At 39.3% G+C, this 72089-nt stretch overlaps 1 pseudogene; it reads left to right on the plus strand.

Moving 5' to 3' along the window:
* The first annotated feature begins 42132 nt into the window (after positions 1–42132).
* On the plus strand, positions 42133–53770 carry LOC118829636 (annotated as a pseudogene).
* Positions 53771–72089: the final 18319 nt, after the last annotated feature.

The following is a 72089-nucleotide window of genomic DNA, read 5'->3' on the forward strand; positions in this document are numbered from 1 at the left end:
ATATAATAAAAATGACAGTTCTACCTAAATTAATCTATTTATTCAGTACCATGCCAATCAAACTATCAAAAATATTTTATAGAGCTAGAAAAAATAATAACAAAATACATTTGGAAGAACAAAAGCTCAAGGATATCAAGGGAATAGATAAAAAAAAATGCAAAAGAAGGTGGTCTGGCTATACCAGATCTCAAACTGTATTATAAAATGGTAATTATCAAAAGAATCTGGTACTGGCTAAGAAACAGAGTGGTGGATCAATTAAATAGATTAGGTACAAATTACATTAAAGTAAATCACCATAGTAATCTAGTATATGATAAACCCAAAGATCCAAATATTTGCAAGAAAAACTCATTATTTGACAAAAACTGTTGGGAAAACTAGAAAATAGTATGGCAAAAACTAGGTACAGACCAACATCTCACAATATATACCAAGATATGGTCAAAATGGATACATGATTTATAGTTGATGCTATAAGCAATTTAGGAGAGCATGATATAGTTTATCTGTCAGATCTATGAATAAGGAAAGAATTTATCACCAAACAAGAGATAGAGAACATTAAAAAATGTAAAATATGTATTTCTGATTATATAAAATTTAAAAATGTTTGCACAAACAAAACCAATGCAACTAAAATTATAAGGAATGCAGAAAACTGAGGGAAACTTTTACAATAAATACCTCTAATAAAGGCCTCATTTCTAAAATATATAGAGAACTGAGTCAAATTTATAAAAATACAAGTCATTCCCTAATTGATAAATAGTCAAAGGATATGAACAGGCAGTTTTCAGACAAAGAAATCAAAGCTATCTATAGTCATGCAAAAAAAATGCTCTAAATCACTATTGATTAAAGAAATGCAAATTAAAACAACTCTGAGGTATGACTGCATACCTATCAGAGGGGCTAATGTGACAAAAAAAAAAAGAAAATGTTGAATGTTGGAGGGGGTGTGGAAAAACTGGGACACTAATGCACTATTGGCAAAGTTGTGAACTGATGCAACCATTCTGGAGAGCAATTCGAAACTATGTCCAAAGGGCTATAAAACTGTGCATACCCTTTGATCCAGCAATACCACTAGTAGGTCTATATCCCAAAGAATTTCAAAAAAAGGGAAAAGGACCTACACGTACAAAAATATTTGTAGCAGCTCTTTTTGCAGTAGCTAAGAATTGGAAATTGAAGGGAGGCCTATCAATTGGAAATAGCTAAACAAGATATGGTATAAGATTGTAATGGAATATTATTGTGCTATAAGAAATAACAAGAAGGATGATTTCAGATCAACCTGGAAAGATTTACATGAACTGATGCATAGTGAAGTGAACAGAACCAGGAGAAAATTGTACACAGTAACAGCAACATTGTATGATGAATTGTGAATGACTTAGCTATTCTCAGCAATACAATGATCCAAGACAATCCCAAAGAACTAATGATGAAGCATACTAACCACCTCCGGAGAAGGAACTAATATTGTTTGAATCCAGACTGAACCATGCTATTTCTCACTTTCTTTCTTTTTTTCTTTTATTAAAATCTTCTTATACAGAATGACTAATATGGAAATGTTTTACATAATTGCACATCTATAACCTACATCTGATTGTTTTCCATCTCAGGGAAAGGGGAGGGGAGGGGGGAAGGGACAGAATTTGGAACTCAAAACTTTAAATAAAAAATATTTAAAATTTGGGAAAAAAAAGAAATATTTCTGAGATGTCTTTCTTCCCTCTCTATTCCTGCTGTCACCAGTAAAATTCAGGCCCTTAAGATCTAATGCCTTGTTAAATACTACCTGGATTGTTTGGTTTTAGTCTCTCCCCACTTTCTCCATTCAAATCCATCCTAAATGTGCTGCTAAATTAAGCATAAAACTTTTTTTAACTGGAGTTCCCTATCTCACTCAGTTTGGAAATATAATGGCTACTCCCAGGATTCTAGTCCCAGTTCTAACTAGCTGTATAATATTGGGCAAGTGACTTAACCTCTCTGGGTCTCAGCTTCCTCATCAGCAGAATTAGTGTAAGAGTTTGTTTCCTTTAGACTTTATCAAAGGGCAAAGTTGATAAGAGGCAAAGACAAAGTCTATTAAGAGTTAGGACCTTTTAGATGTACATATACATTCCACATCTTCTGGGGGTGGGGGGGTGGGAAATGAGGCTTTAAATAATTCAATTGAATATGAAAAGACAACCAGAAACAATGAATTTGCCCTCAGAGAACAGATTACTTCTATGTCTTTTCCCTAGCCACTCATTTAGACAAATGAGCAGGAATCTGGGAAATGTACTAAATGGTTTCCATGAGTTAGGGTTAGGCCCCTCTTCAAGAAAACCTTGCTCTGAACTAGGAAAAATTATTGCAAAGTAGCTGTAACCTCTCCCACAAACTGACTTGAAGGAACCACAGAACTGAGACCCAGTAAGAACAGAATTGGAGAGACTTCTGGTAATCCTAGTCCAAGAATCTGTGTTTTCTAAAAGAGCAAGAAGGACAAGCCTTTATTAAGTGCCTACTATGTGCCAGGTACTATGCTAAGCACTAGAGACCAAAAGAAAGGCAAAAGATGGCCCCTGTTCTCAAGAGGCTCACAGTCTAACAGGGGAAGCAGTATGTCAACAATTATGCGCAAACCTGATGTGTACAGGATAAATTGGAAATAATCAAAAGAGGGGGGTGGAAAAAGCTTTTTGCAGAAGGGAGGAATTTTTCTGGAACTCGAAGGAGGCCATTAAAGTCAGGATAAAAATTCAGTGTAGAGAGATGGAATGTGTTGTGTCAGAAACAGCCAGGAGGCCAGTGTCAGTGGATTGTAGAATACAGGGAGGGGTATAAGATGACTAGAAAGGAAGGAAGGGACCAAATTATTAAGGGCTTTAATAGTCAAGCATATGACTTTATACTTGATCCTGCAGATAGGGAGGGAGCCAATGGAGTTTGTTGAATAGCGGACTGACATGATGATCACATCTTAAAGAAAATCAATTTGACAATTAAGTGGAGGTTGGACTGGAGTGGGGAGAGACTTGAGGCAATAAGAACCAGAAGGCTATCGTAATAGCAGTCGGTATCGAGGAAGAGAAGGGGGGTTGGTTTGTATGAGAGATGTTATAAAGGTAGGTAAGAGAAAGGAGTTGAAGATGACACCTAGATAGCAAACCTGGGTGACAGATTTGGTAGTGCCTTGCCAGTAATTGGGAAGCTGGGAATACAGGAAGAAAAGATAATGTTTTGGACATGAACACGTAGAATTTAAATGTCTATGAGACATCTAGTTTGAGATGTCCAATAGGCAGATGGAGATGTGAGACTGGCAGGAGAGAGGTTAGGGCTGGATAAATAGATATGAGAATCATCAGCATAGAGATGACAATTGAATCTATGGGAGCTTATGAGATCAACAAGTAAAATGGTATAGAGGGAGAAGAGAACCAAAGACAGAGACTTGGGGGTCATCCATAGTTAAGGAGTGTGATGCGGATGAAGATCTAGCAAAGGAGACTGAGAAGAAGCATTCAGACAGGTAGGAGAATTCAGGAGAGCCGTTTCATGAAAATTTAGAAAGAAGAAAGTATCAAAGGAGAGAACAGGAGAGAAGAAGGAAAGGAGTAGTTAAATAGTACCTACTATACGGGAGGCACTGTGCTTAGCACTTTTAACAAACATCTCATTTGATCACCAAGTGACAAAGGCTGCAGAAAGGTCAAAAGGGGCAAAAATTAAGAAAAAGCCATCATGTTTGGAAATTAAAAGATTATTGGTTAACTTCAGAGAAAGATGTTTCAGTTGAATGATGAGGCATAATAGCACTCTAACTGAAAGAACACTTTAGCATCCTGAAGGTAAGAAGGGACTACAAAAAGGCAGATAGCTGACTAATATAGCCCAATGGAGAATCTACCAACTCATCCAGATGCACAAATGCACAGCAGCCAGTCCCTTACAAGATCAACTTGTTTAGCACAAAGGCCATGTCCTATGAAGAGTCAACTTAACCTAGAAGCAGAACCACCCACCAATCACTAACGCAACATGCTCCAGTAAACTTCTTGAGTACTTTCCTGAAAAAGAAAAGACTTCAAGGCTCTGAAGTTCTGAAATCTTGAGATGTCTTGGAAATATATGTCCCCTATGCATTTGTCTTATAATGACTCTGCTTTATGGTGCATCTATCCCAGGGCATTATCAAGAGTGATTTAATTCTCAAGTATTTTGGTTTCTGTGTACTATGAGAGCTCTGAGGCAGGAGAAGAATTTCAAAAATCTTTCCTCCCAAAAGGTCAGCATACATTCTGTTTTGGAGATAGAATTTTTCCTGCAAACAAAATAATTAGAAATTAGTTTTGTCACTTTAAAGCAAATATATAACACATAGATAAATATAAATATAAAAATATAAAGCCAATGACTAGATATAACAGACAGATTTTAAAACTACACGTGGTTTTGTTGCATTTTTTAGAAAGCAAACAAGCACTCATAGCTAACTACAGTGTTAATACTTCACACTGCTGTTTGGTTTGTTTATTTTTGAGCTTTCCAAAGCTTAATACAATAGTCCATATGAGTAGCATACACATACACTGGAAGAATGAATAATAATAATGTAGCTAATAGGGAGAAAGTTTGGCATAGATTATAGTGATTAATTTGAATCCTTATTTAGTTTGACTATCTAATTAGCATTCTCCACCTGTCCAGATGCATCCTTTCAAGTCCCAGCTCAAGTCTAACCATGAAACTTTCACTTCGGTAAATTTCTCTAGCATTTACAGGGGCGCAGTGGATTAGGTGCTAGACCTAGAGTCAAGAAGACATGAGTTCAAATGCTGTCTCAGATTCTTCTTAGCAATGTGACATTGGATAAATCACTTAACCTCTCAGTTCTCGTTTTCTCATCTCTAAAATAGGGACAGAAATAGAACCTACCTCACAGGCTTGAGGATCAAATGAGATATCAAACAAGATCAAAAATCAAATCAAAATCAAAAGTCAGAAAAGAGATCAAATGAGATATCAAATGAGATCAAAAATCAAATCAAAGAGATCAAACGAGGATAAAACAAGATAATATTACTAAAATGCTCTTCGAACCTTAAAGTTCTATGCTGATAGATGTTAGCTAATAAGTAATATTAATATCACTATTATTATGTCTAACCTACGTGATAGTGTACAAAGTATGGTAAATACTAGCCAGGTTTTAATCTGAGGGAGAGATTCAAAAAGTCCCTTAAAATTGAAATGAACAATAATCATCATTAAAATAAATAGAATTAACTATCCAATTCAAACATTTGCTGAGTGCCAGTTATAATTGTATATGTGAGAGTATGTGTGTATTCATATATATACACACATATATGTGTGTACATACATACACATATGTGAATGACATGGACTCTGTAATGACTATTCTATATGTTAGTACTTCCCTTCTTCACTGAGGAGCAGGACGATGAAGTTATACAACAACCAGCTAATTAGAAGGATTTCTATGGCTCAGAGCTGCTTGACATACCAATGATCCTTTTCAAGTGAATTCTAACCAAATTAGGAGATACCTGTAGCCCAAAGCTGGACCACTTTGACATTGTGGGTAAGAAATTAGTTCAATTCTGTTCCTCTGAGTAAAGTATTGCAGCCCAGTACTCCCTTCCTCTGGGGCAGCTAGATGGCAGCTAGATCTCCAGGCCTAGAGTCAGGAAGACCTACTTCAACTCCAGCCTCAGAAACTGTGTGACCCTTGGCAAATCACTTAATTTTGTTTACTTCAGTTTTCTCATCTGTAAAATGAGCTAGAGGAGGAAATGGCAGATCACTCCAGTATCTTTACCCAAAAAAAACCCAAATGGGGTCATGAAGAGTGAAATATGACTGAAACAGCTCAATACAATATTCCCTTCCTCTTACCATGCACCTGGTGGGAAAAGGATCCCCTGTTTCCATAAGACCTAAGGTGTTGGTTGGGTGGCAGCTAAGCTATAGCAGAAATCATAAGCGCATGATAGGTACTCAATATGTACTTGAGAAGACACTTGATGAATATTGAACTGAAATGACTAAAGTTCAACTCTTGTAATAAAGGTTTTAAAAAGTTAATTTTATGTGCTAGGAGAAGCTATTTGGGGTTATTTTTGTCCCAGATTTTTATCCCAGAAGCAAAAGAGCAAATTCAAATACCATATAAGATCCTTCACAAAGATAATGAACAGAAATAAACCAAAAATGAGATGATATATAGAAAACATCAGTCACTGGACATTAGAAAACTATGTACAGATTTTTAAATACTCATGCATCCTCAAAATTTAAACACAACCAACATTGAATAAAAAAACACAAACTAAAATTGGCTCTAAAATAAAAAATACCTTCCATAAAGGAAGGCTGGATCTAGAAATCATATGAACAGCTGGTAGCAGAAGAAAAAAAAGAGCCAACTGATGAAGTAGTAAAAAGACTTCTTGTCCTTTACCCCCTCACTTTCACACTCTGTCCAGGAGCATCCATTTGCCTCAGCCTGGGGGTACTGACCTAAGCAGACTTCAAGACTAAGGGCAACCCTGGTAGAGTAGGAGGAAACCCTTGGATAAGGGAGTCTGTGCTTCAGTATCAAGGTAGTACTTTGAATCTACTACCCAGAGTCCTTGCCTGAATTCCAGTGTCTTTTTACTTATATTATTTGGCTTCAATTCCTGATACTCTAAGGATTTCCCTACTCTTAGCTGAGGTTACTGATTCTTTTGTCAGTTTTGCCTCAGACTTTTTCCTGCATGCGATTATGGGACACAGAGACTAACCACAGTGGGGGAGGGAGGCAAGTGGCAAATTTAGAAGGTGCAGGGCAGAAAGAATAGCTAAGGGTTCATGCAAAAGAGGCAACACAGGGAAAGTAGACTACCAATACTCTAAGCGACCTTAATGAAGTCACCATCAGGGTCTGGGGAAATCTAAGTCAGGCATTTCAATCAATTAAAACGCATTTATTATGCACCTACTATGTGCCACACACTGTATTAATCACTGGGGATACAAAGAAAGGTAAAAAAAAATACCAATTCCCCCCCCTCATGAAGCTTATGTTCTAATGTGGAAGACAACATCTAAATAACACATATGTGTGTATGTATGTGTATACACACCACTTACACACATATATATGATATGTACAAATAGGTAAGAGATGATTTCAGGGGAAAGGCATTAGAAACTGAGGGGATCAGGAAAGATGACTTGCAGAAGGTACAGTTTGATCTGGGTCTTGAAGGCAGTGAAGGAAATCAAGCAGTCTAACATATCTGGGTCATAGAAGCACAGGAACATAAGGAGACTTGGAAGGGAGGAAGGTAACAGATTATAGAGATATGTAGGTGCCCAAAAACCCCAGAAGATTTCATATTGAATCTTAGTGCTAACTCTAAGCTACTAGAAGTCGCTGAGTAGGAAGGGTGACATGGTCAGACTTACACTTTAGGAAAATCACTTTGACAGTCAAATGTAGGATGGATTGTAGCAAGGAGAGACTTGAGGCAAGGAGACCAATTAGAAGACTATTGTAATAATGCAGGAAAAGTGATGAGGTTCTGAATTACATCATCAATTGGCCTCAACGTGAATGGAGAGAAGGGGACATACACTGGAGAAGTTGTGAAGGTATGAACAACAAGATTTGGCAACGGATTAGACTTGTGGGGTGAAGAGTCGAGCATGACACTGAAGTTTCAAGTCTGGGTGATGGGAAGTATAATGGACCCTTGACAGCAATAGGAAAGTGCAGAAGAGAGGAGATTTTTAGGGGAAAAGATAATGTTTCATGTTGGAAATATAAGGTTTGAGATGTCTATGACACACCCAGTTCAACATATCCAAAAGGCAGTTGTTGCCGTGAGACTGTAGCTTGGGAGACAGATGAGGGAAGGAGGGAAGGAAGGAAGGGAGGAAGGAAAGAAGGGAGGGAGGGAGGAAGGGAGGAAGAAAGGAAAGAAAGAAAGAAAAAGGGAGGGAGGGAAGGAAGGAAGGAAGGAAAAAGGGAGGGAGGGAGGGAAGAAAGGAAGAAAACAAGCATCTTTAAGTACTATGTGCCAAATATAATGTTAAGTACTTTAGAAATATTGTCTTATTTGGTCCTCACAACAACCCTGGGAAGGAGGGGCTATTATTATTATGCCTATTTTACAGATAAGGAAATTGCTACAGACAGCAGTTAAGTGACTTGCCCAAGGTCACACAACTAGTAAGTATCTGAGGATGGATTTGAATTTGTCTTCCTGACTCCAGGCCCTATGCTTTATCCACAGTGCCATCTAGTTGCTTCCCACTGGATATATAGATGTAGGAATCATCTGTATCAATATTAATTGAACTTATGGATACTAATGAGAGCACAAAATGCAATTGTATAAGAAGAAAAGAGGATAGAATCTAATACAGATCCATAGGTTTGTAGGCATGACCAGGGGAAAATGCAGCAAAGGAGAATAAAGAGGAGCAGAAGAATAACCAGGAGAGATCAGTGTCATGAAAAACCAGAGAAGCGGAGCTGGTTTTCCTGGGTTCCAGCACCTTGGCCAGATCCTGTTCAAACCAGGCTAGAACTGAGACAAGAAAAGAGAACAACCGGCAGCTTCCAATTTGGAATTTATTATCAGAGATAAGATAGATTCCTAGGACCAGAGAATGAGAGTAGAGAGAGAACAGAGCATGGAGTTACCCTTTGATAAGTCTGATAGGCACAGTCACTTTGACTAATTATATCCATGCCATAGCCTATCAGAGACCTCACTCACTGCCCCATAGGAGGCTTACACTTAGCAGTAGGCCAAAACCAGAGAAGCAGTTGTACCCTCAGAAATCCCATGGGGTACAGTGGGAGAGGGCATCCTATGGACAGAGGGACATGATTAATATAAAATTATCTATCCTCCTGCCTTTTAGGGATCCGAATTCTTTCCCTTTGTAGCCTGGCCAATCCAGAAGCGAGAAGGGGAGATAGGTGCCCAGACCGTGTAGATTGCCATCCCTTCCTCACACACATAATGGGAATGAAATCACTATTACTTGTTCAGATAAGTTTCTACTCCCAGAACCTTTGTGACTCAGTCAAGGGTCTTGGCCCTTTGCCACTCCCTACCTACAGTCAGTCCTCACCCATAATCAGCACAGAGATGGAAAGACATATGTATGCCTGAGGTTACCCCAAGTTGCCCATAGGGATGGTGAGCAGTCTGGAAGGTTGAGGCAATGAGGTAAAATTTATGACCTAAGTAGCCCCCAATCTGTAAGAACAACTGGCTAAAATAAGAAGATATCCTATATTTCTACTCCCTTTCATCAACTCCCAGAAAAATATGTCTGTCTACAAAAATCCATCCATAGCAGAAGTACTTTCTTACCTCAGACTTATTTCTGAACCCCTTTTTGGACTCACAGACGTTTGGACTTGTAATCTAGAAAAACCTGGGTTCAAATCTTGCCTCAGGCACTTCACAACCATGTGATCACGGGCAATTCACTTAACCTCAATTGGCCTCAATTTCCTAATCCATAACATGAAGGACTCCATGATCCCTAAGGTTACTTCCAGCTCTAAATTTGTGATCCTATGAAAGTATTCTCTTTTAGATACAATAATAGTTAATAACAATATTTATGTAGTACTTACTATGTGCCAGGCACTGTGCTAAGCACTTTACAAATATTATCTCATTTGACCCTCATGACAACACTAGAAGGAAGGTGCTATAATTATCCCATTTCACAGTGGAGGTAACTGAGGCAAACAGAAGTTAACTGACTTAGACAGGATCACCCAGAAACTAAAGCTAGATCTGAACAAGGCCAATGGGAGGAGAGAGCATATTCTTTATGCCCTTTCAGATTCTCCCTTGATCCCTATCACTCAGCAATTAACTTCTCTTCCTTTAAAGTTCATTCGAACCCATCTATACAATACGAACATTCTCTCTTCTGGGAATGTGGATTTTAAGTTACAATATATATGTGCACAATGGTGTGGTAATAAATGTTTAACAACCAGCTCTCTGGGGGGAAAATGTACATATTATCACACAGTAAACCCCAAAGTGTGTTACAACATTTTCTCCATCTCTTCCTCAAGTCTTCACTATCAACAAAACAATAACTGTAGCATTTTCTGATTTCCAAGGTATAAATGCTTACATTAACAATTTAACAATTGGTTTTCATAAGTCATTTGATCAGGCTTCAACACATGGTTGCATGTACCCACCATAGCTTTAGCTATGACCTAAGTAATCTGCCATCCTCTACCCCTACTCCTACCAGATGCATGGCAAGAAAAAGAGTAGATTGACAGGAGAATGAGAATTCAAACACCACAGTATAAAAACAAGTCAAGAACTAGAAAATTTATACAGAAAACGAGTTGCCAGTAAATCATAGTGTGATTAATGGGGTGGGAAGGGGACAGAAAATAAGGATCCCTTATAGTATGCAGGTAGGAGTGCTTGCACAACTTGGGGTGGGTCAGGACATAAAGAAGTGCTTCAAACTGTCGTGGTTCTATGCCTTGTTTTTTCACAGGAGAGAAAAAAAAAATGAAACCTTACCAAGGTACTACAGATGGGAATAAAATGGTTAATGTCATAAAGCATCTCTCTATTCATTAGGGATTCATGGCAAGGCAAATGTACAAGCTCTAACATTAACTATGGTTCTTAGCCTTTGGAGTTGGCAGCTGAACTCAGCCTCATCCAAACCAAACACTTCTGCTAATAGAAGAAAAACTTTCTTAAAAAAAGAAAAAGACAGCCAAATCTAAGAGACCTGTCAACACCAGGGTCATCAGTGGAGTGATAACTATTAAGAGCTGAAATCAAAGGCTGTCTTTTCCTTCCCCTCCACGCTCTGTTCTGCGGGAGCCCATGGTGGTCACAGCTCCTTTAACAATATTTATAATGAAGGAACAACGCTGGAGATGTCAACCCTGATTATTCATAAAGCCTCCTCCTGCCCAGCTCTGCCCGGAGGCTAACTGTAAAAGTACCTGATTCCCAATTCTCAAACACAAAAGCACACAGGGCTTGAAAGCCTGAGCTGACTAATAAAGTTTGCATATCCCTAAGAAAAAGAGCATACAACGAAGAAGAAAAGGAATGGCAAGATTAAACAAAAACAGTCAGCTTGGATTGGGAAATGATAAAAATTTCAGAAGGCAAGAACTTAAATCTATTTTCAGATTTTTGTTTTTTTACCCTTGTTCATTTACATTTCAGTGTGAACCATTCAGAGAAGCCGCTATTTTATCCCCTGACAAGAGTACTAAGGTGTCTTGCTCATCTGTCTTGTGAACAGGATGCTTGCTGTTTGTCTCTGTTCTAAAGAGGGGGTCCAGAGTGAAGGCTTGCAGTAGTCGTAGGAGAACCAAAGGGAGGAGGCACTCTCAGATCCAGTCTCATTGCCCTGAGAACAACCCAAGGCCATAACTTTGACAAGTTATTAGCTCTGTGAAGATCTCTCAAACTGCCCTGGCAATGGGGTGCTTACTGTTGGATGGCTGCAACAGATGTGTGATTTGAGTGGTTCTGCTCACCTTAATTTTCCAATACACTCCCAGAAGTTTTGTACTGTTGCCTTTATGTAACTCCAGTCATTTGGTTCTCTCTCCTGGAATGAATGCCCTAACATGGATTGTAATAAGTGACAGCCACCACAAGGTCATCTTCCTTATCTGAGCTCAGTCTTAAAGATCAGATACATGGTGCCCCTCCCCAAAGGCCAAGGTCTCCCACTGTATCCTGGGCTATCTCCAGTTGTCCTGATCCACATATGGCCACTGGACCCAGATGACTCTGGAGGAGAAAGTGAGACTGGTGACTTTGCACCACCTTCCCTCACTTAAATCCAACTCACTTGCATGTCATGGCATCCCCTTCCTGATGTCAAGGTCCTCTTTGTAAAAAAAAAAAAAAAAAGGACAGACAGCAGCAGCAGCAACCTATATGTGTATGTCTTGTTTCTTTCAGGCTGGATTGTAAACTTATTGAGGTGAGAAAGTATCATCTTGTCTTTAATACCTAAACAGTGCCTGCCACATAATAGGTACTTAAATGCTTATTGATTAATTGATTGAGACTGAGTCTGCTGGACTCAGAAGCACCACCCAGGTCCTTTTCTAAGATGTATAGTCAAGTCAACAAACATCTATTAGGCACCGACTACATACTAGGCACTATGCTAAGTGTCAAAAACACAAATAAAGACAAAAACAGTACCAGCCCTCAAGGAGGTCACAATCTAATGAATTTTTTTTTCTTTTTTTGTAGGACTAAATACTTAAGCAGCTTCAGACCACATAAAAGCCCCAGGGAGAAAAATCCTTGGCACACTAGCTCTTGAATGTTCACCTAGAGGTATAGCAACTAGGGCAAATACACCACTGCTAGGGAAGACAGGAGGGGAACAAAAACCCAAAAAACTACAGCCTGGCTTTGCAAACTTCTTGGGGCCTTACTACTCGTGTCTGCACTTTCAAACGCTGCACTCAGACTCCCAAAAGCTTGGGCCAGTTTGACCCGTGTACATCAGGGAGTAAGATAAAATAAAGTTGAATCTTTGCTGGAGTACTTGACACTCATCTTCAGCGCACGGTCATAAGTGAGCTTCTTTACCTCCACATCTGTAGCTGGCACTCTCCTACTTCCTTCAACAATTCTGTTACAGCACAGAGCAAGCAACTGCTGTTGAGATTATGCGGGACTGGAGTCCTGTACTACATCTTGTTCTGTATCCAGATGTTTGGTTCCTGAACTGGATTCCATCCCAGAGAAGCTTGATCTCTAATTAAGGGGGTTAGGCTTCCGATTCTTTCATTCATTGGATTGCTTAATAAACCTCCACTCTGGCTTCCCTAGGACTTTGTCAGTCAATAAACATTTAGTAAGAACCTATTATGGATGAAGTCCTCAGCAAGAGAATGCAAAAAGAGGCAAAAGACCTAAAGGCCAGCCCTCATGGAACTCATAATCTAATGAGGGAGGCAAACAAGCAAACAAATCTGTACAAACAAGCTATATACAGGATAAAAAAAGAAATAACAAAAAAGGGAAGGCACTAGAATCAAGCAGGGTTTAGGAAGGCTTCCTATTTAAAATCAAATTATAGCTGGGTCTTAAAGGAAGCCAGTAGGTAAAGATGATGGGGGAGAGGTAGAATATTCCAGACATGGGGAACAGTCAGACAAACTACTTGGGGCTGAGAGATAGCAGGTATCTTGCTCACGCATTAGCAAGGAAGCCAATGCCACTGAATCAAAGAATATGTGGTGTAAGACTACAAAACAGAGGGAAAATAAGTTAGAAGGGCTTTGAAAGCCAAACAGAAAATTTTGCATTTGGTTATAGACCATAATAAGTAACAACTTATAACTAAAGTTACAGTCATTTGAAAGGCTAGCATTCAAGCTTCATCAGAACATAATTTGAAAGGTGGCTAATTAGCTACATTACATGTTTACCTCCTCTTAGCATTGTCCTGGGCTCGTCTGTTGGTAAACCAGCCAGGCTCAGACCATTCGCTTGTTGATGGACATTACACTCTTTCTGATTCAGGGCTTCCTCCGCTGTCAACCACTGCTACTCTAGAGATGCTTCAGAGACCTCTTCACAGGCCTCCCAGAACTTGTGGTCATTTCAATACTCACAAGCTCACCATTTGTGCTGAACATCCACATCCACCACTGGATAGTCATTCACCCAAGGTCAGGAAAGAACAAACATGAAAGATGCAGAGGCTGCCATGTGCTCATGGTCATATGGAAGCTGAGTGGGAGATAGGACCATCTCCAGCCCCACACTAACTCTTGGGACTTACCTGGAAACAGTCATAGGCAGAAAGTAAGAGGAAGGAGGAAGTGCCACTGTTCTTTCTGTACACCTAATTATTGGGCCCAGTATTCAATGAGGACATCCTAATTTCACATAGCAAGCCCACAGTCACTGATGGTCAGAAACAGATCACAATCTAATGGGGCAGAGCCCTCTCAGATCCAGTCCTACTGCCATGAGAACAACTCAAGGCCATAACGCTGAGAAGTTAATATCCCTGAGAAGCCCTCCCAAGCTTCTAATATGTTCACCTAGAGCTAGTAATGAAACTTGGTCATGCTCCATCAGGGGAGGAGAGGCTTCTGTTACTCTGTCCATTCTCCAAATCTGACCTCCTCTATGGAAACTTCATTGATTAGCCAAGCTCTCATTAATCTTTCTCCTCCTCTTGATGGCATTTACATTTATATTTATAGTTTATACCACATAGCAAAGTATACGTAATATATAACAATAGCGTCTACATATCACGTTCATAGTTGTTTTCTAAGGTACATACTGTCTAATCCCTATGTGACCATAAGCCTCTAGAAGTCAGGAACCAAGTGACATTTGAAGGCTACTACTACCCTTGGAGCCAGATCCAGGCTCCAATGCTCACTAGTTGCCTGGAAAACACATAACCTCTCAGAGCCTTAGTTTCTTCTTCATCTGAGAATATTACCTACTATTCAGGATGTTAAAAAGAAAAAAAAGTTCTTTTAAAATGTTGAATGCTAAAGAAATGTGAATTGTCATTATTTAAATAGCAATGTCCCAGGGAAGTCAGGGCAGGAGCCTGTTAGCAATTAGTTTTAGTTGTCCCTATGCATGGAGCTGAGCATTTAATAAGGTCTCAATAAAAGCTTATTGATTGATTTTGACTTCCCCTGAAGTTCCAGGGGGTGATTAGCATTGGTTAAAAATGCATTGTCTCAAGTATTGTTTATTTCTACTATAGAAAATCTTCTCCATGTCTTAACAGTGGCAGAGTCAAAGAGAAAGAAGGTATCATGGAGTATTTACTATACCATGAGTATTCTCCTTAGTAAAATCACAAATTGTTCTTTAAATGTTGGACTCACTGACTTTTTTCTATAGCACAAGCTGTAGCTCGTGGGAATTTTTCTCTTCTGGTTTCTCTCTGATTTTGCTGAGCAGTTCTAAAGTTCTGAGCAAATTACAAATGATCCACCCACGTTTTTCTAAATTTTGAAAGGATTTATTTAAAAGACATATTGTTCTAGATTTATTCGATAAAAATATATTTCGGGATAAAAATATTTATCTGGGCTCACTACAGATTCCACATTCACATTAGAGTTTGTTCTCCCAGCCCAGTTTTACCATTTGCAAGATGCAACAGAACTTGTTTTCAAGTTTCAGGATCCCAAACCGAGAGATTAAACCCAACATTCCCATTTTCCTCCAGGGTAATAGGAAAGGAATGAGAGAGGCCAGGATGAAGACTATTCACTAAACATTTTTAAATCATCTCAAATTATTTAAGTGTAATGAAGCAAAATAAAAATGTTATCTTACCAGGTATATGACAGTCTGCACACAAAGTCTACCACTTCTCAACCAAGAAGAGGGAACCCACACATTATATTTTTAGAACAAGAAAACTTGATTCATCTTCAATTTCCTTTCATGGGTTACTAAACATGTGCCTTAACTATGTTATGAAGTGGGGGTGAGGACAACCTTTTCCATTTCATTTCTTCTCATATACAGGCAAGCACTGCCAAATTACTCTCACAAAAAGGAAGTGTTGCTTTCTTTGTCCCACTATTAAACAAAACTCCTTCAAACCACAGTCTTACTTAGAACTAAAATTTGGGCATTAGTTCACCTCACATTGACCTTGTCTCTCCCTTACTTTCCCAAGCCCTGACATTTAAATTGGATTAATGACCCATTGGCATGATTCTAAGAGAATGTAGGAATTAATGAGATCACTGAATTTTTTAAAAGCTGGAAAGAATCTTGAAAACAATTTGGTTCAAAGTCCAATGACCTTATCACCTATATGTCCAACAGTACTTTATTCAGTGGTTCTGGGTACAATGTCAATCATGATACCGTACCAAGATGACTCTGTGTTAACAGGGCTAACAAGGTACTCACAATCTAATGCTGGAGACAGCATGTAAACAACTATAACCAAATGACATTTATATAAGATAAATTGGAGATAATCAACAGAGGAAAGGCACTAGAAGTATGGGAGCTCAAGAAATGCTTCCTATAGAAGATGAGATTTTAGCTGGTACCTGAAGGAGGCCAGGGAAGCCAGGAGATGGAGAAGAGATAGGAGAGCATTCCAAACCTGAAAATGTTCAGGGACAGGAAATGAAATGTCTCGACTGAGGAACAGCAAAGGAGGCCAGTTATCACTGGAAGACAGAGTACATGGGGGTAAGAGAAGGATGTACGGTGTAAGAAAACTAAACAGGTGTGGGTGGCCAAGTTATAAAGGACTTTTAATACCAAACAGAGGGTTTTATAGGAGTCACTGGAGTTTATTGAGCGGGGGCGGGGGGGGGGTGACATGATCAAATCTTCATTTTGACAGCTGAATGGACTGAAATAGAGACCTTGGACAGGGAGACCAGTCAGCAGGCTATTGCAATAATCCAGGGATAAGGTGATGAGGGCCTGCAACAAGGTATTGACACTCACAGAGGAGAGAAGGTGTGATAAGCAAGAAATTTTACAAAAAGTATAATTAACATGCCTTGTCAACAGAATGGACGTGGAGGGGGCAGCATGGCAAGACAGAGGAGTCAAGGATGATACCTAGGTTATGAGCCTGGGTAACTGGGAGGATGATGATACCCTAAACAGTAATAGGGAAGTTAGGGGAAAAGGAGAATTTGGAGTGGAAGAGAATGAGTTAGGTTTTGGACACGTTGAGTCAAAGCTAAACAGGACATCCAGTTTGGAATGTCCAATAGGCAATTGGAGACGCAATGCTGGAGGTCAGCAGAGAGGTTAAGGCTGGATATGTAGATGAAAATCATCAGCACAGAGGTGATAATTAAGTACATGAGGCCAATGAGATCACCAGGTGAAGTAGCACAGAAGGAGAAGAGAAGAATGTCCTGAAAAGAGAGTCCAATGACACACCTTTGGTTAGCAGGAGCAATCTGGGTGAAGACGCAGGAAAAGAGACTGTGAGGAGTGGCCACATAAGGTGGGGCAGAACCAGGAAAGAGTAGTGTCATGAAAATCTAGAGAGATGAGAGTATCAAAGAGAGGAAGGTGATCAATCGTCATAGACTGCAGAGAGGTCAAAAGGTTGAAGACTGAGAAAAGGCCATTAGACTTGGCAATTAAGGGATCATTAATAACTTTGGTGAGAGCACTTTCTGGTTAAATGATAAGGTTGGAAGCCAGATTGTAGAGAGTTAAAAAGAAAGGAAGAGGAAAGGAAATAGAGACATTTATGGTAGATGTTCTTCTCGAGGAGTGAGGGAGGAGAGATATAGGATGCTAGCTAGTGGGAAGGATTAAATGAAGGTTTTTTAGGATAGGAGAGACATGGGCATGTTTATACACAACAGGGACACAGCCGGTAGACAAAAATTGAAAATAAATGAGATAATGGGGATGACGGGACAGAAATAGGACCACTTGTGCATGTAGAGGGGTTTGTCTGCTTTGACAAGAAGAAGGGACAACTCATTATATAAGACAAGTGTTGCTAGAAATACAAAGGACAGCAAATGCAGTCCCTGCCCTCGAGGATCCTACAATGTAATGGGGAAAACAGCATATGAACAAGATACATACAGAAAAAAATTGGAAGTTCTATGGAACATTGAGTTTTGCAAAGCACTTTTACAATCATTACCTCATTTTATGTTCACAACAACCTTGTGAGATGAATGCTATTCTTATTCTCATTTTTACATGTGAGAAAACTGAGGCAAACAAAAGTTAAGCAGCTTCCTGAGAGTCGCACAGGTAATGAGTATCTGAAGCCAGATTCAAACTCGGGTCTTCCTAACTCTGTGTCTAGCCCTCTATCTGATGAGCCATCTAGCTGAGACAAAGCACTAATGTTAAGGGGGCCTAGGAGAGGCTTCCTCTAGAAGAGGGGATTTTAGCTAAGACTTGAAGAAAGCCAGGAGGCAGAGCTGAGTAGGGAAAGAATGAGGTATAATTTCCCTTCCCTTAGATATCGTGTAGCTAAGGCTGTCCCCTGCATGGAACATGGAGCTGTCATTCATCGTGCGGCGCAAAGGGAAGCAGAAGAGACATCTCTAGCCTCTTCTTCCCCCATGCTTCTCCAAGGGAGACTTTCTTCTCCAGAAATAACTTCTAGCCCTGCTCACTATTCATATAGTCACCATTTTAATCTAGGACCTTATCAATTCTCACCTAAATGAGGCTAATTTCTCCCTAATTGGTCTTCCTCTACATTGTCCCCCATTCCAATCCATCCTGTACTCAGCTTTCAATCTTTTTTAACCTAATGCCTAGGTCTAACCATGTTACTTACCTGATAAAAATCCTTCAGTGATTCTTCATTGCCCATAAGATTAAACATGAACTCCTTAGCCTGGAATTTAAGGCCCTCCATAATCTAATTCCCACATGTGTTTCCGGCCTTATTTCATACCACTCTCCTTCACAAAGTACAACTACCAGCCAGACTGGACTACTAGCCATTTATACCAACATTCATCTCCTGCCTTCATTTATATAAGCCATTCTTCATGCCTAGAACACATTCCCTCCTTATCTTTTTCTTAGAATCTATATTTTCCTTCAAGATTCAACCAACTGAGGCACCACTTCCTCTACAATATTTTCCTCGAGTTATTAGTGATCTTTCCTTTCTCAATTTCCCTTTCATCATGTTTATTTTGTTTTTATTATTTTATATTTTCTTTCTTCAGCAGGACAGAAGCTCTCTGAGGGCAAGAATAGGTTCTTTTTTGTCTTTATGTCTGCAGTGTCTAGTAGGCATTTAATATTTGTTGAATTTAACCGAGTTAACATTGATTCCTAAACTACTCTCCAAAGTTCTTGGGAAGATGCTACAGTAGGCAACTGTGCATGGTGAGAGCACGATAGGATCCTGAATCAATCTAGTTTGTACTTTTCTGCATTTCCAACAGGGAGGGAAAGATGAACAATCTCTCTGTCCACTGGTTGCATGTACAAAGAATTGTACTTTTTAATACCTTCATATCCAATTCTTGCTTACGAGACCAGTCTTAAGCATAAGAGGAAAGAGGTAGTTGTAGTTTAGAGACATCAGGAATGTAACCTGCCTTCAAAGTGTAGACACACATACATATATACACGTCAGGAAGGTACCCGGCACCTCAGAGTGTACACACACACACACACACACACACACACACACACACACGCACGCACACACGCGCACACACACACATCTTCAGATGCCTGAAATTATCTAACAAAGCATAAAAACATTCACTCCATAATTAGAACTAAGGTTTCAGATGCAAATACTCCTGGGACAAATAACTACTGAGTGGAGAAACATAGATACAGAATGTTGAATTTTCTGTAAGACAGTTTTGCTTAGCTATTTTTCTTTGTTATAAAAAAGGGTTCAAGGTGGTCAAGGGATGCGGGTAATATTAAAAAGTGACTATGTTTTTAAAAAGACAACAATAAAACCTTTTTAAAAAGAGAGAAAAATAACAAGTGACTTTAAGACCCTAAGTAGAAACTAAAGTGCTTGAAACCACACGTTATGTTTTATCTTTTCTTCGAATCAAAACTCCTAACTTTGGAATCACAAAAAATGATCACAATAACAGCTAACATTTATAGAATGCTTACTATATACCAGCAACTGGGCTAAGTGTTTAGCTATTACTACTTCATTTGATACTCACAACAATCTTGAGAAATACGTGTCATCATTATCTCTCATTTTATAGGTGAAGACACTGAAGTCAACAGAAGTTAAGTGACTTGCCCAGGGTCACACAGCTAATAAGTGTCTGAGGCCAGATTTGAGCTCAGATCTTCCTGACTCCAGGCCTGGTGCTGCATCTACTGCACCACCTAGTGTTTTTTGGAAGAAACAGAAGGTTATGGGAAATTACCTATTGGTCAAAAGGAAGGGATTGAAGAAGACATTTAGTTTTCCCAACCAGTGTTTCTTGAACTTCATTTCACTCAGAGTACAGCATTCTTTCCCATGAGGAACAATGGCTCAGAACATTTCAGTTGTAAACACCAAGACAGTCAAAAGACTCTTGCATGTGGTTTCTTCTCAATAACAGCAGCCATTTTGGTTGAGTCTTTTGCAAGTTCAAGGAATGACATGTTTTTAGGTTAGTGCATGCGTGTAAAGTATTGTCCCTGTCATATGTGGACAGCTTGGTGACTGAAAGGACCAATAAATAAAAACAGAAGTGAGGGAAGTGTACTCACACCAATGAACTCACAGCTCTAACTTTGAGCGGGAACTTTTTTTAACTAGGCCTGGTTGGGTATTGGGAAAGTCCAGTGAGAAACTCCCTCTTATGGAAAATCAGCATCTTTTCTGTAATTTATAGTCCTCAAGAATTGCCTGGGATATTAAGAGATAAAATTACTTGCACAGGTCAATGCAGTTAATATATATATATATATACATATACATATACATACATATATATATATATATATATATATATATATATATATATATATCAAAGCCTATGGGCCATCTCCAGTCATCCTGATCTATACCTGGCCACTGGACTCAAATGGCTCTGGAGGAGACAGTGAAGCTGATGACGTTGCACAGCCCTGCCTCACTTAAATCCAATTCATTTGCAAGTCATGACATCACCTTCCTGATATCATGGTCCTCTTCGAGAACAAAGGACAATGACAACATCAAAGCCTGCACTCAAACCTGGGTCTGCCTGCCTCCAAGATCAGCTTTTTATCCATTATATCATGCTACCTCTTATCCTTGATAGAAGTAAAAATGATATTCCCCAGGGGGGGTGGTGGTGACAGCTAGGTGGCACAGTGAGTAGGGCACAGACCCTGGAATCAGGAGGACCTGAGTTCAAATCCAGCCTCAGACACTTGACACCTTTACCAGCTAGTAAAAAATTACAAAAAAAAGAACAAAAAAATTATATTCCTGGGAAAGGATTCCTGATCTCAATTCTTCTTCTTGCTCTCTTTCTCCCACCCATTTACAACTATACCTAGACTCATTTTTTTTTCTTTGAAAAGAGGTTTGTTTTTCTTTTTTAAAGATTCTAAGCTGACATCTTTCTACATGTTAGCAATGAATGGACGGCTGTTTTTTAGATACGTGCTGATTTGGCTATTAAAAGGAGAAAAGTGGGCAGAGTGAAGCTTAGGAGGTAATATAGAGAATGCCAATGGAATGTAGGTGATGCTAATCATGTAAATTCTGTTTGAAGCTTCTCCCGCCTTTTCTATTACAGATTCTATGGGCAGCATCTAATTTGGTGCCACTGCTATACTCCGGTTGCATCAAATCAAAAATTCTCTCTGCTGAACTTTTGTCGAGATTCCTGTAACGTATAAGTACAAGCCATTTCAATTTCAGAGTGGCCTAATTAAGGTGTTTCAGTTCACATTTGTACCGTAAACTGTATCATAAAAAAGGCCACCATTTAAAAATTTTGCAAGCAATCAATTCTTCTGCCCTAATAGGAGAAAACGTCATTTAGAAATTACCCTTACACAAGATTCTGGGAGTAGCTGTCAGCAACCCATTTTGAAAATCATTCAGTAGAGACCAATGCATGTCCACCCAGCCTCTGCTAAAGAAAACTTCTTCATTAATTGGTTAAATTACCAAAAGACAGAAAATGTGACTCTACCATGGTATAGCCCCCCCCATAGCATATTCAAGCTTAAACAAGCCACATTCTAGAGAAATTAAAGGTATAAAATAAAAGATATAAAAATAAAAGGACTATGTGAGGTGGAGATACAATTTAATTCTTCTAAAGGATTAACACAATCATTGAGCATTTGGAACTTGATATAACATCCATCCTCAAATAGCTGATCCTAGGCTGCTTTTGTTAACCATCTCCATGTCTAAGGATATAGGATATAGACAATTTTACTTTCACTTTATTTAGCTATTATTTTTGGTAATACTTTAGCACTTTATCATTTGATACATATGGCAAATGATGCCATGAAGACAACAGTAATCTTTAAATTCATTTTTCTGCATCTAGACTTCATGAGTTTCTGCATTTTGATGACAGCACAAGCTTTTCAAAATCATTTCAATAACCAATTGAATTAGTTTCAAGTAGCCTTTTCCCCCCTTGTTTTACTTCTTTGCTCGGAGTAAGGTCTTTTAGGACCTTTCTTTAAGTTGTCAACTTGGAACAGAGTTTCTGGGCAGACAGGGGGTAAAGAAGACAAATCTGTCTCTATTGTGTGAGAGCTGTAGGCCAGAGTTATCAACTCCTTTGCTATTGAGGCTCAATTTGCATATCCATAGCCACCCAAGGCATTTTGAGCCTGAATTTTCCATAAGAACACATCAGGGAGTAAAGGAAAATTAGAAGACTGCAAAGATGCAGTGACCACTTAAAAAAAAAAAACCTTTTCATTCAAGGCCCCTTTTCCCAAAAGGCACACATGGGGTACGCAAAGCAATTTCTAAATATCTTTACAAATACAGTCATCAGGCTTGCCAATACTTTTGTAGTGCTGATTAAAAAATTGGGAGATTTTGTATTTAAACTATATGCCTGGTCCCATAAACACTAAAATTGTCATAGCAATACTTTTTGTAATAGCAAAGAATTGAAAAGAAAGTAGATATTCAGACTGAGAGACAGCCATGTAATAGAATATTGGGCAGCTAGGTGGTGCAGTGGATAAAATGCTGGGACTGGAGTCAGAAAGATTCATCTTCCTGAATTCAAATCTGGCCTCAGACATTCACTAGCCCTGTGACCCTGGGCAACTCGCTTAACTCTGTTTGCCTCAGTTTCCTCATCTGTAAAGTGAGCTAGAGAAGGAAATGGCAGACCACTCCAGCATCTCTGCCAAGAAAACCCCAAATGGGGGTCATGACGAGTCAAACACAACTGAAAACAACTGGACGACAACAACAGAATATTATCGTGCCATGAAAAATGATTAAAATAAAGAAAGCAAAAAAACAGAGGAAGATTGATCTGAATTGATTCATAGTGAGGTAGCAAAAACAGGAAAGTACTATTCACAAAAACAATGTAAGAAGAGAAACAAACAAAACATCAAAACTAAATGCCATATAATTGCAATAACCAAGCTTGACTACAGGGAAGAGATGAGAAAATGTACCTCCCTCCCATCTTTGCAAAGTAGGGGGACTATGAGTGTGGAATACTGCATAAACCATCAGACTTATTTGAAGAGTTATTTAGTTTTCTGAACTGCTTTTTTCCCCTTCTTTCTTTCTTAATCATTGTGATAGGAGATCAAGGGATGATTTCGTTGTGGAGGAGAGAGGGAGAGAAATTTGGAAATAAAGGTGATATAAAAATAAAAATAAAATAAAGTATGTACACAAGCTATTCAATCAGATATTTTCAAAACAACAGAAATGAAAGAGAAGCCATGTGGAGACAAGTTGGTTACTGTCTTAGACACTAAAGTTTATTTTCCTTAGAAAATTCTACATTTGGCATGAAGAAAGTTTTTTTTTCCCTCTATACCTCCTCAATCAAGTAAATTCAACCATGACACTAGGCGTCATTCATGAAACAGTTGTTCAAAACCTCTAATCCATAGTCCTATCATTCTTTTGACAAGCATTTAGCCTGAGTAAATAACACTAAGTAATGTTAAAGCTATCAGACTCACAGACATGTAGTTTCCTATATGTGATATTGTATGATTTGAAGGGTAAAGACCAGACCAAAAAACTGTTCCTTTTTTCTCATCACTATTTCTAAATGTCCTGGAGTATGTTCTTTGACCAAGCACCTGAGTTTCTTGAGAAACCAAGGTAAGCATATTAAAAATACTCAGATAAGAGAGATCAAAAGGATTTTCCAAGAGAAAGCAGAAAAAGAGAATAATCTCTCATCACAACTATTCTCCTAGATGAAAAAGAGACTACTCAGGAGTCTAACAGTATGTTAACTACTTTTGGAAACAGATGGTTCTAAATGTGACTAATTTTCCTCCACATTTAACAGCAACATCAGAAATTAAGCATGTTATAGAAGCCATTAGATTTAGTCCCACCCCTCTTACTATCAATGTTGTGTATTAGTGAAATCACATCCCATTAACTTATTTACATTAATTGAAGGAGGAAGATTGGAGGAGGGAAGAGAATTAACTAGACCTACATTCACCAGAGTAAGGACTGGAGTCTCCCTTCTGTCTCAATTTGAACATAATATATATCTGCTGCTAACACTTACTTTTAGACTAAGAAATTTGGCAAATCATATTCATGTTTTTAAAATGAGCTCTTTTATCTAGATCTGATCCATTCCTAGAAACCATAGAATGCTTCCACCTTTCCAGAGGATAAAATTCCTTGCATAAAACGGTGTTGAGCTATTGAATAATAAAGTGGCTCAAGGAGCAAGACTGATTTCAATCCTGGTTTTGTCTGAGGTGATAACAAATAGGCAAGGAAGTATGCGGAAATATACGTGCGAATGAATAACTTCTCCAATAGGCTTATACAAATCCATTTCAATGGACAAGCCCAGAGAAGTAGCTACCACTCCATTTTAACCTTTCTGAAACAGACTGCTTACATTAGAATGGCTGACAAAAAGCCTTTTGTAACCCATTTATTTTCTATACACTAGAAGCATGCGAAATATTCATAAAAAGATTTTTTGTGGATTGTTGTTTCAAGAACATACCTACGCTTGGCATCTCACATAGATCCATTTCTCTTGCTAAGCTCAGGAAGAATGAATGAGATGGTGAGGTGTGCCTCCTAGTAGGGAGATGGCAGACTATATAGGCAGGGGATGGAGCATATGGTGTCAGATGTGGCCAATGCTTTTCTTAATCGTACTTCTTTGTTACATGGAATGTAACAAAGGAAGGATTTGGCATGGGGGTGGGGGGGTTGGAAGGCATTGGCAAAGTGATAGCAAAATTTTTTAAAACATCAATAAAATTTTTATTTTGCAAAATTAGTCATGCCTACTACCATGGCAATAGACCAGATTGGACTTGAGGATCTATCCATTGGGGGTCTCCATTATAAGTACCTAACTAGTCTCTCTAGTGACACTAATATTCCAAGTTTTGCAAGTGAACATGATCCATTGGGTAAGATCATAGTCTTAGGGACTAGAGGCCATCTAGTGCCACCCTCTCATTTTACAAATGAGGTTCCTGAGACATAAAGTGACTTGCCCAAAGTCACACAGGCAGTAAATGGAAGAGCTAACTTTAAACTCATCCCTTCTCACACCAGGTTCAGTTCTTTTTCTTGCTATACCACACACCCTTAGGACATGTGCCTTAGATCATTTTTTATTATGGTGACAATGGGTCTGAGCTGCATCACTCATCCGTACTCAACCATTTCCCTTGTGACCTTTCATACCCATCTATGAGACAGTTGGCAGGAGAAGAGGGTGTGGTCTAGAGTTGTACAGTTGAATAAATCTAACTGGCCCATAAGGGGATTAAACCTGTAAATTCAGCACAGTGCTCCAGCCAGACAAAAAAAAAAAAAACAAAACAAAAAAAAACACCCACCTTCTTCAATCATTATAGTATACCGTGCAGTAGAAAACTGAACTGTTCCCCACTGGCTACACGGTGGGGGGAAAAAGACATCTGAATGAATGGGAAAAGGAAACACAGTAGTAGCAGCAGTAATAGTAGTAGTAGTAGTAGTAGTGGTGGTGGTGGTGGTGGTACTGGTAGTAGTAGTACTAATGGCAGTGGTAGTGGTAGTACTAATGGTAGTAGAAGTAGTAGTAGTTGTAGTAGTAGTAGTAGTAGTAGTAAGTGGCTTCAAGGGATAGAGTGCTAGGCCTGGATTCAGGAAGATGTGATTTCTAATCCATCCTCAGTTACTTACTAGATCCTAGACATGTCACTTAACCTCTGTTTGTCTCAGTTTCTTCAGTGGTAAAATGGGGATATTAACAGCACCTACTCCCTTGGGTTGTTTTGAAAATTAAATGAGATATTTGGTAAGCACTTATCTGACATACAGTAGGCACTTAATAAATGTTTGTTCTTTTCTTTTTAATTCACATAAGAATTGAGATTATAGGCATTGTCATTTTATGAATGTTAATATAAAGAGATGAACCCATAGAGAAAGCTGTGTCCTGTGAGCAGTCTGCCACCTACATTAAAGAACTAGCCTGATAGAGATCCACCAGGGTCTCTTAGAGCAGAAGTGTCAAACAGTGGCTCTTGCTCCAACCACATTAAAATGCAATTGGGAAATATTTAACAAAATACATAAAAACATAACAAAATATAGATTACATTACATATTAAAGCTAAGTGTAGCTTAAGTGGACCTCGTTCTATTTGAGTTTGACACCGCTGCCTTAGGAGACTATTATTAAACTATACCTTCAAAAGTTACAGGGTATCTAGCACTAAACAGTCTCCTCCCCAGCCTGATGGGGTAGGCAGACATCTTACAAAAAGGAAGAGTCTTACCTACTAGGAAGAAAAGAGCCCCATCAGCAAAAATTGATGACAGGGATAATCAGATAACTTCTGATAATGTCACCAGTAATAACTAACATATCTATATAGCATGGAGCTGGAAAGGAACTTTCAAGGTCATCTAGTCCACCCACCTCATTTTACATATAAAGAAACAGGTCCAGAAAAACAGAATGACTCGCCCGGGGTTATATATATAGTAGGTGACAGTGGGGATTTGAACCCAGGTGCTCTGATGCCAAATCAGGTGCCCACTCCACTGCAACATGTTACCAGCATAAATATGATTATCTCCATTTTACAGGTGAAGAGTTGGAGACCCAGAGATATCGTGTTCCATACTGATGGTCACTTGCTGTTTGTGGACAACAACCCAAATTTACTGATTCCAAGCCCAGTATTCTTTATGGTTACACCCCATTGTCCCTGGAGAAACAGTTCCTTCAAGCACTATGGCTCACTCTGCCAGGCAACCCCAATTACCAGGATTACAAATCTATTTTGGTGTAAGGTCCAGGTCTTGGAGGTAGGGGGGTGGAGAGAAGTTTAGGTTCTAAAGATCCAAATACTGCAAAAACCTTTTTAATTTAGACTAATAATTCTGAATTTGTTATAATATTGGACAAGGTGTAAACTGAGGGTCATCTTCGCTTAAGCAAAACTCTTCTCTGAGGACAATATAAATTATAACAATATTGCACTTCACCCGTTTGGGGGAATAAGGTGTTCTGGATAAGTTAATTCATCAGATACGTGAACCTTATAGACACTGGAATTTTAAAATACATATTAACCATTTTAAGGGAAAATATTTTACACGTGCATCTGACTTAGTTAAGGTGATATATAAAGTATAAATTAGCCTTTTCTTGATGAAACATGGCCATTGTTAAGAGCATTTCATAAAGTCACAGTATTTAACGAGCTAAAAAAGGAATTTAGAGAACACCTAATCCAGGGAGTCTTAATCCCTAAGGGGTTTATGGATAGATTTCAGGGGGTCCATGAACTTGAAACTTTTAATATTTTGATAATAGCATTTCAATATAACTGGTTTACTTGGTTAACCTATGAATTTAATTTTGTGCATTTAAAATTATCTTCCTGAGAAGGGATCTATAGGCTTCACCAACCTAACAAAGGGGTCCATGCCACCAAAACGTTAAGAACCCCTGATCTGATTCAATTCACTCTTTTTACAGATAAAGAAACTGAGGCCCAGGAAAGTTAAATGACTTTGCCCTAAGTCACCCAGGTACTGAGATGAAGAGCCAGGATTCAAATCCAGGACATCTGACTTCATCAAATCCAGTGCTCCTACAGCATGATGCTCTCTTCGCCATTATCCTAGTGTGTTGTGATACACAGATACCTTCTGGGGCTGTCAAGATCCTCAGGACTTAGTTTGTCTTTTGAGAAAATTCCCGTAACTGCCAAATTGCTCTCCTTGATGGCCCTGTGATTTTCCATTCATTGATTCCCGTGTGAACTATTCAGGTGTAGAGGGGGTTTGGACTCTGCACCCTCAAAGGTTGCACACTGCTGTTTTATTTGAGGTGACAGTGCTCTTTGTCCCTCCCTTGGGGCTGCTGTTGTCCTCCACTGCCACTTTTTGCTCTCAGCATCTGTTTCTACCAAAACCATATTCCTTATTCAGTTTCTCATCTACTTTTCACAGGCTCTGATTATAATATGAGCAGCAGTGAATGATGTCAGAGAAAAGCCAATTTAATTCAGTTCAACCCAACAAACATTTTTCGCAGTCCTACTGTGTGCAAAGTAGATAGACAAGCATATAAAATGAAATTAAAATACTGTCTACCTGAGAAGAGAGAGTGTAGCTCCACCCTGCTTCTATGGAAAAATCTTTGGAATTTATGCTAGTTGTATGGGTTGGACTTGAGGGTTTTTCTGTATCTCCAGCTTCTGGGTGCTTTTCGGAAGGTTAAGGCTTCCAGAAATCAGAATGCTCGATAATTGGCACTTTATATTGCAATCGTGTAAAGACTGTAGGGTGAATATTTTAAATAATTAAGAAAAACTGCTTTCAAGCCCTCTCAACCCTTTAGAAGCAACCACTTACATACCATCGATATGCTACATGCTTATCTATTAATTAAAGCAAGTCCCCTAAGGGCTTCTACTAGGTAACACTTGGTCTAGTTTGAAGTATTCTGTGTAATGAAACTAATTTTTTTTAAATATCACTGATACCTTTTGTTTTAACATCATGGTCATTTTGGCATATTCCCCCTCCAATCATCCCGACCCCCAAATTATTGTAAATTAATTTCTTGTAAAAAGAAAAACAGTGAAGGGAAAATCATCAGCCTAGTGACCATAGAGAAAACATATATAACATTGTCTCTTCCCAGTCTCCGGTCTTTCAATCCAGAGGAGGGAGAAATGTTTCATTACCTATCCATTATGGGTATTTCAGTTTCTCGGAGTACGGTTTCACTTTGGTGATCTTTTCATTGACCTCACTGTGGCCATCATGTATATCTCTTTTGCTACTTATTTCATCCTGTATAAGCTCACATAACTCTTAATCATTTTTCTAAATTCTTCATAGTCTTCATTTTTTACTACAGGAAGTTTCATTAGTTTGATATTCATAATTTGTTCAGCCATTCCTCAATCAATGGCTATGGATTTTCTTTCTTAGTTTAGTACTCTAAATTCTTTTTTTTTAATGCTATCATTTTTACTTTTTGTTCACTCGAGCTGGCTCTTTGCCAATCAATTTGAATTAGTGAGGTTTGTACTGTACATTGGGCAGCTTAGGTGGTATAGTACATAGAGTGCTGGACCTGGAGTCAGGAAGATTCGTTCTTCCTGAGTTCAAATGTAGCCTCAGACACTTGCCAGCTGTGTGACCCTGAGCAAGTCACTTAACTTTATTTGCCTCAGTTTCCTCATCCGTAAAGTGAGCTGGAGAAGGAAATGGCAGACCATTCCAGTATCTCTGCCAAGAAAACCCCAAATGGGGTCACAAAGAGTTGGACATGAGTGAACAATGACTTGAAAATAACGACAGTACTATATATTGGCACTTGCTTAGGACAAGTAAGTATACAAGTGTTATCAGCTGTGTGCCTTTGAAATGACAAGATAATTTGAACCCAGTTCAAAGAAACTCTGTGTTCAAGCTACCTACAATTTTCAAATGAGGAAATACTGACTTGTGATGCCTTGGGCACTTACAAGGGTAGGTATTTAAAACGTTGTGCTCTTCTCTATGTAAAGAAAAGTATTCTTACCTCATTTCTTCAAAGCAATCAACAAATTATTTTCATGATCAAAATCACCCACATTTGCATGTTTGGGAGCCACAGACAAGATGTTTTACCAAATACAAAGTACTATTCAATGTACAAGTTAGCCAAGTGTAGAAAGGAAAATTAGTAGGGTTTCCATTTCTATCTTTATCTGGAAATTATGATAATAGAGAACAGCGAAAACATTTACGCTGATGTTCCTTGTATTGTTTTTGTTCAGTCACTTTCAGCTGTGTCGGAGCCTTTGTGGCCCCATTCGGGGTTTTCTTAGCAAACATACTGGAGTGGTTTGCCATTTCCTTCTCCAGCTCATTTTACAGATGAGGAAACCAAGGCAAATAGAGTTAAGTACTTGCCCAGGGTCACACAGCTAGGAGGTGTCCAAAGCTAAATTTAAACTCAAGAAGATGAGTCTTTCTGATTCCAGGCCCAGCATTCTATCCACTGAGTCACTTAGCTACCTAAGTTTTCTCTGGTATGGGTCTTTGGAATTTATATGAGTGTGAGTTGGGATTACACATCTCTAAAGATCAGGAGTGATGTCTTAATTTGATTTTGTACAGCATCTGGCACAATATTTTGTATGCATCATGTTCTTAATGAATGTTTACCTTAGCACTCGGCATTCATGCATACTCATATACATGATATGCCTTTATGGCGGCAACCATCACTAATGGGCATCCAAGGGAATCCTTTGCGACCTTTGTAATTGTCAATGTTCTTAGAGAATGTTGAATCAGGATGTATAACGCCCCATTTAAGTATTTCACCTCAACCTTTAGATTTCAATGCTGCCATGATCCAGCCAGTATTGAGAGGTGAAGTAGCCATGATAGAGCTGGTTGGCCATTTCAGGATTTATGTGACTTAGATTATGGAGAAGATCTAAATTACTTACTCATTATTATATGCTATTAATAATAGTAACAACTAGCATTCATATACTTCTACTAGGATTACAAAGTACTTTACAAATATCTCATTTTTTATCTTCACAACAAAAGTGGTAGGTAGATGTTACTATTATCCTCTTTTTACAGCTGAGGAAACTGAGGCAGACAATGAGTGACTTGCCCAGGACCACAGAGTTAGTAAGTGACTGAGGCTGGATTTGAACCCAGATCTTCCTGACCCCAGATCTAGTTCTTTATCCACTATACTTATGGTTTATAAATAAATTTTTATTTGCAAAGCAATAATACAAAGCAACTAATACACGAAATGAACAGAAATCCTCCAGGAGATCAAAGCACAAAAGAGAGGAGATAAAGCTATTAGCTGATAAAGCTATATTCATTTATTTTAATCAGTTACTTTAAATATAACATTTACACATAATCATGAACTGGTCAGTCAGTATCATTTAGTCGTTGATTTCTGATGACTTTTCCTTCTTTTCACTATTATGGTTCCACTATACTTTTACACACACACACACACACACACACACACACACCCCTAGGTAAGTTAATAGTGCCTTAACTAGACTGAAATATGACTTATCCATTTCTATGTAACTACTTATGGAGGGTTTTTCTTATTTAAATCCATCTTCCAAAAACCAAAATGGTTTTTGCTCTGAATGTGCTGTTTTCTCTTACTCTCCCTATGGATCTCCTTGTCACAGCATCTCCCAGCATTAGTTATACTCACTAATACTAAAACTGTCTTTCCGCAGTGAATACTTCATTGATTGAAATCCTTCACATAAAAACTTCTAGTAAGTTAAAATCTTGAGACTCGGGTCAGGACCATCCTCTCTTTCAATACAAACTTTATTGTTTTACTTCTAAGCTTGAGGAGAATTGTTCTCTCACTTGGAAGTCTGTATCAGAATATCCCTTTTCTACTCTCTGGTCCCATTGCGCTGTAACCAACAACCAAATAGAAGTATTCTCTGAATGGACACTGTCTTGAAAAATTCGAACATGTATCTTTTATATATCTAAGAGTTCCCACAAAATAAATATTGTAAATCTTATCAAACAAAATATAAACATTCACAAGATCAGAATTTAGGTCCATTCTATTTGATAATTAGGCACCCTCATTGTTTCAACATAGGGGTAACATTTTTTAAGTGAATGATTTCTGCAAATCATCAAATACTGTCAAGGGAGTTTCTAACCTATTGTCTCTCAGCATGAACAAACAACTCCATTGTTTTTATCTAACTAAGGACACAAGACTAAATTAATTCCTAAGTGGGAGACCACCCTGTCAATATGTTTCCTTTTAAAAATGTGGTCTCATCTTTGACAGTTATTGGCAAAATTTTAGAAAAATATATTAATGAATTGTGGGTTCTTTAAGAAGTAAGGTAACAAAAAAGTGACAGCAAATCACTTTTAACTTTGATCCAAAGATCAAAAGAACTTTTTAAAAGAGTAATACTTTTACTGCTTTTCAATGTCAGCGTCTTCTTGTTCACCCTCAATTTCCTTGTAAAAAAAAAGTCAGAGAATCAAAATTGTTTATTTTAAAGTGAACACAAATTTGGACCTTGAAGTTTTTATAATAGCTACTCCAGCATCTGCTCTTAAATCTTCATCCAAAAATGCTTAAATCTAATTCTCCCAAACAAAAAGGACCACCTTTATCAGCCATTACCAAATGGGTTCAAAGTAGATGAAGGTTGTAGCTATTATTTGTGGATATTTTCCAAATCTCTAAGTTAAAAGGTTATTTCAAATGTCAAACGGGCACTTAACAGGCAACAGCTGAGAATCTGACTTGATTTTTATTTTGGAGTAAAATCCTTTTCAAGCTAAGGCATTATTCTGTAATTCCTCACATTATCCAGAAGAGCCATCAAATAGAAAATAAAGATATTTTTCACATCCGTAAGTAATTCAGAGACATTGGGGCTGATCCTTCCAATGTGTAGGGCTTGGGAGTAAGGTTGCTCACTTTTGACAGGGACATTAACTTTCCTCAGTCCCCATGGGGACCACTAGGTACACTAGAAGAGATAATTTACTAAATGGATCCTAAGGGACAGAAAGAGTTAATGGACCTATCAAATTTACTCCCCTCTTGCCAGTAGAATTGAGCACATTATATCATTAAATTCTTTAGACTTCATGGCATAGAGTACTAACTACAGCCATAAATAAATTTCATGATGTATGTATGTACCAAATAATCTTCAACTTTATATAGTTTTTACACCTTCAAGCCATTTGAATGTAACAGGTACACTTTAGAAATAAGATTCCCTCCCAGATTCATTTACACAATCAAATCCCTATTTTCAAAGCAATTTTAAAACAATTTCGCCAGTTTCTTCAGGATCTATTCCTCAAAGAGAATAAATGTGAATAAAAGTAACTGAAAGAGAAAAACTATATCTTCATAAACTGAGTGGCTGGATGGTGAACATAGAAAAGGCAAATACATCATGTTTGTTTTGACTGAAATATAAAAATCAGTTGAACTTTTATTTTTTCCGGATCCCAAAAAATGCTCTAAAGAAATGGAAAGACCTATTAAACCTAGCTATTTTTCTCTTTCACAAATAATTTTAGCTACAGACTAAAAACATGACCCACAGAGAAAATTTTCGTAACCAAGGAGAAGTTTTGAATGGCCAGCAAAGAGCCAACTACCAAATTTAGAGTACAATGTTTGAATGACACAGAACTGAAAATCCCTGGCTTCCTTCAACACTGGAATTTCTCACTCTAAGAATATTCTTACCGAGCAGGATTTAGTATATGGTGGATATGGTATGTGGAGATATATATATATATATATATATAGTATATGAATAAACTTTGGACTCTAAATTCATTAAGAAGCAGAAAGGTGGAAGTTAAGTGGAAGTTTCAGCAACCACATGAAATGAGAAGATTGCTTTTTAGGATGTTGCAGGGCATTCAAGGGACCAACAAATATCAACGCTACTACTTGTCATATACAGAACAGGGGTGGGGAACCTGCGGCCTTGAGGCCACATGTGGCCCTCTAGGTCCTCAAGTGCAGGGATTTGGGATTTGTTCTGTGAAGTCTGGATTCAGTCAAAGGGCTACATTTGAGGACCTAGAGGGCTAGATCTGGCCTCGAGGCCACAGGTTCCCCATTCTTGCAATAGGGTGATTCAGGAGTGGTCTATATTTCATGCCATTCAAGGATCCTTATGGACAGGACCTGTCTCTAATTTCATCTTTGTATCACAGAGCCAGAGTGGTATGCAGTGGGGGAGGGCGCGGGGAGAATAGCTGTGTGATTTGATTTAGAAGACAGCTCAAATTCTGATTCTGCCATTTATTATCACATGCAAATTTGTTTATCCTTCCTCAACCTTAGATTCCTCACCTGCATAATAAGAGGGTTGGATCCTACAGCCTCTCAGGTCTCTGCCTGATATCTATAATCCTGTATTTTTTGGACTACTCCTGTGATTTCAGCAATGTGGGGAAATCCCTGTATAAGAACTCTCTTCACCTGTGCAGATCAGCAACAAATCCATCTAGTCACAGAGAGTTTCCAGGGGCACTGGGAGGTTAAGTAACTTCTCCATGATTGCACACTATCCAGGTACACGGAAGGAAGGGAGGGAGGGAGGAAGGGAGGAAAGAAGGAAGAAAGGAAGGAAAGAAGGAAGAAAGGAAGGAAAGAAGGAAGGAAGTAAGAAAAGAAGGAAGGAAGGAAGGAAGGAAGGAAGGAAGGAAGGAAGGAAGGAAGGAAAAGAGCATTTATTAAGTGACTGTGCCAAGCATTGTGTTAAATACTTTACAAATGTTATCTCATGTGATCCTCACAACCACCCTGGCTATTATAACTCCACTTTATGATTGAGGAAACTGAGACAAACAGAAGTTAAGTGGTTTGCCCAGAGCCACACAGCTAATAAATATCTAAGGTCCTCCCACCTCCAAGCCCAGCAGTGTATCCACTACATCTAGCTGCCTGTGTCAGAAGCAGGTCTTGAATATCCCCTATCTCAAGCCGTACCTCACTTTACACTTGTAGTTAATTAATAAATGTTTATTGAATTGAATTTCCCTTGGCTTTCCTCCTGCTGGTAGCTGGATCAGCTCACTTTGTCTTCTTTATCACTAAGTGAAGTTACTCTATAATGTCGTTCTTTCATTAAAGTTATTTTTGGGCACTGAATGCTGCTGGGCCAAAGTACCAAAGAAAAGCAAGTTACAAAGATGATGATTAGTTAAAAAGTTTGCAGAGTATTTTGCACACATCTCATTTAAGCCTCACAACCACCCTGTGAGAGAGGTACCACAGGTGTTATTATTCCCATTACAGATGGGTAAACTGAGGCCAAGAGAAGTTAAGTGACTTGTTTATGTTCATACAGGCTACTGAGAGGCAGAGGCAGGATCTGACTCAGGTTGTCATGACCCCAAGGCCAGCTCTCCTTTCAGGATACAATCTTAGCACTTCAAATAAAACTTCCTTGTTTTTAAAAATGGACAAAGTACGTCTTCTTGTCATCCAAAAAAAAGAAAAGGAACCCTCCTAACCAAGCTTGCTTACTCATCTCTGTTTACACTGTAAAGAAGATCTAGGGACATGTAGCAAGCCAGGAGAGAACTGGGCAGAATATTGTTGTGTTCATTCATTCAGTTTTGTCTTATCCTACGTGATCCCATGGACTTTGTCCATGAGGTTTTCTTGGCAAAGAGTGGCTTACCATTTCCTTCTCCAGTGTGTCCCCATTTTATAGAAGAGGAACTGAGGCAAATAGGGGTTAAGTGATTTACCCAAAGTCACACAGCTAGTGTCTGAGGCTGGATTTGAACTCAGATTTTCCTGACTCCAGGTCTGGTGCCCTACCCACTGCACCCCCTAGCTGACCCTACAATACTGTTAGGAACTATGAACTTGATGTTGTAACATTTTGAAGATGCCACGAAGTATAACCTGCAACAAACCAATCATGCCTCATTTCTCCCTTGATCTCATCGCTGGGAAGTTTGAGATAAGGCCAGCCACAACAACAACAGACAGTTATTCGTTTCCCTGGAGTTTTTCTTATGGCTTTTTCAGTCTGACGTTTTCTTCTTTAACAAATTGTAACAATAGCACTCTTTCAAGCACAACTAACTGCTTTTTAATTAAGGGAAAATTTGCTTCCTCTTCCCTGAGCAATAAGCTTGCCAACAAAGTCTCCCTGAAGCTCACATGAACTGCCAAAGATTCAGTTAGCCTTCCAAAAGACATCACCTCTTCCTCTTGGTCTTTGTGGCCTTGAGCCATGCCCCAGTGTCCTCTCCATTCAGCCTGCTGTCCTGCAATGTTGATGGCTGTCTTTCCAAGTGGCCTAGTGGTCTGAGTGGTCCATTTGTGTGCAGCTTCGTGAAGGCAGAGAGAGGCTGTGAAGATATCACAGAGAAGAATGGCAGAGGCAATCATGAAGGCCGCCTTCTAACATTTAATGAGGAGCTGAGACGTAGCAGGGGAAGAAGACTTGTTCTTTGTTGCTTCGGGTGCTAGGTTTAGGACCAATGGAAGGAATAACAAGGAGTAGTTTGGGTACAGTATAAGAAAGAGCATCCAAACAATTAAAACTGTCCAACAATGGTATTGATTGACCCAAGAGATAGCAAGCTCCTTGCCACTGGAGATGTTCAAAGGGAGCCAAGCTGGCCATCTGCTGGGGATTCTTGCAAAGGATGAGTAGTCATATAAGATGAACTCTGAAATCCTGCCCAACACTAAGATTACATGAGTTTGTTAAATACCTTATCACCTCACTTAAAGATAATTTCTGTATAGATGATTTCCAGATCTATATATCCAGCCCTAACCTCTCTCCTGACCTCCAATCTCACATCACCAACAGTTGCTTGGACATATTGAACCAAATGTTCCATAGACATCTCAAACTCAACATGTCTGGAACTAAAGTTATCATCTTTCCCTAAAATTCTCCCCTCTTCCAAACATCCTATTGAGCGCACTAGTCACCCAGGCTCGTAACTTCAGTCACCCTCACCTCTTCTCTGACACTCAGTCCACATATTCAATCTGTTGCCGAGCTTTAACGCTTCTGTCTTTACAACATCTGTTGCATCTGCCCCCTTCTCTCCACTCACAAGGGTACCATCCTGGCAGCAGCACCTCATTCCTGAGGAATCGCAGTAGCCTTATGGTTGGTCTCTCTGCCTCTCATATCTTTCCACTCCAATCCACCTTCCACCAAGCTACCTAAGATATTTTTCTTAAGTGCAGGTCTGATCGTATCGCTCACTTACTCAATAAATACCAGTAACTTCCTATTATCTCTTGTTGTTTAGTCAGTCATATCTGATTCTTTGCGACCCTATTTGGGGTTTTCTTGGCAAAGATACTGGTCTGGTTTGCCATTTCCTTCTCCAGCCCATTTTACAGATTAGGAAACTAAGGCAACCAAGGTTAAGTGACTCACCCAGGGTCACACAGCTAGTAAGTGTCTGACGCTGAATTTGAACTCAGGTCTTCCCAATTCCAGGCAGAGCGCTCTATCTACTGCACCATCTAGCTGCCCTATATATTACATATGTTATGTACTACCTCTAGGATCAAACATAAAATCTTGTTTGACAGAGCCCTTCATATTATGACTCCTTCCTACCTTTCCAATCTTGTTACACTTTACTCTTCTCCACAGATTTTTGTGATCCAGTGATACATACCTTTGTGCTATCCCTCACACACAACATGCCATCTCCTGACTTTCTGCCTATCTCCCATGTCTGGAACATCCCAACTCCTCATCTCTATTGGCTAGTTTCCCTGGATTTCTTCAAGATTTAGCTCAAATCCAGCCTTCTGCAGGAGGCCTTTTCAGTCCTTGCCCCCCTTCCTACTGCTAGTGCCTTCCCCTCGCAGACTACCTACCCTCTACTCTCTACATATCTTCCACACACCTAGTTGTTTGCACATTGTCTCTCCCATTAGAAGGTGAGCTTCTTGAGGGCTAGAACTGTATTTTTGCCTTTCTTTTCCTCGCATCTAATAAGTGTCTAGCAAATATTTGTTGACTGAATGACTTTAACCTTTTGTTTGGTTATATTTCATATCCAGCTCTTCCTTGGAGATGGAAAAAAATGGTCCCATCCCTGGAGGAATCCAATTATTATCTAACCATTTGTTAGAGATATTGTCGAGGAGTTTCATACTAAGGGAATAGATTGGATTCAATGACCTCTGAGGTTCCTGCCAACTGAAATTCTATGACTCTAAATAAAAGCATAAATAGGAACGATTTCTGTTTTATACTAGCCAATTCTACTTCAATGAGTTTTCTATTAATAATTCTATATTTCACATCTGTCCACAAGCCTGTCATCATTATTCTCAAACTCCCCTGTTCCCTGCAAATTCATAATCATATCTTGCTGTATTTCCTTACTTTTCTTCTCCGATATACTTTTAAAAAATTTTATATATTTTTAATTTTCAACATTCACTTTTATAAAATTTTGAGTTCTAAATTTCCCCCCCTCTTCTCCCATCTCCTTCTTCTCCCCCCTCCCCAAGATGGCGTGTAACCTGATATAGGTTTAGGCTATGCATGTACAATCATATTAAGCATATTTCCACATTAATCATGTGGTGAAAAAAGAAAGAGAACAAAGGCGGAAAACAACAAGAAAGAAAAAAATGAAAAAAAAAGGGAGAGAGAATTGTATGCGTAGATCTGAATTCAGACTCCATAGTTCTTTCTCTGGATGCGGATTGCATTTTACATCATGAGTCCCTTGGAATTGTCTGAGATCATTGCATTGCTGAGAAGAGTTAAGTCTAACAAGGCTGGTCATTGCACAATGTTGCTGCTACTGTGTACAATGTTCTCCCGGTTCTGCTCATTTCACTCAGCATCAGTTCATGCAAGTCTTTCCAGGTCTTCTGAAATCTATCTGGCACACTTTTCTAACTGTTCTTGAAGTGCCTCTGTGACTTTGAACAGTAATGTCCACTTGTATCCTTACTTCTTAACCTGAACTTATCGACCACCAGTTTTCCTGGCAGTACAAAAATACAATGTTTTTCAATAAAATTAGATCACGGAAAAGGAGCATTTTAGAATATACCTGCAGCAAGTGTTACCGTTCCCTCAAGAATTCTAAGGGGCAATGTCAGCTCAGATTTATCTAGCCCTTTGTGGTTTGCAAAGTGCTTTATGTAAATAATCTTATTTGAACCCCACAGCCATGCTATTGTTAGTAATAACAGAGTAATTACTGTTCCTATTTTATAGATGAGAAAACTGAGGTTCAAAGAGATTAAGTGACTTGCCCAGGGTTACACAGCTATTAGGTGCTTCAGAAAGGTTTTAAACTTGATTCTTCCTGACTCTAAATCCAGCACTGTATCTGTTCCTTTGCTTCACTGAAGTAAGAATTAAAAGCCAGGCCTGGGACATGAAGTACACACATGTGCACTCACTGACATGCATACATACACACAAATTACATACACAAAGGTACAGGATGGGTAAGAAATGATTAGCGTGCAGTACGTGTTTGAAATAAAAACAGCAACACCTAAGACTTAGTGGATGGCAAACAATGACTTAGCAGCATGATATAACAGTTTTAGAAACTCATGTGATCTTAAGCTGCATTAGTAAGAATACACCAGTGAGAAATAAAAAAAAATGGAAGAGCTTTTCTGTATCTCACCTTAATCAGAGTACATCTGAAGTATTGTCTTCAGTTTTGGGTACTTTAATTAAGGACAACATTGAAAAGATTGAAGGAACCCAAAAGAAAATAACCTGAATGGTGAAGGAATTCAGAACCAAAACTTATGAACATCATTTGAAAGAACTAGAGATAGTTAACAAAGAGCTGAACATACTTTGTTGGATGGACATGTGCTAGTAATCTAGGTAACCCTAGAACTAGAACCAGTATGTGAAAGTTGCAGAGAGATAGATTTTTGTTGTTGTTCAGTCCCTTCTCAGCTGTATCCCACTCTCCATGACCCCATTTGGGTTTTTTTGGCAAAGATACTGGAATTGTTTTCCATTTCCTTCTCCAACTCATTTTACAATTGAGGAAACTGAGGCAAATAGGATTAAGTGACTTGCCCAGGGTCACATAGCTAGGAAGTATCTAAGACCAGATTTGCGCTCAGGAAGATGAGGCTTCCTGACTCCAGGCCCAACACTCTATCTACTTTGCCACCTAGCTGCCCCATGAGATAGATTTTAGCTGAATGTTAAGGAAAAACTTTCTTACCAAGTAGTTCCAAAATGAGATGATGTCCTCTGGAGAGATTATGTTTTCTATCACTAGAGATCTTTGCAGAGATGCTAAATGACTGTCATGTTCAAAAAAAAAGATTCATGTTCAGAGATAGATTGGACTAGATAACTTCTAGGCTACTTTCTAAATCAAGAATCAGATGACAGGAAGACTTTCAATTCAATCCAATAAAGATTAGATCCATCATTAACAAGGATCCATGTGCTGGGGCAGAGATACCTGCCCTCAAAAACTGAACATTCTCCTTTGACTCTCCTTTAAGGTTTGGGCCTCATATACACAAGTAGCAAGGACTGTGACACAAGATCATTGAAGCATTAAAAAGTACTATTTTATGGAAAGGCACATATGTCCCCAAGATGCTGATCTACAGATAGAAAGCAGGAATACCATGTTAATACTTCATTTCTAAGACCAAAGCAAAGCATTGGTCCATATGTTCCCATACAAAGAAAATGTCAAAGCCAGTCCAGCTACATTCAAGTTTCCCTTAATTCCCCTTCAACAAAATTCTCCTGTTATCAATAAGGCTCCCAACTACAAGACTGTGCCGTGTTTTGAATGCTATGCCAAGGAGTTTATGCTTTATTTGATAGGATCAGAGCTTTGGGAAGGTTAATTGTAAAGGTATATGGTACAAATAGGAAGAAGGAGAAACAAGACTTGAAGAAACCACTTTGAAGACCAAAGGTAATGAGGGCTTATACTAGAGCATTAGTCAAAGGAGACAGATATGAGAGACACTGTGAAGGAACCATTGGCAGAATTTTCCAGCTTACTGGGTGAGGGATAAGGCATTGGAGTGATAGTCAAGGGAGAGGAAAGAGTCAAAGTTGACCCAGAGGTTGGTAGTGTCATTAATAGAAATGGGGAAGCTTTCTTTGGAGGTCTTTAGAAATAGGACAGAGTCACATCTGTCTGGAATGATTTCATTCTGATCCTGTCTAAAGTAATTGTCATTGATTAAAAGGCCTACTCAAGGTTCCTTCCAGTTTCCTAGTTTTATAAAAAGAAGTCACACAAGATGTTGGCACCTTGAGGTATTTTCAGTCCTTGGATAGCTCCTAAACTTTTATTAGATCAGCTTTAGGGAGTAAAAACCTGAAGCTCAGCCTATGACTCTCCAGTGAAATATAGCCACTTCAACCAGATATTCTTCTCACTGTCAGTAATTACCATAAGCTCATATGTATCAACAGTCTCTGTTACATTGGTAGGGAAAAAAACTAAATATAATAGCAGCTTACATTTCTATAGCTCTTCCTGGTTACAAAGAGCCTGATGCACATTATCTCATTTGATGGTTTCATTTAACATTTTCTAAAAACGGCTCAGAAAAAAAGTCCAAATGGATAAAACAAGGAGAAATTGGGGTTTGGGTAAGATTTAGAAGATTAAAAATTGGAGCTTTGGGAGCCAGTACTTGCTGTCACCTGTTAGGGGAGGTGCTATGTCATAGGGGTTAGCAGGGGTGGGGAACCTGCAGCCTCGAGGTCACATGTGGCCTTCTAGGTCCTCAAGTATGGCCCTTTGACTGACAGTCATGTAGCATCAAGGTGGCTCTAACCCCCACCCCTGGGTTAGAGCATTGGACTTTGAGTCCAGAAGCCTGGATTCCAATCCCACCTCTGCCACTTACTGCCTGTGTGACCATGAGCAACATCTTTGAGTCTCAGATTCCGTATCTATGAAACTGGGTTAGCAAAACCTGTGGTACTTATTTCATAGGGTGACTATGAGGTTCAAAGGAGGTAATACAGGGCATCTCAAAAGCTTTAGTGTTGTTTAAAGTTATTAAGAGCTTTGGCACTGTGTAAACTGTAAAGTACCATATGAATATAAATCATTACTACATGAAAGGGAATGTCAGGGAATCTCAGTTATTACTACAATCAGAAAATCCCAAACTTCTAAAATTACCCTCATTGTATACTTTCATGACTCTCCTCTTATGAGGGAGAGTAAACCACACACACACACACACACACACACACACACACACACACACACACACACACACACACACCTAAAGGGCTTGATCTTGTATCTTACAGGGCCAGAGGTAGGGACTTAACTTTATCTGATACATTTTGAAAGACAAGGATGTGGCATCTGGAATTGGAGAAACATCTCAGCCAAACCAATGAAAAACAACTCTTTTGTTCACAGACTCTTCCTGAAAAGCTGCATGAAGAAAGGAGGATGAGAGTCAAGACAAGTTTTGATAAGTCATTTAGACCAAAGGCCATGGTAGCTACTTTTCCCCCAAAATATTCCAGTACAGGCCAGGATTTGCACCTGCAAGCTGAGTGCCTTTATCTATAGAATGATGCTCAGGAGAATGTGTATATATGTGTTATGCATGTGTCTGTATCCTGAGCAGAAATTCAACCAAAGCCCAAGCTAGATTCCAGCTTCTTTTCCCAGTTTCACTTGTATAAACCAGGGTTTTTCCTCCACTTAAACAAAAACAATTTGTTTTACTTTGATAGGTCCTTCTAAATAATGGTTTCATCATTAAACATCTGGCTTCTTCCTAGCAGATTAGGCCTCCAATGAGGAAAGTGTGTTTATAATTCTAATTTGAAACACAGCACATTAATATGCTGATCCTCATAATGTTTGCCTTAACCTGTTTGGAGAAATTATGACTACAAATATCTTGTACACAACACCTCTAAACTACCAGCTTGTACAAACAACATAAGAGCCGATGCAGCCTCATACAGATGATTAGACCCACTTCAGAGGCAATCATGATTAGCGCTTTGGCTGGGAGCCATATTTTACACATAAACAAAGCATCTGTTTCTGAGTTCTTGTCCCAGGCTAATAGACCCACCTCCACTATTACTAATAAGCACATTCAAGAAGGCCAGATGGCCTGCTTGGAACAGCCCTGCCTTTTCCTGAGCTAGGCACACTGGAATGATGGAGCCAGAGTTTGGCTGGAAGTCACATTTCCTTGGGCTCGTTGAGTCCATGATGCTGAACACAAACTGGCTGCACTAGAGACGGATGTAAATGTGGGCGCTATTCATTATTTACAGCTGGCACTCTGCCATCACTTTCTCCTCTGGGTGATCCCTGCCTGTAGGTACAAGGGAAGACATCTGATGAGTACAGGGCATTACTGGCGGAGTCAATCCATTGCAATTCAATCTCTTTAATTCTGCCTGGGGTTCTGCAGGCTCAGCAGATTTTGGCCTGCAGGAAAGCTGAGCTTCCCATTCGCTTTCATGGTAAGGGATGTACCTGTACAGATGATTGTGGCTTCCACGTTACAACCAAATCTATTTTTTTCATTGCCTAACCTGTCCATTCAAAGAACACTGGGTGCCATGCCCATGTTATTAGATGAAGGCCTTTGTCTAACTTCCAGATTGAGAGCCAAGCAAGAAAGGATTTTTAAGCAGATGAGAGGGAAAAGTCAGAAGAAATGGAGTCCAAGGTCTGCCACTAACTAATTTCATGAGCTTATTTCCCTCTCTCATATGATTTCTCATATGAAACTATGATTTCTCACATGACAATAAAAATAAAAATAGGAGGGAAGCTGAATTGGGATGCTGAAGGGTAAAGGTTAGCATGTTTGATTTTTATCAACAGTCCTAATTCAGATCCTGGGGCAGCTAAGTGCTGGGCCTAGAGTCAGGAACATTCATCTTCACAAGTTCAAATCTAGCATCAGACACTTTCTAGCTATGTGACCCTGGGTAAGTCACTTAACCCTGTTTGCCTCAGTTTCTCATCTATAAAATGAGCTAGAAAATGAAATGGCAAACCACTCCAGTATATTTGCTGAGAAAACCCCAAACGAGGTCACGAAGAGTCAGACATGACTGAAATGACTCAACAATAAAAAGTTCAAATCCTGGTGGAAACATTTCCACCCATCCTATGCCATAAGATAGACTTCATTTTGGGGAGGCAGGGTGTGGCCATAGGAAGAGCATTAGGTATAGAGTCAGAGGGCTGGGACTTGAATTTCATCTGCCATTTATTCCCTCGATGGCCTTAGGCAAGTCACTCAACCTCTCCAGTCCTTAGTTCCCTCATCTGTGAAATGGGGGGAGAGAGTTTGGAGTAAATGGCAGGCCCTTCATCTCTAGTTCTATGATCCTGTGATCCTATGTTTATGAGATTCCCTAAACTCTCTTTAAACTCTAACCTACGTTATCAAGCAAAATTAGGCAGTGACTAGGTTACATCAGCAGGCAGTCTCTGCAAAATCTCAAAAAAATAAAACCCTTCAGATCCAACCTTTGTCTGGATCTTTCCGTTGCCCCATCACATCTTCTTTGAATCATACTTAATAATAATATTGAACATTTATGTAGTATTTTAAAGTTTGCCAAGTGCTTTACATAACATATGCATATATGTGTACACATACACACACACACACACACACACACACACACACATAATCTCATCTGATCCTCACAGGAGCTGTGTGAAGCATGTGCTGTTATCATCCCCCAGATGGGAAAGCTAAAGCTGAAAGAAATTAAATGACTTGTGCACTTTCACACAGCTATTGATCATCTGAAACAGGATTTGAACTCAGGTTTTCCCAACTCCAAGACCAGTACTCTACCCACCGTATGACCTGGCTATTTCTAATAATATTAGATAATAATTATTTGTACATGCCATACCCTACATCCCCCACCATCAGACCCACACAATTCCATAGTTCATCTCCGAAAAGACAACTCATTTTTTTTAAAAGATGAGAATGTCTGTCCTTCTCTGAAGGTCTTGCCGGTCACAACCCTGATTTCAAGGGGTTATTATAGGAATTATTTCAAAATTAGAATAAAATATGAAGGTTGTAGCATCCAGATCTTTCTCACCATAAAAACCTATATCCGTATCTCAGGCACATTGGAATGCTAAAGATAAGGCTAGACAAGTTTGTTTCTTGTTGGTTTAGAGGAACTATTGATATACGACCATCAATTAACAACTAGGCAAATGCTTTTCCTCCTGTTCACCTTATTGCTAACTAGCCTAGAGCCAAAGCGTGAACAGTGTGGGCAGGGGTGGGGGGGGACGGGGAATAAAGGGAGATAAAGAGTCAGCTTCACTAGATTTGCCACTCTAGAAAAACACTGAAAGAAGTCGAAACACTTGGCCACAGCTGGGTTTTGGGATTGTGACTTTTATTTTTTGTCATCCATGCCATATATTTCCATTATAAGCATCATGAGGACAGGAAGTATGTTTTAATTATTTTTATGTTTACCACAGTACTGAGCTGAGCATTGCATTTAATAAAAGTTTATTCAATGAATAAATGCAATGGATTTCTGACTCCCATTGCAGTATTCACTATTCACATCTATCAGGAATTTGTGGGGCAGCTAGGTGGCATTGTGGATAGATCGCCAGCCCTGGAGTCAAGAGAATCTGAGTTCAAATCCAGCCTCACATGCTTACTGGCTATCTAACCCTGAGCAAGTCACGTAACCCCAAAGGCTTTAAAAAAAAAAAAGAACTTGTACAAATAAATGTAGTCATTAAGTCCCTCTTACCAGAGTACAGAGTGGAGGGACAGTGAGTGTGGCATCAGGAAAGGAGTACTAGACTTGAAGAGAGAGGGCCTGAGTTCAAGCCCAGCCTAGGATACTTCTAACCTCTGTGACCTTGGGCAGGCAGCTTCCACTTCCCGAGCATCAGTTTCTTCATCAATAAAAGGAGAGAGTTAATCTTTTGGACATAGAATCATATGAAATTATAATTAGTTGTTATTGCTACAAAGTGTCCCAAAAGTCCAAGGGCAGTTTTAAGCTACTTTTAGGATACCCTGCACAGTGCTTTAAAGTTTTCAAAATGTTTTTACATATATTATCTTATTTAATCCAAGCAACCCTGTGAGGTCAGTACCGCAGGTGCTAGTATCCTATTTTGCAGATAAGAAAATTGAGACTCAAAGAGATTAAATGACCTTCCCAGGGTCCCACAGATACTTTTCACATGATATTTTGACATATGTGACCATATTACTTTCTTGATTAAAAAAAAATCTTTAATGGCTACCTATTTTATGGCTACCTATTGCCTGTAATATCCTGAGATTAAAGATAGAAGGAAGTTTAGAAAATTATCAGGTCCAAAATTCTTCATTTTACAGATGAGGAATCTGAGCCCAGAAATGTTGACTTTCCCAAGGTCACACACGAAATGACAGCAGCAAATTTCTTTTTGTTGATTTGTTTCCATCGTGTCTGATTCCCTCTGACTTGATTTGGGGTTTTCCTGGTAAAGATCCTGGAGTGGCCTTTCCCCCAAGGGTGCCAAAGGTGAAGAAGGAAGCCATTGTTCCCCCCAAGACAGAAGCCAAGTCCAAGAAGGCAGTGTTGAAGGGCATCCATAGCCACAAAAAAAAGAAGATCCAAACATCCCCCACCTTCCAGCGACCCAAGACACTAAGACTTCAAAGGCAGCCCAAATACCCTCAGAAAAGTGCCCCTCAGAGAAACAAGCTGGATCACTATGCCATCATTAAATTCCCCTTGACCACTAAGTCTATATATCATTAAGGGAGAATTCATGATTTCAAAGAAAATCATGAATATGCCTGAATGGTCCAGAATCGCAGGATATAAGGAATTCTCTAAGTAGAAGGAAGAGGAGTTAAAGCATTTATTCAAGCTCCAAAATAGCAGACCCATGGACCAGTGTCCCCAATTCGATATCCTGGCAAGAACCTTCCAAACCCAATATGCCCATCTCACAATAGTGACCAGGAGGTTACAGAAAAATATTATGGCAGCATGCCAAGCCATACTGGTGCTTCCCCCCAATACTAGGGCCCCCCAGTAAGAAGATTACCCACTGGCCTCAAGCCCTTGCTCTTCACTCTCCAGTCTGTACCAGGGCTAGTCCTGCTTTTAGTAGCGCCTGCCGCCACCCACTGCTTCTTCTTCTCCTCCCTCCACTACGTCTCAATCTCCAAGCTATGTTCTCTCCTTTTATATAGTCTCCAGACATCATCCCATCGACTAGAATGCCATCTGAGCGACCAGAACTCAGGTGCCTACCATTGGCTCTGGTCTTAGCCACTCACCCTAGGACCCTGAGAGCCTCCCCCTGCCCCAAACCTATTCAAATGGGTGGGAAAGATCTTCTCATTTACTGATTGCCTTTACATTCTGCCCCAAGATCTTTCACCTCCATTACATAGGCAACTTGTGTCTAAATAGGTACAAACTCTTTTTCTTCCCCTTTTTTTTGTACAATAGAATCCCTCCCCCAAAATGAACCCATCACTTTTGCAAAATACTTAACATAATATCTCATCATCAGAGTGGCCACATGGCTAACTTGTCAGCCCCTAGATCTTTATATCCATTACATAGGTCAATGGGAAACGGGTGTCAATAATACCATAACAATAAAACAATATGGCAAGGATAATACAAAGTAAGAACACAGAACAATATCATCATTCCGCCCTCCCCTCCCCCAAATGAACGGGGCTCAAAATCCTGGGGTAAGGGACTAAGGTCTCATTTTCCATAGCTTCTTCTTGCTGAAATTGGAGGTAGAGTTGTCCCTACCCCAAGATGTCAAGAGTCCCATTTGAGAGGTCAGTTCTTTAGCAAGCTGGCAGGAGTTCCAGGAATGCTAGGTGCTTAGGCAGTCAGTCATCTGAAAGTGTAGGGTACTTAGGGTACTTAAGCCTAAGGGAGACAGAACTAGCAACAAAGTTAACCAAAACAAAGAACAAAAAGGATAGGTGAGTATGAGTTATTATCCTTCAAATAAAACCATCTCCATTTTCATTGAGACTCCAATTATGCAAAGATTCGATCTCATAGCCTAACTCAGATATACAAACTTTCATCTGTTAATCACACAAGATCACCTTCCCTCCCAGTGGCTTGTGGCATTTATCAGCATCAGCCATGCTTCTGGAGTCCATGAATCTATTATTATAGCCCTATTCACGGTGAAATATATGGTTCAGGGGTACAATTTGGTAATTATCTTCCCCTGAATAGACAACTGTTACTGTATTGTCCTTCCCATGGGCTATGACTTCTGCAGCCTTTGGAACACCATTCGGCTTCCGTTTTACCCATACCTTAGCTCCCAATTTTATTCCATCAGTAGAACCAAAACTTTCCTTTCCTCTGAGAGTTATTTTGGAGGGAGGGTCAGTTTTCACAAAGGGTACTTTTTCATAGGGGTTAATAATCATTTGGACTATCCTATCATTTCTACAAAACTGTACAGGTTTTTTAACCAAATTCTGGAGCGTCACAACAATTTCTCTTTGATAATTAGAATCTATCACTCCAGCCAATACATGTACTCCTTGAGCTGCTAATCCTGGTTTAGGTAATATCCGTCCAAAATGATTCCTGGGGATTCTCATACATATCCCAGTAGAGATTTCTCTTATCTCTTTCCTACTCAACCTAAAATTTTCTATACAATGTAAATCATACCTTGCTGAACCAGGTGTTCCTAGGCACGGTGGTGGGACACCTTCCCTCACAGTCCAAAATTCAATATTTTGGATCTCACATGTTTGCTGTTTTCTAATCTGAAGATCCAGGGTCATCATTCTGGCTAGAGGTGTACTCCCTCCTAAGGGCCTATTATTCAAACTATGTAAGGCAATAGACAAATTATCCTTCTAATGTCAATATGAATTATTAGAGCTTAATTTTCTTAGCTGTTCTTTCAAAAATCCATTCATTCTTTCAATTAGCCCAGATGCTTGTGGGTAATATGGAATATGATATATCCACTCTATATCATTCAATACACAGTATCTTTTCATTTCATTACCCTTGAAATGTGACCCATTGTCACTTTGAATCTGCATCAGCGTTCCACAGTATAAACTTACAATATCTAGGGTTTTACAGGTGTTTTTCTGAGTTGCATCCTTATAAGAACAAGCCACTAGTATACCTGAATAGGTGTCAACACATGTACATATATATTTACATCCCTTATCTTGGGGTAGTGGTCCAATATAATCTATTTGCCAGATCTGGGCTGGAACTTTTCCCCTTGCTATTTCTCCAGTTACTATCCAAGGAACAGTTTGTTCTTTTTCTAATTGGCATATACAACACTCCTCTGTTATTTGTTTTAACAATGCATGAGAGATACTAATACCTTGATCCTGGGCCCATCGATGGGCAGCTTGGACCCCTAAATGACCAGCTATCTGGTGGACCCATTTTGCTAAGGTTGGGTCATCAGTTGGGGTCAGAGTAGGGACAATATGTTCAGTAGCAATCTTTGCTAGCTGATCCGTGTGTGCATTGTACTCACGTTCTGGTGTGGTCAGGGTCACGTGAGCATCAACACGAAAAACTGACACACTTGTAACCAGAGACATATCCCATATATCTTCCCATAACTCTTTACCCCAAACTTGTTTGCCATGAATCTCCCAATTCTGATTCTTCCATATAGGCATCCACGTAGCTAACCTATTAGCTACCGCCCATGAGTCAGTAAATATATGACAGTGTCCTCCTTTCTCTGTCTTGATGGCTTGATGTACTGCCATCAGTTCAGCATATTGGCTACTTCCCCCTATCCCAGAACTTTCCAGAGTTCGCCTAGTACAGGGGTTATAGGCTACTGCTTTCCAATGTCTCTTGTGTCTCAAATATTTTGCTGTCCCATCAGTAAACCAAGTATGTTTCTTCTGTTCCTTGCTTAGTCCATCATATCCATTATTCCATTTCACTAAGGATGGTACCAACTGTTGCTTAGGTTCAGGGGGTTTTTCATTCCCCTCAGTGTCAATGTTTGCCACAGATTCACATAGAGCAGAAACTCCACTTTTGCCTGCTCTCAACCTATTCTGAATATACCACTTCCATTTGATTATGCTCGCCTCTTGTGCATGTCCAATTCTGTGGGAAGCTGGGATACTCATTACCCAAGTCATAATCGGAATTCCAAGCCTTAATACCACTTCGTGACCCAGAGTCAGGTTGCTCACTTTCTACCAAAGCCCAATATGCAGCTAACAGCTACTTCTCAAAAGGTGTATGCTGCATTCCCGACGAAGGTAGTTTCCTTGACCAAAATCCTAATGGTACACTTCGGCTTTGTTGTTTTTACCACAGACTCCAATTTACATAGTCATCTTGCACAGTCACTTGGAATTCCACTGGCCCATTTTGCATAGGCCATAAATCCAGGGCTAATTGTATAGCAACCTTTGCTTCCTCAAAAGCTCTACTTTGTTCAAGTCCCCAATCAAATTCATATTTCTTCCTGGTGACTTTATATAAGGGTTTCAAAATCTGTCCCAAGTGTGGGATGTCGTATCTCCAATAACCAAATAGCCCTATGAACTTTTGGGCCTCTTTCTCATTAGTAGGGGCAGGAAAATCCTGGATTTTTTTGTCAAGCTTGTGGAAGAATTTCTTGAAGTCCTTTGTTCCACTGTATCCCCCAAAATTTTACAGTTTGAGCTGGCAGGGTTAATTTCCCATCCTTTGCTTTTCATATGGTCAATTAATAGTGTCAAACTCTTCTCCACTTCCTTTATATTTTCTCCCTGTATCATGATGTCATCTATGTAGTAGGTAAGCTGTACACCAGGTAACTTTAATTCATCTAAATGCTCAGCTACAATCTTGTGGCAAATAGTTGGGCTATGACTATATCCTTGTGGCAGGCATGTAAATGTATACTGTTGGCCTTGCCAAGTAAAAGCAAACTGGTCCCATTTCTTGGGGTCTATTGGGATTGTAAGGAAGGCATTGGCCAGATCAATAACTGCATACCAACACCCTTCATGTTTCTGTATTCTCTCTATTAAAGTAACAGTGTCTGGAACAGCAGCATACAGGGGAGGAGTCACTTTGTTCAGCTGTGTATAATCTACTGTCATCCTCCATGTTCCACCTGACTTTCAAACTGTCCAGACAGGGTTGTTCTGTTGAGTGGTTGTAGGGACTAACACTCCCACTTCAACATATTCTTTTATAGTACCAGCAATTTCATCTTGTCCACCTGGCACACGACATTGCCTCAAAGCAATTACTTCAGAAGGTTCAGGCAAAGTGATTGGATCCATCTTTATTTTCCCCACTAAAACTGCATTAGCGCCTACTTTCCTTACAGCAAATTGTCATTTCCCTTCAGGTAAATCCAAGGTCATACCCTTCAATACATCTATTCCAATGATGCATTCAGGAATCAGCACAATAACCAGAGTATATTCTTTCTTGGGCAATTATCCAATTTTCATCATCAATTTAACTTGTCTGGCTGATATTTCAGCCCCTCCTAATGCTGTGATGGTAATAGGAGTTCCATGCCTGAACTTGTCTGGATTTCCACAGATAAGGGTGGCCTCTGCCCCAGTATCTATTAATGCCCTAGTTACCATACTTGACCCATTTTTCTAATATATGGTCAAGTTAATGCGGGGTCTGCAATCCAGCCTGTGTATTTCCTTGATTTGGACTGGGGCTTGGCCTGTTTCCTAGTATTCCCTAACATGTGACTCACTTGGGTGTCAGGGTTCAGGGTCTGTAGCATCTACAGGAGCAGTTCTTATTTCCCTATTTCATCTGTTATCAAGTCCTTTATCTTGGTACATTCTGTACAGTTCATTGGTTGGAATGCTATCTATCATTTCAAAGTCTACCCCAGCTCTCAACAGAGCAGTGAACATTTCTTTTCTTGTCACTCCATTTTGGCGCCAAATTTGCTGGTTATTCACTCTCCTCTCTTGTGGAGATCTATCCCTTCCCCAGTCTCCTAAGTCACTTAACTGTGAAATCTTATCTATCACCACCAAAAGACGGCTCCCTACTTCCCCAAGTAACAGAGTCAAAATTAGGTGTTTATAAGCAGGAGGAGCTGTCCTATTAAATTCCTAGGAGGGACTCCCAAGAGATCATTGTAATATGTGTTTGTAGTTCCTGCCATGATAGCAGTCTTCATTACCTCTTCCTTTAGTTTTATGATACAATCTCTAAGTGAATACCAAGGTTTATTCTCAGTGGGCCACGTAGAATCAGTAGCATATCTCTTATTACATCCCTCAGCGGCTAATGCCAACAGATTAGTCTTGCTATTACCATCTCTTTGCTAATGATGTTCCCTAAATGCTTGCTGAACTAGAGGATCATGGCTGATACCTATGAATTTCATATAATCCACCCTATCTACTGATATTCCACCGGCCCCTTGGTCACTGAGTCTTACCATCCAAGATATTAATGGTTCTCCCATTCTTTGGGTCAATCTACTCAAAATGTCTGTTATCTCTTGCTGTGAAAAATCTTCCTGAATTTCCCTCATAACTGAATTGTCACCTTGGGTTTCTGTCCTCCTCCTTCGTACGGGACGAATGTCTGTCTATTTGACCATCTCTCATTCTCTACGCGAGGGACATCCTGAACTCTAGTAGCATTTTGTGCCTTAGCCCCTGACATTGTCTCATTTTCTCTCCACTTCCTTCCCCTGCCACCATGGCAAGGACAAAGCAGGCAGTCAGGCTCGACCTGGGCTGAGTTGAAATTCACTCTTTGCCTATCTGGCCTCCTGTTGCTCTCACTTGAGTCAGTAGACTCTTGAGCAACAATATGTTCTCCTGCTGTCTGAGATTCCCCATCTTGCTGTGGCGTAGGAGTGTCCCCATTTCTTTCACTTAATCTCAATCTTTCATACACTAGCCAGTAGGCTGATAACACTATCCAGCTTTGCCTAGATAGTGATGCCCCTGACTGAATTCTAAACTCTTGTAAACATCTTTCCAAATTTCTGGGATCTCCTCGCTGTAGCCTTGGTTCCCAGTTTTCACAGAATCCAGCTCTTTTAGCCCATTCCTTTGCTAGGGAGGAATAAAATGGATCCTCCCACCCGGGGATATTCATCTCTTCCTCTGAAGTTCTTCTGCTTCTAGAGATCCTATGTCATTAAGGCAGAATTCATGATTTCAAAGAAAATCATGAATATGCCTGAATGGTCCAGAATTGCAGGATATAAGGAATTCTCTAAGTAGAAGGCAGAGGAGTTAAAGCATTTATTCAAGCTCCAAAATAGCAGACCCATGGACCAGAGTCCCCAGTTCGATATTCTGGCAAGAACCTTCTAAAATCAATATGCCTATCTCACAATAGTGACCAGGAGATTACAAAAAAAATATTATGGCAGCAAGCCAAGCCATACTGGTGCTTCCCCCCAGTGCTAGGGCCCTCCAGTAAGAAGATTACCCACTGGCCTCAAGCCCTTACTCAGCACTCTCCAGTCTGCACCAGGGTCAGTCCTGCTTTTAGTAGCACCTGCCACACGCCACTTCTTCTTTTCTTCCCTCCACTACACCTCAATCTCCAAGCTATGTTCTCTCCTTTTATATAGTTGCCAGACATCATCCCGTCAACTAGAACATCATCTGAGCGACCAGAACTCAGGTGCCTACCATTAGCTCCAGTCTTAGCCACTCACCTGAGAGCCTCGCCTGAAACCTATTCAAATGGGTGGGAAAGATCTTCTCATTTACTGACTGCCTTTACAATCTGCTATGAAGAAGATTGAGGACAACAACACCCTAGTCTTCATTGTGGATGTCAAGGCCAACAAGCATTAGATTACGAAGGCTGTAAAGAAGCTGTATGACATCAGTGTGGCCAAGGTCAACACACTGATCAGGCCTGATGGAGAAAAGAAGGCCTATGTCCAACTTGCTCCAGGCTATAAAGCTTTAGATGTTGCCAACAAAATTGGAATCATCTAAACTGTGTCCAGCTATCCCACTCCGCCTACAATAAAAATTTTCCAGTTACAAAAAAAGATACCAGTGCAGTTTTTGCCTTTTCCTTCTCCAGCTCATGTTAAGATGAGGAAACTGAGGCACATAGGGTTAAGTGACTTGTCCAGGATCAGACAGCTAGGACGTGTCTGAGGCCAAATTTGTACTCAGATCCTGCTGACTCCAGGCCCTATGTTCTATCCACTGCACCACCTAGCCATCCTAGCAGTAAAACCAGGATTTAAATCCAGCTCCCCAGATTCCAAAAACAAGCACTTTTTCCCCCACTACCAAATTTCTTTATCATGGCACTTAAAGCCCTTTATAATCTGTCTCCAAATCTCCTTTTTACCTGTTTCATGCTAATCCCCTTCATGTACCCTACTTTCCAACCAAACTGAAATACTAATTTATTTCTAATGTGAAAGCTATAAATTCTGCCTTTCGTTTCATTCTAATTTCTTCTCTTATAGATGTCACTTCCCTTTTGAATCATTTGGGAATTTGTTATTGTCGTCCCATACTCTCTTGGTCTTCCATAGGATTCTGTTTCATCTGGTTCACTTTCCTTTCTCCTGTATATTTGAGAGCTTTGTAATCTCTTTGAGGGTTCAGTAGTCACCTTCTTACCGTTTTTAGGATCTTTTTCTATCTTATATGTTACGTTTTTCATTGAATTTTCTTCCTTTTGAAATCTTTTGTTTTAGCTTTGTTTCTTTCTACATCCCTGTCACTTTCTGACTCTCCTCCCTCCCAACCCCTCCCCGCCCCACACACACACTCTTATGTTGGGCACAGCCCTGGGGCCAGACTTGGAAGATGAATCTTCCCACTTTTGGGGATGGGATGCATGTTGACATTTCACTGGCCTATATCCCTGCCTGAAGTAGCGTCTTGTGAGAACTATCTTTATCTGAATTTTAAGCCAGGTGTAACAACTCACGATGGCTCCTTGTCCAAGTTCCTTCCTTGTTTTTTTTTTCCTATCTTTGTCTCAATTGAATCAGCATTTGGTGCTATTTTTGTAGGGTTTTGTTTTGTTTTTTGCAGGACTTGCATGAGGTAAGGTGTTATAGACAGAATGTCCATATCCTTTGGGGTCCTTAACCTCGGGGTGACCTCAGGTATAGGATATTATGCTTTCCTTTCCTCTCAGGGGGCTAACCGAATCAGTGTTTGCTTTGAGGGGTGAGGAGAAGGCAGGGTTTGCCAGCAGTCATTACAGCAGCAGGCCAATCCCCATCTGGTGCCTAGGCACAAGTCCTTGGGTTGGTTTGTGGAGACTGGTGGCAGAGGGGTACTATCTGAGTCCCTTAAGAATTATTGTTCTCCAGTGTTAAATCATAAGACTACTACCTTTGTGGTACTTTTACTTTAAAAGTCCTATAGATTTGACTGTAATTGTTCTACACGTGACACATAATTCCTCTTTTTGAGGCTTTTTAAAAGTTAATGTGATGAGGCAACTAGGTGACACAATGGAGGAAGCGCTGATACTGGAGTCAGGAGGACCTCAGTTCAAATCCAGCCTCGGACGCTTGACACTTACTAGCTGTGTGACCCTGGGCAAGTCACTTAACTCCGACTGCCTTGCAGGGGAAAAAAGTTAATGGGAACTAAAGAAAATGTCTAGTCTACCAATTTGTTGGTCATATCACTATTTCCTGATTTCGCCCTTCACTCTCCCAACTTGGAGAATTTCTGCTGGTCAGGCTCCGTGCCAAGAACACAGTACCACTATGTCTCTGTCTATTAAAAGGCCACCTCTCTTACAACCCTCACCTCATGGGCTACTTCCTTCAATAAACCCTTACCTGGCTCTGATTATAAATTTTATATTATTTAAATTATAAATTTCTCTTAGAGTGCACTTTGGCTCCCACCTTTGGCCCAATCATATTCTACCGTGTCATTATCTGTCAATTCCAAGAAACTAACATGAGACAAACTTATTTAGCCCTATCTCCTTATACGTATGTGTCGAACCTACTCGTTTCCCCATCATATTGCAGCTCCTTGAGGATAAGCACTGAGCCTTTATTCATCTTTGTACGGAGGTGCTTAATAAATATTTGTTGCAAAATCCTTATGAATGGCAGACTCCAAGTGGAGCTTTGGTTCAGAAAAAAATGTCAAACTACGATGCCAGTTGTGGTTTTGATGCATCTTAGAGAGGAGAAAACATCTAAGAAGTTCAATTGATACTTGTATGAATTTCATCTAAACAAAAAATATTAATGGAATATCCATACAGATCCCAAGTGGATGGTGATTTGAAGGGTACCCAAAGATACCTCTGCTCCCAATTAAGTCCCTCTTCAGCCTATTATGGTACTAAGTTTTAACATTAGAGGGTCTCCTTTAGACTGAAACATCTAAGACTTCTGTTAAATATAAATGTTATTTGGAAGGATAAACTTATTGAACTATTCTTTCTATACCAACATCGAGGAAGAGAAATGTGGAGGAAGGAATAAAACAGACAACCAAAATTCAATTTTTTCCTTTTTCCAAAAACTCTACCAAGACATACTAAAACTATCAACTCAATAGATGAAATTCCACAATAAGCAATTGGTTAATAAGCAATTATTGAATGCCTGGTATATGTCAAAGCTCTATGCTATGCACTGGAGAGATATACTATGACCATAAGAATCGTACAATGTATGAAGGAAGACAACATATCCAAGTAAGTATATAAAAATATTTACAAGGTAAATACAAGGTAATGGGAGACAGTACAAGCTACTGGAGAGGATGGTACATAAAATGCTATTTTTGTAGAAAGAAGTCCTTGAGCTAAGCTTTGAAGGAAACCAGGAATTCTAAGTTGTAGAGGTGAGGAAGCAGTGAGTTCAGGTACAAAAGATGGGAAGTGTAATGTCATTTGAGGAATAGCAAGAAGCCTAGTTTGGCTGGATCAAAGAGTATAATAAAGGAGACTAATGCATACTATAAAGGTAAACTGGTTTGCATTGCAGTTTGCAATGGGCTTTAAATGTCAAAAAAGAGTTTGCATCAAATCTTATAGGAGTATATACTAAATGGGACAAGGGGCGTGAACAAATGTCCTGAGGGGAAAATCTGCTCTTAATGCCCTAAACCAGGATGCTTGGAATGCACCAGGGTTTTCTGTCCCAGACTTGGGACTTTTATCTCAATGCTTTGAGAAGCTGGAGCTCAGATCTTCCTTGTAATGTGGTATAATGGAAAGAACACCTGCTGGGGAGTCAGAGGACCTGGGTTCCCTCTCTTCTTTGATGCATACTGCCTGTGGAACTTTGAGCAAGTCAAGTGACCTCCCTGACCCTGTTTCTTAAATCTGTGCTCTTGTGGCATGACGCACCTCTGGCAAAGGCCGTCTCCCCAACATGAAGTATGTGAGTGTCATTGTGTGGCTCAAAGGGAGGGAGAAAAGACATCTACACTCTCTTTTCTCCCCACCCTTCTCCAATGGAAACTTAAATTCCTGCAGAAGGGGAAATGGGAAGCTGGGGTCAGAGGCTCCCAGACTATAATTATATCTATATATTCCCTTAAATATTATTATTAGTTTAGGGGATGTGATCCTGATCACTGTATCATTGTAGGGGGAAGGAGAGGGAGTAGGACCTCAAGTTTTATATTCAAGGCTTGATTCCTTTCCAACCCAATATCATTTCCAATATGAATGCATGTAGACTTAGCCAAGAAAACCAATTTATCCAAAATGGTAGCAAAACAGAAATCAGAGAAAGTATGGTATACATAGGAGAATATATACCAGACAATACATAGTAAAGGAACTCTCCCATTGAGAGTGAGATAACTCAACTCAACCAAGAAAGTCCTAGGTCTCACCCTAGGGGGAAGTTCTCCAAAGTCTCTAGCGTAACAAGCTGCAGATTAGGACATGATAGAGACTGATAGGGCAGTTAGGTGGCTTAGTGGATAGAGTGCCAGGCCTGGAGTCAGGAAGACTCATCTTTCCGAGTTCAAATCTGGCCTCAGACACTTACTAGCCATATGACCCTGGGCAAGTCACTTAACCCTGCGTGCCTCAGTTTCCTCATCTGTAAAATGAGCTGGAGAAGGAAATGGCAAAGCATTCTAGTATCTTTGTCAAGAAGACTCCGAATGACATCACTAAGAGTCAGACATGACTACAACAACTGAACAACAGAAATTGCTCTCATGTCTTCCCAAGATATTTTCTTTTAGTGACCTGGGGTGGGGTTGGCCTCCTCTCTCTTCCCTCTTGAAACTATAAGTCAGAAGTACCCTGCGGGCTCTAAAAAAACTAAATCAAAGGAGACCGAAAGAAGTGAAGCTCTCTTGCTCTTACCAACTCTGTCCCACTCTTCTGGCAGGGCAGGGCATTCATCTCTACCAATGAGGAGACAGTCTTGTACCAATGGGGCTTCGCAATTTCAGTTTTATGAGCCAGATTAGCACTTTATCTTCCAGCTGCTTTCTGCTGGAGGCAAAATGTTTTCTCCCATTAAAATGTGAGCTCCTCGAGAGTAGAGGTCAGTTCTTCATTATATGTTTATCTCAGCACCTATCATAATGCCTGACACATTAGAGGAACCTGATAAATGCTTGTTGGTGGATTGATTTAACCTGAGGATAACTTTTTTTTAAAACAAATTTTTATTGTTATCTTTTGTTTTTTATGTCATCAGAATTTCTCCCAGTATTCTCCCCTCTCTTCTCTCCCAAGAAGTCATCTGATAAAACAAATAACATTTTTAAAGAAAAGAAAAATAGGAAGAAGAGAAAAAAAATCCAAACGACTGATAAATACATTGAAAAAGTCTGAAAATATATGCAAAGTATCACACCTATGGATCTCCCCCCTCCGCAAAGGAGTAGAACAAGAATGTCTTCCCACTTTTCTTCGGGGTTGTGTTTGCTCCTTTGATCTTATAATACACACTTTTGACTGTTTTGTGGTCACTCTTTCCATTCACATTGTTGTAGTCATTGTGTATATTATTTTCTTGGCTTTGTTTACTTCACTGTTCATCAGATTCTATAAATCTTTCCAGACTTCCCTATATTTATCATATTTATACTTTATTGCAGCATAGTAATATTCTATTACATTTATGTACAATTTGTTTAGTCATTTCCCAATAATTAATAGACATCTAATTTGTTTCCAATTCTTTGATTCCACAAAAAAAATATGATGCTATCAATATTTTTGTATATATGGAAATTTTTTTCTTATCAATGACCTCCTGGGAGCATAAAACTAGTAGTGAAATCTCTGGATCAAAATGTAAGGGCATTTTGGTCACTTATTTGCATAATTCCAAATTTTTTAATGGTTTACTCATTTGCAATTCCACCAACAATATACTAGTGAGCCTATCTTCCCACAACACCTTGGACACTGACTATTCCCATCTTTGTCATCTTTGCCAATTTGCTGGGTGCAAGGTAAAACTATAGGACTGTGTTTGCTTTGCATTTTCTTCTTATTGGTGATTTGGAATACTCTTTTATATGGTTTTCAATGGTTTGGCATTCTTCTTTTGAGAACTGTTTGTTTCTGTCCTTTGACCAGGAATTGGCTTTTGATTAGATAGATTAGATAGACGGACAGACAGACAGATCTATTGGTTGTCTATATATTCTGGATAATGGAGAACTTTCTAAGTTGAGGAAGTAAAATTAAAGGGACAAGAATATTCTAGGTAGATTTGAATGTCCATTTGTTCAAGAAACGTTAATGATCGAGTTCTCACAACAACAACAAAATCAGAAGGAAGGAAGAAAAAAACCTCAAAGGCCACAGATGGGCCTGGAAACAGTTGGAGTTCACTTGAATCAATACCAGAGTTTTAGAGAGAGAAAAAAGGTGGGTGGGAGAAGGAATAGTGAATCCCCCTCGTCACAGCCTCCCTATGACTAGCATCTTATTTCCTTTACCATCCTACTTCCCCCCCAAAGAGGGCACAATGCCAGGAGATTCTTGGAGATTTCTTTTCATTAAGCCTCAGTCAATAGTCCTGAGGCTATGGAGTGAAGGGAAGATTTCTAAAATGTCTTTCTCCCAGATGAACTAAGAAAGTATTCACGTCACCAGCATTTAACTCAATATTCACATAGGCAGAAAAAGTCCTGCACAACAATTACAAGTCTTTGAGTTCGACATAAATCTTATTCCCCTATCATGTCCCAGAGTGCCAGTCCTGAAAAAGAAAGCAACAGGTCTTAACAGCAAAGACCACCAACTATCTTCTGATACCCCCTAAACCACCCTTCTAAAGAGTTAACGCTTCTTTCTGAACTTTTTCCAGAGATCCCTGGAAAAAATGATGGTGGTGACAGTACCAATGATAGAAGAGAGTCACCAACATGTCAACTGGATCATTTAGGGAATGGGGGTGCCCTCAGAGAGATCTTTTCTATCTCCCACCCCACATATTTATTACAGACAAGTATTCTCATATTCATATTTTAAATCATTTCCTTCTGAAGGGATAGACATCAAGATTGGAACTCAGTCTGTCATGTCACTGCTATAGGGAACTCTCAGATAAGAAAATTCTCTCTACCTTTTCTGCAACTTAGAGGAGAATTGTATAGAGTACTAAGAAGTTGAGTGACTTGCCCAAGGTCACACAGTTATTATATGGCAGAAGTGAGACCCAAAAAGCATTTCCTGTGGCTTTTCACCCACCTCTCTATTTACCATGCAAAACTGCCTTTCTAAATATCCATTTATTTCACTTTTTTTCATCTATTTCCAGCATTCCTTGGTAACTCCCCCCCCCCCCCCACCCCGCCACTGCCAATTCCCAAAGATCAGGATCTTTTTTTGTGTTTCTCTCAAAATTCAATTGAATTTAAACACTTTGTTTTTGCCTGTTCATTCAAGACATATTGTAGCCCCAGAGTCCCTTGTGAACAAACATCCCATTTGCACATGTCAAGTATCTGATTTCATTTAGACTTATCCCAATTGCTTAATGTCTGCAACAGAAGCCTCCACTATATTCTTCTTGATCTAAACAGCTGAGTTAATACCCTCGGACAAAAGGGGCCTGGTGTTTTGGTGAGCTCCCATGGGCCTGCCAACCACAAAGAGAAGCTTGTTGAATACATACATAAAAAAGAAGAGATAGGAGGCAGACACTCTGATCTTTATGACCCACTGATTATTCTATCACTTTGTTAAAGCATAAATCCATCTCCCAGCCTAACAAAATACTATTTTACTTCCTTATACTCCATATTTTATCTTTTATGGCCAATAAAACATAAAAACCTTACAAAGGTTATGTTCTCATCAATTTTTGCACTAAATGACAATAAATTTTAAGCGAAGGTTTCAACAGTGGCAACAGAGATGTGAGTTTGACACTCCCTGAAAAAGACAACTCCCCCCCCACCGACCATTACCACTGAGAAATGAGAGGTTTCTTAACTCCATTTGAAGGTTAACCATTCAACCCAGCCTTCCCACCCCAACATAAACACAGTTTGTCTTTTAAACAAGAAAAAAAGAGAAACAATGGATTAATAGAATCCCCTCAAACCACTTAAATTCAATTTGAGAAACATTTGCTGAATACCTATTGAGAGCAGGAAACTAACAAGGGCCTGAACCCATCAGAGATCAATTATACAGAATCATTTCTATGGAGAAGTTTCCACTCTGCTATAGGAGTTTGCCTTTTCTCTGTGGTGGGTGGGGGCAGAAAGGAAGGAGAGGGGGGATAGTGGATAGAGACCTGGGCTTGAAGCTAGAAAGACCTGTATTCAAGGTCTCCCTACCCTTACCTGCACTAGCTGTGTGACCCTGGGTAAGTTGTTAACTTCTAAACGTCCTATGTATTTTTAATACTATAACTTGCAGAGAAGGTGCTGACCTGAGTTGGTAAGGGGAAATTCCTCAGCAGTGAGTTGTCTATACCATTGAATCACAGATCCAGCTGCTATCTCTAATTTACTTGTAGGGGAAAGAGATTAAAAAAATTTTAGAAAAACAAATGGAAACTAAAATATTTGTTAAGCATGAAATTTAGTGTGAAATCACGTGATGAATCAAATAATGACTTTGGAGTCAGAAGTACTGTGTTTGAAATCTGATTCGAACACTTACTAGCTATCTGTCCATGTGCAAGTAACCCCACCTTTCTAAATCTCAGTTTCTTGATCTGTAAAATGGGGATAGTAATACCTGCAATACCTACTTCATAGGGTTATTGTGTGGCCCAAATGAGAAAATATATTTTAAGGGCTTTGTAAACTTTAAAGCACTATCTATACAAATGCAATTATTCTTAGAGATGCTACTGTTAACCAAATCACTTTAATCATAATACTTCCTAACTTCTCCAGTGTATAAGATTGTCTTCCACACTATCCAAGAATACATACGCAGACATAAGTATGATATATGTTTGCATGTGTGCTCACAGGTGCATATGCATAATGTACATCTGGTATTCATTCAAGAATTAAATTAAAAATTAAATGCTTTTTGGCTTACCGCCCTTGTAGCCACTCGATCTCAATTTTCTCATCTAACATGAGGAAAAGAACCAGTCTTACCTCACAGGAGGGTTGGGAAGATCCCATGACCTATGTGCAAAGGGCTCTGCAAACCTATGCCAACTATAATTATTATTACTATTTAGCTTGAGGGAAAAGCATCGGGGACAGTGGCTAGAGAGCCAACCTTGGAGTCAGGAAGTTCTGGGTTCAAGTTCTGCTTTTGATACATAGTAAGTCTATGATTCTAGACAATACTTAAGTTCTTAGCGACTCCAAGCAACTATGAAAGTTAAAATAAGTTAAAGGAATAGTTACCAATGATCTGCATTGGTAGAAGGGATTTCCACACCATAAGTTTCCTACACTAGTGAAATTATGGCTATTTATTAAGAGCCAACCTGGCAGAGAGGAGAGAGCCAGCCTGAGAGTAAGGAAGGCCTGGGTTCAAGTGTTGCCTCTGACACAAACTGACTGTGGGACCTTGGACAATTTGCCTAATCCCTCGATGTTCCAGGCAATTCTCTAAAATTAGTAGGAGAGAGGTTGCTGATCTGCATCGGTAAAGGGAGTTTCCTAACCAGGACTTTCATATTCCAAGATAATCACAGGTCTGCGACAATTGAAAAAAAAAAAACAATTTGTGGGAAAAAATCCAAAGCAAGTCCAAGGTATTTTGAAAAGAAGAATATTTGGCTTTAAATTATTTTCTGGACCTGAAACCAACTGGATAAAAATCACAAGTCTTCCCTTGATTTTTTAAAGACTCTCCAAGAAATACCATGTTAATGCTAACTTGAGTGATTTTTTTAAAATGTAGACACTTAGTCCTTTATGAACAAATGCTCTACTTTCACACATCATGTATCCAATTTCATTAGCCATTCCAATTGCTGAACAAGTTGAAAACCTCTTCCCAATTTTGTAGATTAGGTAGCTGTAATATTTTTCACCAGATGAGCTCTATTCTACAGAATAGTTTGATGCCACCGCCTGTCATCTGTATCATTTGCTACGACACCATTTGACAATTTTGCAAATCAGAAACAGGAGTGTCTCACATCAACAAATCTGTATGCAAAATCAATAAGCCCTCCTTGAACTTTTTCTGATACTTATGGGTAAACACTGAATTAAAGATCCTGAGTGAAAGCTCTCATTGCCTTTGAATAAAGCCGGAAGGACTGCTTTTTAAACATTGCTGGATAACTTGAGCTATCTTATGAAGGCTAATTTTCTATTCCCTTAATTCATTATAAAAACTTTCAAAATGGAATAAAATTTTCTGCCAACTTCAATAAGAGCCAGGAGAAAGGTGGGTCTTGTGTGGCCGTGAAATATCAAAACTCCATTTGAAACTGGGCCTCCTTTTAATTGAGGAGAAATGACAGAAGTCAGAGATGCACGTATGCGACAACTGTAAAATGTGTCTGTGAGTGATTTCATTTAAACCATGGGACACATGGTAAAATTAAGTGAATTTTTTAAACCTTTTGAGAAAACAAAAATAAAGACCACCACATAAAGTTTTCTGATTGGAAACTTGATATAAAGAAATTTGTTATTTTCAAGTCTTTTCTGAAAGTTTCATTCTTATTAGAAAGTACCCCAAACCATGGAAAGACTTACATGAACGGATGCAATATAAAACAAACAGAACCAAGAAAACAATATACACCATGACCACAACAATAACCACAAAGCAATTGAAACTGAAAGCTACAAATTTATAGTGACCAAGCTTGGTTCCAAAAAGAAGAAGATATATGGAAAAAAATTTCACTGTCATCTTTGTAGAAGTAGAGGACCACGGGTATGGTCCACAGCATATGACATCAGACTTTTTTGATATATTGGTCATTTTTATTGAACTCCCCCCCTTTTTATATTTTCTTTAATTATAAGGGATAGTTCTCTGGGGGGAACTGGAGGAAAGAGATAATAGGAAACCCGCGTGGTGTAAAAAACAAAAGATATCAATAAAAATGTATTTTTTTAAATAAAGCACCCAACAACATCGTATGCCCAAAATAAATTCTTAAGTAATACCAGGACTAAGAAATCTTACCTATCAAAGAGGTGGTGGGGGGGCAAGCTTTCCCTTTTTCACTCTCTGTTCTTCTCTTGTCCTGGGGAACTTGACACTTTCTCCTTTGATCCTTGGATTTCTGCTTCCCCCCCCTCCTGCCTTGCATTACCTGGTCTGGGACTAATGAGGGAGGAGTCAGATCAATCAGAGCAGCAGGTGCCCAGCTGCTGGGAGCTCCAATTCCTCCATCCCCTTCGAAGTTTCTCTAAGGCCCTGACCTCCTGACACAGCTAGTGGGTGGTTTCCCCTTTCAGATTAATTTATCACTGGGGTGTAAATCCGTGCTGAACCACCAGGTCAAGAAGAAAAGTCTGGGCTCAGCCATTATCTGGTCAGAAATGGGGAGTTAAATAGAGCCCTTACCTATGGACGATAGCATTCAGTTCTTAGATACTAAGAACTTGAATTGCTAACAGTTGGGGCCTAAAAGCCTGAACACATTTGTCCAAGGCTCTTTGGTCTTTGAATTGACTTTAGCATATGATTTTCAGTACTCTACTTTTTAAAAATCTTTCTAAGTTAATGAAGATGCCTCTAGACCAATAATTGTAACAGTAATTATATCTCAGTTTATATTTGGAATTATTGAACTGCCTCCATAATACCATTTCCCTCTAGAGGCATTCTGGTTAACTTTTTTCATCTCAGAGAATCCCGCTAAAGCAAGGGTTTTAACCATTTCTAAATCATGGGTCCTTTTGGTAGTCTGTTAAAGCCTCTTAGAATGTTTTTTCAATGCATTAACTAAAATGCATAGAACTACAAAGGAAGAGTATTATATTGAAATACAATTTTCAAAATATTTTTGAAAAACAAATTCAAGGACCCCAGGTTCCGGATTCTTGCCTTTTTTTCCATGATTTTCTATAGAAGTTTTCCCCTTTCCCAGATAAAAAATGTTTCGATATACCACTCATCTCTCAACCAGACTATCTTGAGTTCCTCCACGCAGGTACAATCAGGTACACGTGAAGGAGATGAGTTAGGCAGACTAAAAGTGTAGCATTTGATAGGTTCAGAAAAGAAAACACTATTCCATTAAAAGGGAGAAATTTAATCTGGCATTTCCCTCATCTTGGCTATAATGTACAATATATACAATTTTCTTTCCCTGTGGGAAAAAAAAGATTTAACAACAACCTAAAGATAATTTGCACATGATAGGGGCAGAGTAGAATGTGGGGTGGTGGAGAGAGATAGAAATATTGTACCTGTAAATACTTTGCTAAAGAGATTCCCAAAGTCTGCTGTGCTGGGAGTGAGAGTGTCATCAGTAATATTTCACTTGTAATGGTTACTCCCTTCTGCACCATTTTTCCCCCTCATTTCACCCAGCTTTTCTGAAACACTAAAAGAAGACCGGCAGGAAGAATACATCACTCTTTGACCCCCAAGCCTCCTATGGTAATTTTATAAAATAATGAAATTTTTTAAAATTTTGCTTAGGCAGCATTATAAGTCTGCTTAAAGAAGAATCCTAAGCCTGTGTTGTTTACCCTAATGGGAAGACAAATCTTTTTATGTTGCCTGGTACAATTAAGTTATCTAATAACACCATGGCTGTTTGTTTAGTTCAGTTCTATTTGCAGAACTGAACGAGAGTAATTCATTTGCTATTACAAAACAACAACTTTGTTTTTTTCTTCATCCAGCTTATTACCCTACATTCTCTGGACTTCCTGGTAGCTAGTTTAATCTGCTTTCAAATATTCCCAATTCTCTTTTCATCTCTTTTCCCCCTCCCACTAAATCACTACTTTTTTTTTTTTTACTGTTACATCAACAGATTTTTTCAAAGTCCCAGATTCCTTTGCCGTTACATGCAGATTATTCATATTCCCCTATCAAAATATTAGGAAGCTCGACCCCACTTCCTTCATTCCTTAAATCAAGATAAATGTAGCTTTGACTAACACTAATTAAAGATGTTAGTCATCTCATCTGTGAAGTTCAACCTAAATCTTTTTGTGGGCTTGGGATCTTAGGAATTAGAGTGGGAAGAGATCTCAGAAATCAATTAATCCTACACCTTCATTTACAATGTTTGATTTAATTTGATGCATTTCCCCTTGAATTCACTGACATTTTGGTCAATACCTGAGTTCATCTCACTATTTTGAGCTTCTTGGAGCTTTCCATTTACTATCCCTTACACTTAAATTCATAGCCGGTGCCATCATCCCTCGTTAGTAAGGGAGCAGATTCACTCTGAAGTACCTGTCTCCCTAATTCCTCTCCATCACTTCTCATCTACTCTGCTGTAACCCGGCTATAACAAGATCAATAAAAAAACAAATCCCATCTGATTAGATCTTGTTTGCTGCTAAACCCACACCATACAAGATCTCAGCTTTATAATGCCAGCTCAGAATGAGGGGGACACCGTTTTCCTATGAAAATAAAGATACTAAATACACAGGAGAAAGAAAAGAGAAAATGATGAGTGTTTTTAAAATGCTTATTTGAGAACCCTAAATATTGTCCAACAATCACATAAGAGCAATTTATTTTCTTTTATGCCTCTATCTCTGTTCACTCCAGTCACCCTAACCCAACCCTAGTCAATAATGATGGTCTTCACTCAATCAGCGAATATTTCTTGAGCACTTAATTTTTTCAAGGCTTAGAATCCTAGCTCAGCTAATTGCTGCCATCTGACTTTGAGTACATCACTTAGCCTCTCAGATCCTCAGTTTCCCCATCTGTAAAAAGGGAAAGTTGGTTTATATGGCTTTTAAGGTCTTTTTTCTTTCTAAAGCCATTCAAGGATGAGGGAAGGTAGATTAATGTTTAGGAAAGGAAGATTACTTGGGGGTATTGGTTTTTTTGGTTTTTTTGGGTGGGGAGTTGTACAATTAGGAAAGGATTCGAACTATATTTACTACTTTACTGTTTTTGGCTGTAATTGTAATATAAACTAAGGGTGGCAAAAATCAAGGCCTGGCAACAGTCTTGTAACAATCCATCAGTTGGAAAGATATCAAGATGGATCTGTTGTCAGGAACTTGTATGTAACATCCCATTTACCCTACTCCCTCCCATAAGAGAAGTTCCACTGGGGATTACATTATTATTCAAGCTTAGGGAACTGGCATTGTTCCAGATGATAACCACAATTTAAAATGAAACTTATAAAAGGTGATAGGAAAGAAACCTTCAACATGAATATTTTTTAACCTTTCTCAAAGTTTAATTTCATCTGTTGCATCAGGTGCACCTATAAAGAGGCAGGTATTCAACTGCTAAAGATAGACTGTTTATCTTTTATTCTTCCACTAAATAAATTTAAAGTGATTATTCCTTGCAAACAGGAGGTCTTGTAAATGAAGATCGCTTAAAAACAGCTGAGATTTCTAAGTCCTACTGAGCTTTGTGGTTCATTACAATTCATTAATTCAGGGAAAACTTCGTCAATGAAAGGTGGACCTTTTATATTATGCTAGGGGTACATAGAACTTTGGAGTTTCCATATAAGGAGTCCAAGAAAAATTTAACGTTCTATTTCCTCACATTAAGTTTAGTAGGTGAGAAAGGAGAACTTATTAACGTGAAAAATTGATATCTGCAACTATTTCATAGGAGAAATCTGTTGTACCAAACCTGTGCAGCGAAAATGAAAAAAAACAGCCCCTCAAAAATGGCATTATTAAATGGTGGGTTTGGGGGGGAAAATTGACTTCCAATATCCTTAGCAGTTTGCTCACAGTTTAATTTAAACACTGCAATTGAGAGGAAGCCAGAGGACTTTGCTTTGGGGGCAAAATCTATCAAGCATCCCAGTGATCCAAGCCCAATTTGTGTAATGAACTTACCTGGGCTTCCTCCCCATAATCTACCATCTCTGCCACCAGATTGGATTGTGACCCGATTTCCCATTAAGCCCTAGTGATACAATTATCCTAAACAAGCTAAACTTCAAAAGCGGCTCAATGGGTATTTTCCCTTCTTCATTAAAACTCATAAATGTATAACCTGCACATAAACAAGTCACTCTACCTAATTAAATGAATTCTCTTCCTCTCTATTAAAAATTTAAAAGTGTTCCTGAGTATAAACATGTCACTGGAGGGGGGGCGGGGGAGAGGGAGAGAGCCCTTAATATCCCTGAATAACTAGCGATATCTTCTTCAGCAAAGCCTCTTTCATAATAGCACATATGCACATAAATTATTCTAATTATTTTATTTTCAGTAAAGATTGTTTCCATGCAAAGGGTGTTCAACTGTTGGCAATTAAGCCCTCAAGTGTTAATCTGAATACCAAGAAAAATGCAAGACGGGATCTTTAATTTACCTCTGAGACAGAAATGGGGAACATTCCCTCCCTCTTCATAAAGTGTATACGTAAAGCGAGGCGTCCCTTTGTTTAAGACCAACTCTTTCTTGTCAGTAGTACCTAGGATTAATTGAATGGGAGAATGAAGCGTAGACACTTACATGCAGCTTGAAAATGTCCTTCTTGAAGTATATGAGTTAAAAAGCCCCAGTTTGGAACAGGAAATGTTACTTCTATTTCAATACTCTACGCATTTAGGGGCAGCCAAGCGGCGAAATGGATAAAATCCTCAAGTCTGGAAGTCCCGGGTTCAAGCCCAGCCTGGGACTTACTAGCTAGGTGACCTTGGGTAAATCACTAAACCTCTGTCTGCCTCCGCTATTTCTCGTCTGTAAAGTGAGGCTGATAATGATGGCACCTACCTCCCACCGTTGTGAGGATCACATGACATATTGTCTAGTCCTTTGCAAACCTTAAAGCACTTATATAAATACTACTTATTATCATTATTATTAATATATGATTCTTAGCTCTCAACCAAACCGTATATTGAAATCTCTGTGACTTAGTAGAATGCCTTTGACAGTAGTTGTGGCTAAAATATTCAACACATACATAGTCAATATAAAGGTATTTATACCAGCAAATGCTTTGTTTCTGCCTATGTAATTGATCCAACTCTGATAAAGGAATTCTCATCATCTGGAAGCAAAAAAAGCAAAACAATAAATAAATCTACTTATTTTCAAGCTCCACCTCGCTGCTCCCACCGCCTCAAAAAACCTTTTTTTATGAAGCAGAAGCCATTCGGGGAGGCAGGCATTTTGTCTTAAAATTGCACTTTTCAGGGATCAGCCAGAATTCTCACGATGTTTACGTTTATGGAGAGCAAAGAACTAGATTTTGCAGCAGGGCGCTAGGCGCTTTGTTAGAGCGCCCTCTTGTGGTTGCATCTTGTCAACACATGCTGTCCCACACTTCGAGTACGGTCTTCTCTGAAACACCTCAACGTGCAATCATACAGCTTCCCCTAAAGAAGATAATTAGGCTCCCCCTCTAAAGAATGAATGAGTGAATGGATGAAAGAAAAACCATTCATTAAGAACTGTGCCAAGCATTGTAAAGAAATAAGGATGATTTAACAACACGGTCCAAATCAGCAAAGTTACCTATGTTCCAGCCTTGTCCTCAAGGAGTTACATTCTACCATTTTGCTCTTTCCTTAACTAAACAGAATCAACTCACATAAAGAAAGACTGCGTTGCTAAATATTTAGATGTTGGTAGTAGAAGGAATGAATTTCTCCCCTTTTTTTCCTTGCCTCAGCCCCATGGCTGGCTAATGAGATAATGATGCCTGGTTTACCTAAATTAGCAGCTGCTGGCTGGGTGCATAATGTCACTCATCACTGCCTGAAATCCCTGGAAATGTTATGATGTCAAGTGTATCCATCTGTAAGGGGGTAAGTTTCCTCAGTGGAACAGAGGGAGGCCTCAGCTGTTGGCATTCTTGAGTGATAGGAAGTGAGTGTCCTGTAGCACTCCCTCTTGAGGAGTTAGGCAAATTCCCTGTAGTTAAAAGGAATTCAAATTGGGGGAATAAAAGGTGTGGTTATTACCAATTACACCACCCCAACATTATATGTAACTCTATACTGTATATTAAAATTTGCTAGATATATGGTTATAGAATATTCTTTGTAGATACTTGAATAAAATGAGAATGTTTGTGGGATATTGAAAAAATATAGGAAAATTTGAGTGGAGTGCTTAGAGCAGGGGCATTCTGGCTAGTTGTTAAAGTATTTTGGTTAATTGATGGTCAAGTAGAATCTTTCTCTGTTTTAACTTAGAGTTCACCAACTTTTTGTGAGGCACAGCTATTTCTCATTTGCCATAAATTGCTGGGCATGGGGAGGATGGACAAAGCTGAGAGTGAGGGGGGATGAACCAAGGAAATTCTCTGAACTGAACAGGAGGAAGATATGGGCATTGATTAATGGCTCTCCTTTCCTCCGAGATGAAAATCATGGTAAGACTTCTGAGAAGACACCATATTGGTGAAGGAGACCAAGAAACAAAAGTGGAAATCTAGCATATACAACATATACCATCATGGTAAGACTTCTGAGAAGACCATTTTGGTGAAAGAGAGCTAGAAACAAAAGCAGAAATCTAGCATTATATGACTTATTATATAGCATTATATAACTTTGAGAACTAATAAATTGTTATCTAATCACTGGAGATCTCTGATTTAACTATCGTGTTGAAACCCCTAAATGCTACTTTCCTTCTCAAGTAAGTAGAGTTCAGTGCCAACAAATGAATCTTTCTTTTGAAGTCATAACAGCAACAGTTGAAGGATCTTTCACCAAAAAAACACTCCTGGTCACCTACAATCTTTGCATCCATTGCTTCACTTCTCACTCATTTCTCAACCCTTTGAAATCTAACTTGAGACACCAGCCATTGACTAAATCTATTCTAAGATCCCCAAGGATCTCTTAGCTGCTAAATCCAGTGGTCTTGACTCAGTCCTCACTCTGCTTGAACCTGTCTGCAGGTTCTAGCTTCCTCCTCCCGGACACCATCTCCTCCCCTGTTTTTCCCCTATGCACTTGACCACTCCATCTCCTTGGCTGAATCACCCATCTCCTGCCCATCAAAAGTCATGAGTGCCCCTTGAGGCTCTGTCTTGGACTCTCTTTTTTCCGTGCTCTTTCCTCTCTTTAAGACACAAGCTTCTTGAGACAAGGGATTGCTTTGTTTCTCTTTCTATCCCCAACGTCCAATAAAATGCTTGCACATGCTAATTGAATTGAGCTGAATTAATCTGAAATGTTTAAGCTGGAGATGAGATATATGATAAGGGGATAAATGATAGCTACCTTCACACATTTGAAGGGAAATCATCTGGAAGAGAATTGGAATTTACTTTCTGTGTTCCAAAAACCAGAACTTGAGTCAATATGCAAAAGTTAAAGGAAAGTCAATTTCAGTTCCCCATAAAGAGATTTCTAAATAATAGAGATACTCAACAATGGAACTGGCTCTTTTACAAGGGCTTAAGTTCCCTGTTACTGTAAATGTTAAAGCAAAAGATATCATAAACACTATGGAGAGAATTCAACCACTGAATGAAATCATAAACTCATTCAACCCTCAGACCCCTTTGCAACTCCAAGATTCTAATATGGAGGATTTTATAACGCCTCAGGACCATCATTTTGGATTTGGGGTAAGGAACCTGCAGCCTTGAGGCCACATGTGGCCCTCTAGGTCCTCAAGTGCTACCCTTTTACTGAATACAAACTTCAGTCAAAGGGCTTCATTTGAGTACTAGAGGGCCACGTGTGGTCTTGAGGCTGTAGATTCCCCATCCCAATACACTATTGTAGACATAAGATTCTTTTTATGGTCATTTCCCCAACCTGTACTTGAACTT

Source organism: Trichosurus vulpecula, chromosome 8 (assembly GCF_011100635.1).
Source record: "Trichosurus vulpecula isolate mTriVul1 chromosome 8, mTriVul1.pri, whole genome shotgun sequence".
NCBI classification, from domain to species: Eukaryota; Metazoa; Chordata; class Mammalia; order Diprotodontia; family Phalangeridae; genus Trichosurus; species Trichosurus vulpecula.